Source organism: Rissa tridactyla, chromosome 1 (assembly GCF_028500815.1).
Source record: "Rissa tridactyla isolate bRisTri1 chromosome 1, bRisTri1.patW.cur.20221130, whole genome shotgun sequence".
NCBI lineage: Eukaryota > Metazoa > Chordata > Aves > Charadriiformes > Laridae > Rissa > Rissa tridactyla.
In genome coordinates, this window is record NC_071466.1 from 34,922,221 (window position 1) to 34,993,488 (window position 71,268).

Below are 71,268 nucleotides of genomic sequence, written 5' to 3' on the forward strand. Positions count from 1 at the left end.
TGTCTTCACGGGGCTTTTAACTCCCTCCTTGGCCCCAAATCCCAGGCCAAAGCAGTGCAGCTCTAGTAACACACACCAAGCTGGTTTCAGAGCACTTACTTTGGAGACTGCTTCTTCAGAGCTGCTTAAAAAATTAAGAATAGTCATGGTGGACTTAGCCCAACCTATGTCGCGTAGATTGTCGGATGCTGTCCACGTGACTGCACCCCCTTCTCGAGGGGACAGCAGGTGCCAGGGGATGCAAATGCCCACAGGGATCTGGGCCACGCAGCCAGGCGTGATCCAGCCCAACGGTGCATGACTGTAAGAGCACCCCTGGGCCATCTGGCCAGGCACCAAAAACGAAAGGTGTCTTCAAAAGGTTCATTGAGGGAGGAGCATGGCTAACACAGAGGTGGGTCCTGCAGAGCGATGGGGCTGCTGCTCAGGCTAAGGAAGGTGCACATGTACCTGTGCTCTGGGATTTCTTGTGTTTGAACAGAAGTCTGGCTTGAGGGACTCAACCAGGGCTGATGCTGGGTTCAGGGTGGCATCACAGCTCTGCTGCTCTGCCTCCACTCCACTATCAATCTCCAGTGGGCAAAGGGTCTTCTCTTCCATGAGCCGAGGCCGCTGTGATAACCCAACACTTGTCCTCTCCCCATTGTGGCTGGGCTCAGGCAAATTTTTTCCTGACCCTAAGCTGGTAGTGGGTGTCAATCCCGCACAGGCCAGCAAGATCTAAGGATGGATCCTAGGAAATATGAAGGAGTAGCCACAAAACTGGACTTGGCTGGCTCTTAGAGCCGGGCCACCAGAAGGACTGCTGGGGAGAGCTGCAGCGGCTCTTCCAGGGCTCACACAGATCAAGACATATCAAAAAGTGTTTGTTGATGTACATCAAGCGCTTTGTAGCAGCCCAGGTATTGCCATATGTAGGGAGTGAGGCTCCTTGAGAGACACAGACAGGAAAGGACTGAGAGAAGATGTAATTTGCCCTGAGGCCGGGAAGTTGTCAAACTCCTGGTGTACACAAGTGGCTACAACCCTGTGAAGTGAAGCAAGCCCTTGCAATGTTGAGCAGCTGAGAGTCTGTGCCAGTCGCTTCTTTTTTTTTTTTTTTTTTTTCTTTTCCCCCTTCCTCTAAAGTCTGCTTATGAGAATTGCTTTGAATATTTATGTTTGGATTGCTTATTTGGAAGAAGTCACAGCTGCAGCTGCTCCTGCTGAAGTGACAAACAGCCTGTGCTGCTGTCTCCTAGAGACCTTAAGTTCCCACACTAAAAGAAAGACTTTTTTTTTTTTAAATAAGGCTTGATTTGACACACTGATTAAAGATGGTTATAATTTCAAAGAGCAATGGGATTTATTACTCATTTAAAGTCCAGTGTAATAAAACAGATGATCAGAACCACAAGGTGACGGGATGATGGAAAAAGGGCTTTTGCCTGTTGTGGTGATGGCTACTGGGGCAGGACCCAGAAGTGGCTGCTGTGAAAAGATCAGCTCTGCACAGGTAATTCCTCAGTCTTCACCTCAGGCTGGAAAAGAACAGAAATGCCACATTTGGGTGAGTTATTGTTGAGGGTCTCCACTTCCCATTTGGCTGCCAGAGCTGGAAGCATCAGGAAGACGCGTTTCATGCAACAACCGGGCCCCCCACACTCGCGTTCCTCACTGACTTCTGGTAGCAAGACACCATCTTCATTAGTGAGCGCAGGAGAAAAATCTAAAGCTGTTGGCTGAAAGACACCACTTATAACTTTCTTTTTTTCGCAGCCTATAAAACACTGCACACAATCCATAAAGGCAGAAAATCATGCGCATGTGTCTATTTGAGAATTAGATAATCAGGCAATCAGCAACTATATGTGCTATATGCAGGTAGAGTAACTGAAGTTAAGGACACACGGACAGAAAGTTTTCACAGATTCTGATTTTTTAATGCTCTATTACTCTTAAATCTACATACAATTGATAAGTGGCTGGACAGAAACAACAAAGTTTACATTTCAGGAACAAAACAAGTCCCCAAGCACAAGTAGCCCTGAAGTCCTGGAGCATTTTAAAACTTTTATGTGAAAAAAACCCTTTCCTCCTGAACAGAAACATATCAAGGTTTCATCTCAATGTTTATTTCGAGAAGAAAGCTATTTCGACAATGCCACTTTTGTGCTGTCAACGTGACGCCATCAAACCCTTAAAAAAAATCCATTTATATTGCTGCTTATTTTTGGGAAACACACTTCTTCATCCAGGAAAGCAAACAGAAGTTTTTCTCAACGACAGAGATTTTTCTCAGGTGACGGTATTGCTATACCATATTCTAACCAAATGTGCTGGATGGAACGCCTTGGTAGCTCAATATTTTGTCCTGAATATGGATGCGAAGAAATCGGAAAGTTGTATTGCCTTTAATTGTTCCTCGGTAATACAGCAGACTCAACAGGGGTTGTTTTGGTGCTTGGTTTTGTTTTGTTTTGTTATTAACATATTACAGTCTTTAAAATTCCTCTTTAACATCCTGTTTATCATTTGCCTACCACGAAAGCCTTCTTTTTTGCCAGCTTCACTGTGAATTTCCTTCCACGCTTATTTGACATTTCAGAAGAAGACTCTTGAGCAGAATTTTTTAACATCATTATTAATAAAGGATGTCTCTGCCAGCACAAAATAAAGGCAAGCGCTTTAAAATCTAGGCTGATCGGCTTTTCACCTCCGGGAAAACCTCCCTGACATTTTTTTTTAATTATTTTTTTTTAATAAAACAGAGTTTCCTGATGTGCCTGGAGTCCATCCACCGCGACGCAGGCTGACAGCGCAGAATAGCAATAGAATCCATTAAATCTGCGTCGGGAGCCGGTTACCAGAAATGTTACATAGTAATTATGGTGAGGATTTTCTGCGAAATAAATTCTGTTTTTTTTAAAATGAGATTCTGAAAAAAATCACCCACTAACATTTCTGCAGAAATGCTTTACAGCTCGTCCAAATTGTAAAGGACAGCTCATCTTTTCCCACAAAAGCTCACAGAGCTTGTAATTTAGTGAGATGCTGCTTGTTCTAATGACTGTTCGAGGGAATGGTTTGGCATCGCTAAGAGGAGATTAGTTTGTGTATTAACGCAATTCAAAAGTTCACTCAATTTACACAAAGTAATGAAAAGCTTAATTTGAACTCTCAACAATTCCACTTCCCCTCGCCCCCCCGCCCCATCTCAAGTTCGTAACACAGATTTCATCGAGTCTTAGAGAGGCTGCTTCATGAACGGGGAAAAAAACCATTAAGCAAAAGAGAGAAAACACATTCCCGACTTGCATCGAGGCTTCATTAATTCGAACTCCACGTCCCACATAGGGACCGTGAAGGGGGTGCCTGAGCTCCCCATTACAAGGGCTCTCCTCCTCTTGAGCAACATCCCGGAGCCCCCACTCAAACACGTCCTTGGAGAGGGCAGGAGACCACAGTGGGGCCAGGCAGGTGTTATGGTTTGAGAAACCCACAACAATTTAGTGTCATTTAGACAATTATTCTATCAATCACCCAATGACCCCTCCTCACCCCGGAGGAGGAATCAGGGAAAAAACCAAGGAAACCCGAGGGCTGAAATATAAACAGATTTAACAGGGTAAGACTAGATAATTAACATTAGTAACACTAAAGAACAATACCAATATAAAATACAGAAGGATGATACTCAGCCCATCCTATCAGCAGAAGCTGTGCACTCCCAGCAGGGGACAGCAAATGTGGGACACCGCGAGCGCTGCGGCTTCGGGAGGAAGGGAACGGCTCAGGGGTCTGGCACTGCGGCAAGAAGTTCTCAGGATCGCAGCCATCAAGGAAGAGAGAACTTCTCGGCAAACTTTCTAATTTATATTGAATGTGACGTTCATGGTATGAAATAATCCTGTTGGCCAGCTTGGGTCAAATGCCCGGGTCTCGCTCCTCCTCATCCCTGCACCTGGCGAACTCGAAAACACTGAGACCTTGAATCCCACATAGCCTAGCTGGCTATACAGTAAATATTTTCACAAATTCAGACACTAGAGTCTTCTAAAAGTGCATTTTTCCCAGGCATTAGAAAAGAAATTAATCCTGTGTCGCTCAAATCAGGACAGCAAGGGGTCCATCAAAGAACCACAGAGCAAGACGTCTGATGACTGGTCCTCAATTTGGAAGAGGAGGGACCAAAGGTCAAAAATGAAAATGAAGCACAAGCTTCATAACACAACGAGCCCTCGTCCCTGCTACAGACTTGTCTGAGTGAGGACTGCATGATGTGCTCAGGAAAGCAGCTCTTTCAGCATAAAGCAACACCTGATATAATAAATTAATTTCTCAAGGCAGTAGGGTTTCCAAAAGTGGGCACGAGGATCATTTTTTGCCAACCATGACGATTTAGCTGGTCGCGCTATGCTCCCCCTTGTCATTGCTTTACTTGCCTAAAAAATACCCCCGAACATTCCTAACACTGCCTTTCCAATTAAGAAATCTACTTTTGCTGAATTGCTAGACAGATGTTATTTAACCCCCAGCTGCAGAGGAGCTCCCCGAAAAGGGGAAGGAAGCAATTCAGAAGGCAGAAACCTAGCAAGACGTTGTTTGCTACGCTACAAAAAAGCACGAGGCATTAGCAGAAGTCTGGTTTCGGGGAGGAAAAATTAGCAGCCCTTGTATAAACCCTCCTCTCGCCTCCAAACAAAAAGGCACAGAAACTCAAACCTGATGAAAGAAAAACCACACACAACACAAAACCAGTCCCTCTTCTGCCCGAAGGTAGCAGATAAGTTGCAAATAGAAGCAAAATAAATTGTCCATTTAAAAAGAAGCAGTATCTAAATACATTGTATGCGAGCATTACTTTCCAATACTGAAAATTCTCCAAGACTTCTCATCAGCAGGTGGAGGCTGTGCCTTGGGCTCATGCACACGTGCAATAAAATAATACCAAGTTTTACCAAGTTTTTAGCCATTTGTTTCTGGAGCTCGTTGGGTCACTGCTCCGTTAACATGAACCAACCCAGACACCACCTGCCACGGTAGCCTTTGTTCAAATCTCAGTGAACCCCATGGTATTTAACAAGCAGAATGTGGCACAATTCCAAACAAGTTGCCAGCGTCTCCTATATAAAATTATTTTCGTATATAGATACTTCTAACTCCTCAAAAAGGATCCCAAACCTTACTCAACAGAAAAAGGATGAAAGTAGAAGCCTAATTTTAAATAAGTAAAGCAACTCTCCTTTCAGCTGCTCCGAACACGCACAGAAGAGCTAAAAAAACTAACCATGGATGTAGATTTTTTTAAATATCAGATTTATTTCCTTTTTGATACCAAAAAGCTGTTCTGCCCTGCAAATTAACTGACAAAATAAGCTTTATTTTCCTTTGATTTTCACATTGTATTTGCTTTAAAAAGATGGGTTTTCCGATAAGACCAACAAATTGAAACTCAAATTAGATTTTCTCTTCTGGTATACCACCATCTTTTAATTAAATCTGCAAATCTTGAGGTTTTATTACTTCTGCTACCACGAGCTCTTCCTGCTATAGTGCAGGAATTATACTGTATACATATAAACCTGTATTTATGTACAGACACAGAATCACAAAAATAAAAGCACTGGGTGGACAGAAGAGCTGCCGTTTGAGTTTATACTCCCCAGCAGGAACTCCAGTCACACCATATCCTGCCCACGAGTCTAAAGGGGATTCTTCCATGGCCTTCAGGTCAGGCTCAGCAAAAATATCTCAAGCAAGGCAGAGGAAACTGAGCAAATCTAGAGCTCCTTAAAATAATACCTATTAATTATTTTCACGCTAACAATATATACATATAAATACGTTTTAAAGTAGCAAAAATTACATTATCTCTTTTTTTATACCAGGACTTCCCTTTACCAGTTTAGTTTTAGTCCAGATGCTCCTCCCTAACGGAGTATTTACAGACAAGGAAAAATAGTTAAACATCAAGGTATTTATTTTGCATACAAATATTTACAGAAAAATACTTAAAAAATTAAGTATTCAAAGTTTAATTGACTTAACTTCAAAAAAAACTTCATGCTTTTATGCTATAAAAACATATTGCCTTTACTGTGCTCGAATTTACTATTCAGATCTCTGGATTTTCTTATGAGAGCTTTCTTTTGCGCTTCGTCAAATCGATTGACTTTGAGATCCTGGTCCCGGTCAAACGGCCTTCTTTCCTGAGGTTTGTTCTTTTCTTCAGACGCTTTGCTCTTTAGCTTTTTCTGATGTATGTCCATGAGAGATTCTGACCTCTTTGACTCCTGGAAAAATGGGAAAAAGGAAGAGGAAATAAATTGTTACAAAATATCAACAACGTACAGAAAATCTAAATGGAAAGACTGGAATTAGGAAGGCTAAAAATTCCAGAGAAAGAAGACAGCTTTGTAACCGGAAAGCAGAATGATAAATTTAGAATGCACTGAGCAGAAAGTGCATGTAATCTTGTCTACACTGAATAAAATACTAATAATTCACGGACATTAAAGACACCCATAATGTTGCTGAATATCCACAGACACTGGAGATAAATTATAAAAACCATGCAAAAGAAATACAGAAGTTGCTCTGCCATTATTAGGAGACACAAATGAAGACAAGTCAAGAGAAATATCTTGAAGTACAGGCATCTTGAAGTGTACAATTTCTTATACACTTGCCCTAAGCATCTGGTTTTGGTCACTGCTAGGGGCAGGCACAAGCTAAGATACCCTTTCCATCTTACTCTCACGCACTACTGCGTTTTTAACGTGTGCTCTTAACTTTTCAGTATTTGAATCATCTGTTGCAAGCCCACAGGGCAAAGTCACAGGTCTGAGTTACAGCATGTGTTTTGCCAAGTCAAGGACTTCAGTTGTGTTTATTAAAGAGCAAGATCCAGCTCAAATACAACATACAACTTTTGCTGATTTCACGCAGGAGCGGGATTAGTTCTCTGATTATCTGAGATTATTGCTTTTATTGAGATAATTGCTCTGATTATCAAGATTATCTGAGCAAAGGAGGGGCCACATAAAGTGTATTTGTGTATCTCTAGGTAGTCAATTTCTCAGACTCTCAAATCATTACAAACCAGCCAAAAGATCAGTCCAAATCACTTCTCTCATCAGAAAGAACAAAAGATGAGTAGCTCTACTTTCTCGTATCTAGGAACACGAGATCTTTCTTCTGAAGTCCCTTCTCTCCCTGTGCAAACACTTACTTCATCACACATAAAAATAATAATTCACACATGACATATCTCATGGAAAACAGAAAACAGACAATACTTATTCATGGTGTAGTTGCGTCAGGGTTGATAGAATTGCACCAGAGAACGTATATGGCATCAGCACTGAAAGAATTAACTCTAAGAAATTATTTTCAGAATTAAAGCTCCTGTCCTATGAAAGTATCCTTGATAAAGGTCAGCGGAGAAAGAAATAGCAAAGAACAGAAGAAAAAAAACTTTAAAAGAAAAAAACAAAAACAACAAACTAAACACCTGATAATCAGAAAAGAACTGATTTAAAAAAACCAACCAACCAAACAAAAAAACGCCCAAAACCAAACAAGACAACAAAACAACCGAAGAAACATTGTTCTTAAACAAGATGTCTTTGTCAGGTTTTTTTGAGAGAACTCCATTAACCTTAGAAACACTAAAGGTCTATATGTTTCATTTTGGCAATGGTACAGAGCAAACCCTGTGGTTTTACATGAAGAGTATTCCACTATATTCATAATGACAGTAGAAACAGACAATACAGAAGAAATTTAAGACAGTAGGCTAATCGCTCTGGATTTGCAAGCCTCTAAGAAGGACATGTGATTTAATGAAGTACAAATAAATTATTAAAAGTGCCAGATAAACTTCAATCATGTAATATAAGCCAAGGCTGCGATTCGCAAGTTAATTATACTCTCAAGAGACCAGACTGCCTTCTGTAAGACTTCAGGCCATAAATCAGGGACAAAGTGGAATGAACAGCTGTAAGGCAGGCAACAGTCCACGTACGCTGGTGGACAGGGATGGCAGAGAGAAAAGCGAGACGGAATTTGACATGGAGTTCAGATTTCTAGTAATCAACATCCGTCTGTAAAAATTATCTGCTTCTGAAGAGATTGAGGAAAACTTCATGTAATAATGCTGTTGTAATGAGCAGTTAATGTAATCAATTACATAGTGTAATTAATGCATCGATCTGCTTAGCCCATCAAGCTTCTTTTGTGCTAATGCATATTTTGTCCTAAAAGTTTAAACCTTTACACTGGTTTATTCTTTGGATGTTGGTAATTCAGTGGAGCAAGCTAATACTTGAACTAATGCTGTCTACTCCCAGCAGCCACGTCCTGATGGTATGGGGATGATTTAAGGAAAACACCACCTAAAATTGAGACAATATACAGAAACCCCAACTCTGTCACACTGTTTTCAGCAGCAGCTCGAGGACCCAATCCTGCTCTTGTTGAAGTCGATGGTAAATGTTCTAATGACTTAAACAGCAGCAGGTTTGGACACTAAAAGGGAAGACTGTTGTGGCATCACCATGGAAACCAGCAGCGCTAGAAAGGAGAACCAAAAGAAAGGACTGAAGAATTAAAGGAAATGCAGGAGGAGGAAGTATTTTGCTATTACACTTACATTGTATGAAGTCACCTGCTCAACGAGTCTCTTGTCTCTCCCAGATAATACAATTTCTTCATTATCCTTACTGGTTGATTTCTTTGCCTCTTCTCGTTCCTGATGAGTAGAAGCAAATGACACGCTATAGTAATCAGAATGTCTGAAGTAAAACGCAAGGAAATCTATATTTACTTTAATTAAATCTGAAGAGTAGAGGCCACGATAAAGGCCACCTGATATTTTTTGCTCAGCTTGATAGAACAAGAAACTGGACACACTGTAATTGGAAATTCAATGAGCTGATACAGAGTACCTGACTACTGCAGAAGGGAGAGGGAATAAATGAATATCAACGTTACTTAAAATTGTTATTTCCTTGCCTTTACCTTTAAGCCTGAATGAATACGTTTCGGTAACAAAGAAAAATCTGCAAAAAAAACAACTTCCTTGAACAGCTCACGGTATCTTTACTTTGTTTCCACAGAGTATCAACAACAGATACTGCCTGCAGGTGTACATGAATGAATAAATGCTCACCTTGGCTTTTCTCTCTCTGTCAGCTGGAGTATCTGTCCAAATAGATCTATCGCCTGATTTGTCATCAGCTCTCCTCTTGAACGTTCTTGGGCCAAATCCAAAGCTTTTCAATTCAGGTGGAAGCTCTGTCATCCATGATTCCCTGGTAACTTGCTTGGGTTCATCCTTTACAAAAGAAATAGAGGGGGAGGGAAGTAAAAAAAAGCGTAATCAAAAATTGCTGTCTGAATCTCAGCTTCCAGCAGAAATCATGGATTTTTCTTTGTTTTAACAATTGCAAACACTTAGCGTCCCGACCAGAACTGCAACTGAGTTCACACATAAACAGGAAAAGAAAAACACAAATACACTCCAGCAACAAAATACTAGAAATTAAGAAATCCAACTTACGCTGTCTGCTGAATTAAGTTTTTCCTTCATTCTCTGAGCTCTGCGTTCAAATTCCTTAGTCACATCAGACTCCACCGGTCCTTTTGCAGGCATTGGGCCTATAAAATCATCTTCTTCCTCACTACTATCTGTTACCTTCCAAAAATAAAACATTTCTGTCAACTATGGTGCTAAGACCATCAAGAAACATTTTAGCTTCGTAGGATTAGAAAGATTTTGTTTAGAAGAGCATATAAACCTAATGCAATGCATCTGACAGTCAAACAGCAAAAACCTGGATTAAAACTCCAGTTTAGACCTCTTCAGTGCTTTAACATGGATACTTAGTCTCCGTGTTTCCAAAAGCATCATCTCTTGTCTGAGGCAAAACTGCTGGTAAGCACAGTGGCAATACACAGTCCTGCTATTTTACATTGCCCTGCATGCAGCCACATAACCTCTGTGGCCGTAAGTAAATTTGAACCACACAAGCATATCTCTTTGATACTCTGGGCTTTACCATCACTAGCAACACCTGAGTGCACCTCTGTAATAAGGACTGCAATTTCGCACTGCAACTTCCAGCATCCTTACAGAGCTCAGACTCTGTAAGGACGCTGGAAAGATTAACTTGCAAGGTAGGGTACAGTGGCACGCATGGTACTACACCCCTGCTGCATAGCATCTACCAGTCTAATCTCTTGGTTCTGTCATTTGACTCTTCAATCCCTTTGGACATTGTATTCTAAGCACTTATTTGGAGAAGAGCTCAAAAAATGAAGATTGAAAGGGACTAGATATTAATAAGAATCTTTGTGGGTGACAAGGATTGTACAGAAAGCTCACAGGTCCCTCCAAGTTAAGACAGTACAGGTGTGGATGGAGGCAGAACTACACAGAAATTGGTGACACCAAAGTGCCCTGGAAGCAAAGCTAAGGTGCCCCATATCTACAAAAGTGAAAAGGTTTAGCTACAGCCTGAATGTGGGTGATAAAGCAATGGGAGTAGGACGATGACAAGGCTGCGTGCTCAGGAAGTAAAGAGCGTTACTTAAGAATATAAGCTGGCATCAAAGAAGTTTCAAATGAAGGATGAAAGGGGGGAATGGCTTGTTTTTGTCATGCCAAACTTTGGTTACCAGGCGGACATCCTAGAAACAAGACATGACACCATCAGAGAAGATAAGGGCTCAAGAGCAATGAGCAGCGGAAAAACAGTATCAGGAGCCTTCTACGTAAAATAAGACGCCTGAGGCAGAGATGACCCAGTGGAGAATACAAGAATGGAGTACAGAACCCCACTAGAAGAGTCACCTAATGGGAGCATGGGGAATGAAGGACGAGTGAAAGGAGGAGGAAAGCAGGAAAGGTATCCTGCCACACCGAGTTCAAGCTTAGTACTTCAGCCTGCTCATAGCTGGCATCCCACCGCTGTAGAGGGATTTGGGCTAAGGAAGACAGCAGGTGTGAAATAAGCCACTTTACTCCTACGTGTGCCATTTGCTACAAAAACCGGAGTGCTTTAAGAACACTCCTCCAAGCTAGCCAACCCAGTTGGCCCTGTCTGCCTTTAGGAGTCAGCAAAGGTGTGAACAGTGGGGAAGGCAAGCTTCAGGCAGCAAGCGACACAGCTACGTATGGCTGTGAACCACAAAGTGCCAGAAAAGGTTTGGCTAATTTAATAGCTGGAGGACCAGTTGCATGAAACGGATCTGAAAGACTTAGGAGGGTGAGAAATAGCCGGTCATTTATTGTGGCGGTGCGCTCTCCCCTTTTTCCCCCCCCGGCTCCTGCTCAAGCCATGGCCATCAGCGGGAGTTGTTACGAGTTGCACTTGAACTGTGGGAGATGGCTGGCAACATAACCAAAACACTGTCTGGAGTAGGAACCCCGGTATCTTGTTCCCATGAGAATACAACTATAGGTCAATTATCTTACTCCATAAATAGTGGACAGCCCAAGAGCCCTTTGAACTCTCCTGCACGGCAGCGGGCTGCATGACAGGCTCTCCCCTTGAGTGGGGACGCTCGCTTAAGGTTCTTCTCCTTGAGGTTGAGAGATTCCTTGCCGCAACAGATTCTTGGTAAGTGACTAATAGCATGCTAAACTTTGAAATCTTAGCTAAGTGATATAAGGATTGAATGCGCATATATAATCCTTTAGACATAAACCGTTACCAAGTCTGGGACTAGGATTGGATCCAGCCGCACCTCAACTCCTCTCTGAGACAGAGTTTAGAAAGCAAGGGGGTCCTTTCTGAACCTCGTGACTCAACGGGAGGGTTTCCCTGACAGCTTGTCTGACCCTGGCCTCTATGCAGTAAATAATCAAGTGTACCCTGGCATCGCATCTCGTAAAACACTGTCACATTCACTACTTTGTTAAATCACTGTTTTATGTTAATAAACATTTCACTACTCTCTTACAAGTGAAGTTATTCACTCTGCCCGCGACATTTATAAACAGTAGCACTGTGAGTAGGTAACACCGATTCCTCCCATCATTTTTCTCAAACATTTATACAGTTAAGTTTTCACTAATTCTCTACCCCCGTGATAATGCTTCATCTTTTAAATAACGGGGTGACTGCATTCTCACTCTCTCTCTCTTTTTTTAAAGAAGGAGCTGGTGGGGAAGAGGAATAAACTTCTTGAGAAACCAAGGTAGTAAAACACTTCCCTCTCTCTTTGTACAAACAAATAAAAAATGCAGATATAAGAATTTCATAATAAATTGTATCGTAAAGTAGCTGAGGATAGAAGACAAATTCCACCCTGAGTTTTAATTGAAGAAGCATCTCTCATTTCCTTTCTCATTAGTGTTAAGTTCAATTCACTCCATTACCACCTGCCTCAAACAAGATGAAATTAAACAAACATTAAAAAATACTGCCTTCAAGTCTGAAGGGGAAATCAATATAAAGTGAAGAGTCAGCATGGAATAAGCTGCTGCCAAAAATGTACCAGAATACAAAATATTTAAATAAATTAAAACAAAATAAACAAAAATTACTCATCATATTCAAAGGTTAAAAAAAAAAAGTATTATTAGGAAGAGGAAAAAAAAAAAAACAAACCTAAGTTCTTTAACAGCTCTAACAAAGCTGATGCTAGAAGATCTATTTAGGAGAAAAGAGATTTTTTTGTTTGTAAAATATAGAAAGAGACCAGTTTTGACATGCCTGCCTCAAGAGATTTGTCATTATGATAAATTGCTTAATCGTTATTTGGAGTTATAAGATGATGAGTATCTTAAAAATGTCAGACAATCATTCTTCATGAAGGATTATGACAACACTCACTGTAGGAGGCTGGAGAATGATATACTTTGCGACTACTAATCTGAAAAGTGAAGTTCCAGAGCAGCCTTTGCCTCCTTCCTTCCTAGCTTGTCCCATGATGTCTGGGAGTTAAACTTAAAAACGTAAGTATTTTAGAAACAAACAGAGTAACTGCGGAAATACAAGTTAATTTTCACGACGAATTAATATTTTGTTTATCACGGCATGACAGAGATTCAATTGCCTAAACACTGGTATCCAGCACTATTTTTGATGTCTTCGGGTATCCTGCCTGGCTTAAGAGGTGCTGCTCAAGAAGGATGCAAGCTCCTCTGAGGTGCTACTCCTTATCTGCCAGCCTGCTGCAGATGATTCAGATTCCTCAGAATGGTACTAGAGGCCCACGTTTAGGGAGCTGAACCTTCCCCATACTTCTAGCTATATTTTGTCACACATCTCAATCCTGAATGTTCTTTAGTAGTACATGTATTATTTTGCATCTAGGGATTAGACTATAAGACTTATATTATTTTTTACCTAACCTGACGAGAACAGTCAAAAAACACGAACCAAAAAATTGTGTCAGTGTCACTGTCCTGCTACACTCCCAGTTACAGGTATCGTCTTGCTATTGATAAGAACAATTAGTGACACCATTGCATCGTTCTTGATTACATTCTTTTGGACAAACTTATTTAACATGTCCACTAATAAACATTTTTAATGTGGTGAAGATATGTGAAATACCCAATCATTTGCTCCCCTACCAGCAAAGGAGTAAAAGCTTGAATTATAGGTAAATATCTTCATTCTAACAGGTTACATTACTCCTTTAATGTCTTTCAAAATCTGAATTTTGCCAAGATGTTCACTTGTGAAGGACGTCACACCAAAAGAAAGAATGGAAAAACATGAGGAAGAATTACTGTGACTGCAGTTTAGGACGCTTAGATCTCTTGTGTTCAGTGAGTGCATCATCCGCCTAACAGCAAAATCACAACAAACCAGACCAGCCTTTTGCATTTTTAAGGCTTATTTATACTTCACTGTTTGACTCAGGCAAAAACATGCCAGACACTTTCTGGTCTAAAATTAAACTGTCATGCTAAAAAGTATGTCTAGTAGACTTTTTCAGGCTCCTACTTGTTTAAGCATTTCAGATAGCTTGTACTAAAACAAAAGGCTTCTGTTTTCACAAACCTGGGTATGGAATTCTGATGAAACAGACGGTCCTATGGAACATCTGCTATTCCCGGTGTCCTGCGAAGGTTTCCTAAAGCCAGGTGGTAAGGCAGGACCTATAATGGGCCTTGAGGGGAAGAAAGAAAAAGAAAATCCTGGGTTTCGGTTGAGGGGAAAAGAAAGGAAGTAACATAATCAACATGGAGGGTACATTAAATGACAGCCTTCCACTGTTTGCTGCAAGAGAAAAATGTAATAAATTAATATAAAAATAAAACCCAGATGTTGACGAGAAGTGTGATTCTCTCTCCTCCCATGCCAAGTGTGCCCACTGTGCGCACACAGAAATAACTGAATAAGAAGAGTTTCTCGATTTTCCAGGACGACCTCTGCAGAGAGCTGGGATGCAAGAAAACCAAGAAAGTTGCAGCATGCACTCAAGGAAATCCACTTTTTTCTCCCCTAGCTTCCTTCACCAGGTTCAAAAGCAATGAAAGGTGGAAGGTCAAATATATGCTACTCTTTCACTAGCAACAAAGCCAATTTTGTTCATTCTTGCCTTGCACCACAGTTCCACTGTCCTTCAATAAACAGAATCAGTGAACTGCTTTGATTATAAGTTTATTTTCCCTCCGAGTGGAGATGGGAGAATAAAAGTTTTGTGATCCCAGGTAACTTCACTAATTTGTTTTTACACAGCAGCTCTGCAAGCAGTATAATTCAATTGTTTCCAGGAGCATAGAAAGGGGAGAATCTCTTTCAGTGGTGGAAACAGTTCAAAGTATACTCCAAACTGTGCTTTCAGTACTGAAGAGACTTTTGCATATGAGTTCCTCTTAATAATCCACCATCATATTATTTAAAGCTAATAAAAGCTAGTAAAAAACCCAAAGAATTATCACGTGAAGAAATATCCAAGTGACTGTATCCTCACAAGGTATCAGAAGAGGCTTTGTTTATTATGATCTTCGGTTTCTGAGCTTTAGGGCAATCAAATGTAACCCAACATGAATTGAATTATGCTAATTACAGTCTTCTACTAAATCCCGCGTAATCTAATCAGTACAGTCCTGCTGTAGTGATATTATTGTCAGGATTTGAAGAGGGGAAATAAAAAGCAGAATGTCCTGCCAGATAGCCAACCACAGCTAAAAAGACACAAGCGATAAATGTGGGCTCAGGCCAGGACAAGGGCACTGGTGAGGTTTCAAACCCAGGCACGAGGTCTGGGTTAAATTTGAAGTTCCACTCCCATCTAGCTGCTGCAAAAAAGAAACAGCTTTTATTTTCCTCTGTTCTGACTGCTTTCTTATTAAGACCATATTTTAAATTCCCAATGTAAGTTAAAGAGACTGAATTTAAACCTCTACAGATACAGCCAAAATAATCTTTTATTTTGGTATACAAGTACCTTTATTTTGCATGGAGAGACAGTTAAACCAAGCCATAAAAAAAGCCTTCTACTAAAATATGTAAGCATATCTACGTTGTGGGCCGTATCCGTGCAACTTGTGAAAAAGAGCAGATCTCAGATACTCTGCCTTGTTTCTGACACAGCTCAAAGGCTATACCAAAAAATAGAAAAATGGTTCCCATATTCATCCCTCCCACGCTTTCCATTTCTATGCTTTTTTTTTTCCCCCAACACACGAATAACCCTGTTGCTCAGGTCTTTCCTCAGCAGCACAGAGTCGATGTGATTCTTGACAATTTCCTGGATATCCAAAGGTTCTCTGAACAGGTGAAGTGAATCTAAATAAAACTCTGTTAAACACATTTTGCTGCTGTTGTCAGCTTCCGTACCTATCTATACACATTCAAAAAAACACCCCAAACCTATAATGAATTAAGCTTTTGTTTAAGGAATATTGGATTTCATATATGGCAAAGAATGCTTTCCTGTTCTTGGACTTGGAGTCCTTGCTAATACATGTTTCAAGATGGGCATTTCAGTATTCTTTTGATGTATAACATAAGATTTTTTTAAGATAACCTTTGCTCTTCACCTCTATGCGTGAATACTTCGTGAATATTTACGAGTGCTGCACTTCTGTCTAGCATTGACAAACAGCAATGTCCTTTCCAAAGTTGAAGGAAATATGTTCATATATATATTTTATGATGGAATGATTCAAACAATTTTTAACAAGCTTCAAATTGCCACATGAGCTGCTCCTAATCACAAATATGTTGCTTTGACAAGTCTGGAAAATATGCAACAGAACAAAAGCTTTTCTAAAAGAACGAGTATGTCACGCAGAGCTAATAAACAGTATGCCCATACATTGAAACAAACAGCCTGCATTTGTTTCAATTATTCATGGCTAGATTGTCAGCTGGCAATCTGCTCAATGCTAAGAGCAGTGCAGCAGGGAGGTAGTTAACAGCATTGTGTCTACACCCTGCACAGCTTACACGCCTCAGTGTGTCAGCACAACTAGACTGCCAGGTGTACGGGGGTGGAAGACAGACAAGGCTCTTCCCACACATCACACCTTTCCCACCTATTCAGGGAATCGGGCTGGGTGCAAAACAGCTCTGCTCAATCTGCTTTCTCAGTGTGTGCTAGGAGCAGTTGTATGGTGAGCTAGAACCAAAAAAAACCACACAAAATCTAGCAAGTGCCTTTTGCTGCTTTAACCTCTCATACTCGCAGACACAGAGCAGAGTCTTGCCCTCTGAATGTAAATGCAAGTTATCCACCATAACCTGCTAAGTAGAAGTTGGGTGAACATACAAAAGACTAAGATTATATGATGGGTGACAACCTGTGTAACTGGTCATCTCTCTGACCTTCAAACTACAAGTTGCCTCTTCTTCCTCTTTTCCTTCCTACACTTTGCCATAACATTTTACCAGAGCATTCATGTCAAAAAGCAAGAAAGCAAGACAGCTACCTCCGCTGATGTTAAATGCCACAAGCATTTAGTTGCTTTATTAGAGATCACATTATTTTTAGTGATTTCCTAAATTTTATAATTAAATATTTATAATTATATTTATATATATATATATTATATATATATAATTATAATTAAATAATTTATAATTAAAATAACACGTTGTCTATATGACATGTAAGAAAAAGAAAAGATATTACTCTTGGGATCATGAAGGCATCAAATGAGCCCACTGAGCACGATACTCACAAGTTTATTGATTACAGTAAAGTGTAACCAAACAGATGAAGAGGATACTTCCAAATAACCTTAGTTACATGCATTCTTGTTTTTCCTCACTGCGGCCAAGCACCATTAACATTTATCCAAACTAAAAAAAAAATTCAACTTTGAAATTTCCTTCAAGATGGTATCCTGCATACACAGCTTGACAACAAAATGAGTCACTTGCCTAGAACTGAAAACTCATACCTGACAGGCAAGCATTGATCTATTTTATCTACCAGCTCCCTATTGCTCTAAGGAAGATTATAGTGAACAAGGGACTCTCTTGTACCTTTCATCAATAAGGTCCCCTTGGAAGTACCAATTTCACTATGGATTATAATTTCAAATTATAGAAGGAAGGGCACAGAGTGATGTAAAGGCTAGAAGGCTGTAAGATATAGTTAAGTTCTGCATAGAAAATCCATAAATAGGTTTTTTTCGGGACATATTTTATAGTTGTGTGCAATCAAATGGAAAGCTTCCTAATAGAAGCTATAAACAATGCTTATTTGCTTAGACCTGACACCTTGCTTTCTAGAAACCTACACAGTTCAGATTATTGTTTAGGTGTCTCCAGGTAGAAAACTATTCTTTGGTGCATTACCAATGAAAATTCCAATAATCTGCATTGTACTGCACCACACAAAAGCTAACTGCCCTACTCCCTTCCCAGCCCAGAATAAACCACAGAACTATGGGCCCTTGTACCTTTAATTTGTCTCTTCTGCGCTGATCTGAGACCTATCATAAGAAATGGAAGAAATTTGACATTCAAAGCATAACTCAGACAATTCACATTTCTTCTTTTTCCCTCCAACCTTCCAACTAGGATCAGAAGGGCCATGCATTCTGTTTCAAGGCAATGCTGTTCCTGTTCTAAGACTGTGGAGGAAGCAATTCTAATCACGTGAATCTGAAGTGCACAGTTGAAGTGTTCTGTAATAGTACTACAAAATATTTTATCTAAAATAATTGTGTTTTAAGGAAAAGAGTCTGAATCTAATTGCATTTTAATTACCTCTCTGGAGAATCATCCTGTTTTTTAAATCCAGGAGGAAGAGCGGGCCCAAAAAAGCCATCATCATCATCATCATCTTCTTCCTGAATTCTTTTTGGCTTTCTGAAAATGCAAAGATTTCACTTAATAATTACCTTGACATGCATAGCAATTATCTACATTTTAAAAAGGAAAAAAAATACATAAAATTATTTCAGACAGTCTTATGTACTAAATATGCTGCTGTTACCAAGGAAACAGTGCAAAGGGATCCAAAATAATTCGAAGCAATTAAAAAATTGGGAGCATAAGCTTCACTCCAAAAACACTCTGACATTTAAAAAAGAATAAATATTAAGTATGCTTTTGCTGTAGAAAGAAGAGTAGTAAAATGTTGAAATACCATTTTCTAGTCAGAAAGTAATTTTAAATTCAGCACGCTTCTTTCTCTATGTTTTTTTTTTTAAACACTGTCTGCATTTTGATTGGTATTTTTCCCAGTTCAATTCTACTGAACTGAAAAACCGTTGAATAAGACAACAGGAGAAAAGTGAGCAATAATTACTCTAACACTCATTAAGATGGCATAACGCCCTTCAAGTCCCTCATACAAGGCCTACCACAAACACAAACAACGTCTTACCACAGCAATTGTGAGTAATCAACCCCAACAAATGAGAGTATTTGCAGACTCCTGTTATTTGCTAAATAATTCAATTTTTTTTCCATTAGAGTTGACTTAATTGAATGCATAAATTCATGCCCATAAATAGTTCTTATTACCTCTCAATGAGAGGTAGTATACCAGAAACAGGGCATAACTCAAGTACCAAATACTTACATACATGATAAGTGGTGTCTGTCCTTAGTATAAACAAGAACAAAAAAAAAGTTTATTACTTTAATTGCAGAACTAAAATAAAACATGCACGTACAGAGATCTGATCGCCCTAAATGACTTAATTCCACCGTAAGGTGTCAAACAGGTCAGCTGAACATTCTTGACTGCAAAGAACATGCAGAACACGTCATCAAGTTTTTCACAGGTACAGGGTTTAATCTTTTTATTGATATAATACTGTCCCTTTGTCATAATTTATGCAGACACATTTCATTTGCAATACAACGGAAATATACAAATAACCTAAGAACATACTCACTTAGGTGCTGGATCTCCTTCTGTCTCCTCTTCAGAATCTCTGTTTGCGTCTCTGGTTGGAGGAAGAGATTCTGAGTCGTCATCACTGTCAGGACTTTCTGAGCTACAGCTGCTTTTATAGCCTGGAGGTAGTGCTGGTCCTGCAACTGAACATCCAGAGTTACTTGGGATACTTATTAAACATTCCAAATGAGCATGATCTATCTTGGTATCCCTAAAACACATATCTATCGGGAATTAAGTCTATTCAATCATTACTCTTTCTAGCATTTAGAGAAGATGTCTAAACAAACTTCTAGAAGTTACTTTTTTCAGCACGGTATTTCAATGAACAAACCCCCCTGAATTAAATTAGCACATTACTAATCCATTAGTATATAAATGTCACCTGGAACAGGACTGGAAAGCCCTTCTTTATCTAACAACTGGTTTACAATGCATAGGGTATAAACTGGTATATTTAAAAGAAACTACCACCTTAATAAAGTATTTCAAGCTTATTAGTGAAGAATCACATCATGTGTACCTACACAGAATAGGAGACCACCGATTAGTGGAATTTAATTGGCAGCCTGCTTTAGGAATGGTTCAACAATTAAGGTTATTCCCAGTTCAGCTAAGTGTGAGCAGCAGGCACAGACTCTGCTGAAAAAGGGATGATTTAGGCATTCAGACTTCAAAGAATCATTACTGTCAGAAGACTGGGGCTCTCATGCTCTGGTCAACGCTTCACCCTCTGGCGTAATGAAGAGGGGGGAAATACCGCGGCAAAGGAAAAATTCAGACTCTAACTGTTCTAATAAGCCTGAGCTGTTTCTGGCAGTGTCCCCACCAGCAGGCACAATTCTTTACAGACTTATTTGGATGTAGTACGATGTACAATGGGTCAAAAAGTAGCTTAGCCACTGATCCTAACAGCAAATGCCCCCCAAAATGGGACACTTAGACACCCTCACAGGCTCCATGAACACAGAACCAGCTGCAGTCAGCAAAGACCAGCAATGGTCCCAGGATCCAGGGCAGCCCATGCAGGGCCAGTACCACTTTACACACACAGCACAAATAGCCATCTGATATAATGGAGATTTGATCCTAGTGATGATTTAGCATCCTGAGATACAGACACCATTCCTCCTTTTAATATGTCCAGCACTGAGTCCAAGACTGCCGGGACAGAAAGATGTTTTGGTGGGGAAAAGGTATTGTTAGCTTATGAATACTCAAGGGTTAGATGAAAAGATGAGGTGCAATAAAACCACATAAATGAAGGGTACCAGGAAATGACATCTCCAGTTAAAGAACTACGACTTTTTGATAGTGCAAAATAAAACCTGATACAGATTATGGTTCCTTTGTTAGCTGACAAAGGCTAGGCAGAAATCAAGTCCTTCAAGTGAGCTTCATAAAGCTTTTACTCATCTTTAGCACAAGACACAGAACAAGGACAGTCTACCAGTTACAAAGCATGCAGATAGATCTGCTGCTTTTTTTTTGTTTTTCGTTTTAATGGGAAAGACTTCAACTAGAACATACACATCCATTTCAGCACTAAGAAGAGAAAAAACTACAACATCCCAGCCTATAAAGGTAAAGTAAGTTCAAGATGAGAGGGAACCAACACATCAATGATAAACAGGAATAAAGACTGCTATCAAAAAGTCTCCCATTCTGGTATGAGAAACACCACTGGATAAAAAGCACTTAAAAACCAGATAAAACCTGCACAACAGCTTTCTCCAGCCACTTGATGCCCTGGTATCATGAAAGCAGAGCTTCATTTGCTCTAAATGCAGACAGGTAAGAGAAAAGACTTGGACTGAAAGAAGCAAACTGAGCTGCAGCCTGATGAGTCTGATAGTGCAGAGGAAGAGAGAAATTGCAAGCAGCTTTGTGAGCTGGAAAGAAGATATAAACCCAAACTATTTAAGGAAGCACTGGTCTCACTAACATGTTGTCCGACATCAGGGCTAACATACACACTTTCTATCCCAGTTCCTCTCTCCCATCATGCTGGCACAACTGTTTGCATGGGCTATGCAACAAATTGGATCAGGGAATTTGAGAGGCATAAAAATAATACTGCAAAACCCAGCACTCCCCTGAAAGAACTGTTTTGTTTGTGGAACTGCAGCCTAAGCAGGACAACCAGAAACAAAATAGAGATAGAGACTGATTCATAAAGGGAAAATGGCATTTAAAGCCTGGGGAAGCAGAAGTCATTGGACATCGTGAAAGAAGTGGAGGAGAAAGAGAGTTGGGAGAATGGGGATTAAAAATTAATACGGTCATGGTACTGACAGACTAATAATCAGCACAGGCAAAGATACAGTTATGGACAGGGGTGGGGTGAGGAACCACAGGAAGAAGCAGAGAGGAAGGAATGGGAATTGCTAAGCTTAGATTCTGGGAGCAAAGAAAGGAAAGGGTACGGAGGAAGGCCAAGATCTAATGAGAACTCTGTGAATGAAATTCCCTGAAAGCCATGGAAAAGTGAAGGAGGAACAGAGGAGAGCTCAGAGTGTCAGGAAACTAAGAAATGGATGTAGCAATGGTAGAGCAACAGGAAAGTGAGGAAGTAACCAGAACTCAGAACAACCCAGAGCAGGTCAGTGGATAAGAAAGCGTGAGAAGAAAATTTTGGGGATGAAGACTAAAGAAACAGAGCCAAGGATATGTCTCAAGTTGGACTGAAGTGAATGATTCACAGCTGCTAGAAGTAGCCATCCTATTACTGTTGCTCTGACATGCCCTCTCCATCGAGCTAGCTTTGGTGACTATCCGCCTGAAAATTAAGTCAATTCAATTCAGAAACCAAATGAAAAACTACTTTTTGTTTTGTTTTGGTAGGTTAATTTCTGCTGCCAATTCTAAGCAATCTACCATGCCATCAGACAGGCACTGGGAACCTCTCAAGGGCAGACAGGAGTAGGGCCTTTCACCTTCAGCAACAGTGACAGATCAACTCAGACACATCACATCAACGCACCTGTACTTTAACAAGCATGGCCTCAATGCTGAAATACACAACCCCCCCATCTGCATCTCTGGCTATTTTTAGCCATTCCCCATCACTTCACTCCTGCTGGTACAAGGATAGCACAGAGGCGGGGACGAATGGACCACAGGAGTTAGGATTCTTCCAGCCGGAGAACATTCAGGCCAGCTTCAAAGAATCATCATGAGATGAAGAATCGGGAGATGAGTGTGTCCCATGGGCTGGACAGTGACAACCTGAAGAACGAAAGGTAAAGGATTTACCGGGGATGAACTTTTGAGTCTGTCCAACTACCGTTTGCTCCCATCCTGGTCCTGATTAAGGGTCACAGTGTCTGAGTAGTGTCAGTTCTCTGACACCAATGGACATGGGTATATACTGGCAAAGTCCATTTTGGCTCCCCCTGTGCTGACCTACAGGCAGAGCAGAAACTGGCACTTTCCCTTAGTTACTCCCTCATCTTCTGAGGCAGAGATGCACAAGGAAACAAACAAACTTTTAACTCTGCTCATGTTTCACAATGAGAAACACCACATGCTAACACCAATGTGATTACACAAGCTACAATTACTACATCTCCAGGTTTTTTTCATTAAAAAAAAAAAAAAACCAAACATGAATTTGCATGCTAAGTTACAACATTAACAAAGCTGCTATGTCAGAGGTTGGAACTAGATGATCTTTAAAGGTCCCTTCCAATGCAAACCATTCTGTGATTCTTCGTTATCCATATAAAGGTGAAAGAAATACAAATTTAAGAATGGATCAGCAGACATTCATTTTGTTCACTACATCTAGCATGGCAATGTCATATTGCAGATGGAAGACAAATGCTTATCTGGCAGCCAAGTGGGCAAAGCGCATCCTGGGGTGCATCAAACGCAGCATAATCAGCCTGTCAAAAGCAGGGATTATCCCGCTATATTCAGCATTGGTGCAGCCTCACCTTGAATACGTGTGCAGTTTTAGGCCCCATGATTTAGGAAGGACGTGAAGGTCCTTGAATCCTTCCAGAGGAGGGCAACAAAGTTGGTGAAAGGGCTGGAAGGAACGTCCGATGAGGAGCAGCTGAGGACTTTGGGCTTGTCTGGTTTGGGGAAAAGGAGGCTGAGGCAACTTCCCCAGGAGGGGAAATGGAGAGGGAGGTGCTGAGCTCTTCGCCCAAGGACCCAGTGATAGGATGCATGGAAATGGTTCAAAGCTGCGCTAGGGGAGGTTTAGACTGGACATTAGGAAGCATTTCTTTACTGAGAGCATGGTCAAACACTGGAACAGGCTTCCTGGAGAGGTGGTTGATGCCCAAAGCCTGTCAGTGTTTAAGAGGCGTTTGGACAATGCCCTTAACATGCTTTAAGACTTGGTCAACCCTGAATTGCTCAGGCAGTTGGACTAGATTATCATCGTAGGTCCCTTCCAACTGAAATAGTCTGTTCTATTCTCTTATAGTATAGTTCTGAACGAAACCTTTTTGACAGAATTCTCAGAATGTCTGCTCAAAGTCTCATTTTATTACTGTTGGGATGTGGAAACTATAAAAGTAGAACAAAAAAGCAAGTGTTCTTAAAGAAAAGCAAAGAGCAGTTCAAATATCAGTGAGACCACAAGGAAAGAAAACATATGGAAAAGCTGTTCAGCTTAAAGAGGTGAAGTATCTCTTAAAATAGCTAGAATACAGAAGGAAATAGTTACAGAACAACTTGTAGGCCCATTCTGTCTCAAGACCCAGCAAGTGTCACGGAACAGAAGATGCTTGTGTCAGCCCTGCCACACAATTTTGCCACTCAGAACCTCCAGGTGCAAGGCTCCAGTTACAGCACAGAAGATGCTTGTGGCAGCCCCGCCACACAATTTTACAATTCAGAACCTCCAGGTGCAAGGCTCCAGCTGGAGCTGTACTTCTGTACAACAAAGCGTGTTATGCCAAAGTACTTGCTCTCTCTTCCTCCTATGCACTGCAGCAGTATGCCTCATGTGTTGAGGAGGTACACTCCGTTGTTGTGCCAAGCTGTTTTAAGTCAGTAAAAGTTTATAAAAGTTATAAAAACAAATAAACAGCCCCCCAGTAGTTGGGTTTGGTGGGGGTTTTCTGTTGTTTTATTATTTTTTTGTCTTTTTTTTTTTTTAAAAAGGCAAATAAATTCCTTCATCCATTACACACAGAAATCCCCAAGCAGATTTGTCAATGTAACTGTACTACTAAGGAGCTGACGTACACTGGGACAAAAAGTGGACAAACTAGGCTGAATAACCTAGATTAGATACTGCCAAAACACCTGGTATCACAAAACTTAATGATAAGTTTAACTTATTTTGTTCAGTGGATTCATACGCAATATAGATAACTTGCAACATGTATCAGTATGTTGACAGAAAGAAAGTGAATAAGCCACCAACACACAGTTGAATAGGAGAGGCTGCATCACCTCAAACAAGCGTGAAGTCAGGACTTCAGTACAAAGCCAAGCTACGGACCTGGAGCTTGATGTTGCTATGGTGTTAGCTAAGGCAGCAGCTTTGCTCTCTCTTCCTATTGCTCCCTCTCCTGGTTTAAAACATGAGAAGAGCAGACGAGCACAGGAAACCTTTCCCACAGGAGCTGCTTTAATTGGAATAACGGAGCGATCTCTGAAACACTGCCAGAAATTGAACGTGTATACACTAGTGATCTGAACCTGCATTAAAGAGAGAGAGTAATAACGTTCAAACTGCTACTTCTGGAGTTATTATTGATACAGAACATGTAAGAGTTTAAGCAGGGGGAACTGAGCTCTGCTGCAGAAGATCCAGCCTGGCAGTCGGCTGGTCTCAGAGAGATCCCACTTCTCAACATCAGGGGCCCTGGCAGGTGAGGCACCACGGCCTCACCCATCACAGGCCAGTTCCGCATCCCCAGGAAAGCTGACTGGAAAAACGATAGTTTCATCAAGTGGTTTGGTTTGACAAAGGAGTGCAGGCTGCAAAGACATTACCACTGCCTTCTCTTCCTGCCCACGAACTTCGCGCTCAGAGCTTCTAAAGACCACAGGCCTAAAAGCGCATATGGGACTTGAGCAGGCAAATAACCGCCAAATCAGTGAGGTACTTTTTTTAAAAGGAGCTTTACACCATTTCATATCCGTAGAATCCCACCACGTGAGTTGTTTTTTTTTTTCCATTGAAAAAGTCACTCTAAAAGCCACCCGCGGAGCTTATCTCCGCTGAGGCACCGCAGACCGAGCTGCCGAACGCTGTCTGCCGGAGCCGCCATACTGCTCCACCACACGCGACACAGACAAAAGGGGACGACACGAAGAGGAGGGGGAGAACGGACACGCCACTCCCGTTCGCGTGTTCCGCCGTGGAGCGGGCAGCCGCCCCCGAGGCCTCGCCCGGCTGCCGGGCCCGGAGCCGAGGGCAGAGGCCGCCTGAAGCGGGCGGCCGCGGAGCCGCTGGGCCCCTTCGCGCCTCACCCTGGCTGAAGTCCTCATCCGGGTCCGCCTCGGCGCGGCGCGGGAAGCCGGGCGGCAGCGCGGGGCCGATGAGCTCGCGGGCCATGGCGGCGGGGGGCCGATCCCCGGTCCCGCTCCGCTTACCCACCCCACCGCCGCACTTCCGGCGCTGTCGGATGACGCAATCACTGGTACTCCGTCCAGAAGGTTTAACGCCCTCGGGCGAGTGGCTAAGCTCCGGAAGTGACGCGTTTTGTAGAGGCCGGCGGTGTGGCCCCCACGAGGTAGCGGCGGTGGAAGCGCATCGTGGAGCAGCGGCTGTGTCGGGCCTGACATGAACCCCTTCGCCTGGTACCCGCCGCCCCCGCCTGGGCTCCCCCCGCCCGGGCTGCCCTCGGCCGGCCTCCCCCCGCCCTTCTTCTGCCCGCCGCCCCACTGGGAGCCCGGCTTCTGGGCTCCCCCCGGGCCCTACCCGCCGCCCGGCCGCTACCCTCCTCCCGACGGCTGCCCGCCCGCTGACGGCTACTTGCAGCCCGACGGCTGCCCGCCCGCCGAGGGCTCCTCGCAGCCCGGCAAGAGCTGCCCGCCCGCCGAGGGCTCCTCACAGCCCACCGAGAGCTCCCCACCCGCCGACGGCTGCTCCCAGCCTGCCAAGAGCTACTTGCCCGCCGAGGGTTCCTCGCAGCCCATTGAGGGCCCCTCACAGCCTGCTGGGGGCTCCTCGCAGCCTGCTGAGAGTTCCCCGCCTGCCGACAGCTACTCCCAGCCTGCCCAGAGCTGCCTGCCCGCCGAGAGCTATTCGCAGCCCGAGAGCTACCCGCCTGCTGAGAACTACCCGCAGCCCAACAGTTACCCACTGCCTGCCAACAGCTACGCGACCTCCGAGTGTTACCCACCGCCCATTTACAGCTACCCGCCCACTGAGGGTTACCCGCCACCCGCCAACGGCTACCTGCCCACCAACAGCTACCTGCCACCTGATGGCTACAGGCCACCCGCTGCCTGGTACCCGCCAGCCTACAGAGAGCGATCACAGGGCCCGCGTGCTGGTGAGGGGCATGGGGGAAGTTCCTTCGGGGCCCATGGCCTCCTTCCCATCCCTCACTGGTGGGAACCATGGGGCTGTCCCTAACCCTTGGGGGTGGAGGACTCTCCCTCCCTCCAAGCATGTTCCCTGCTGTCCATGATGGTTGTGCAGCCCTAACTCATCTCTCCCCCAGGCCCTTCCCTGCCACAGCAGGCCCACTGAGGTAGCAAGGTGTGTGTTTTACCAGCTGTCTATATAACTGGCTCTTTTTTCTTTTCTTTTTGTGTTTTGAAGGTGGAAATGGCAATTTCTCTCAGAAATGGCAAGGCGAGCAAGCGCATGGGTTTAGTAAACGCTTTCCAAAAGAAAACAACAAGCCAAAGGTATGGACTGGGGTCACCAGCGCAAGAAAGACATGGACCTGTTGGAGCAAGTCCACAGGAGGGCCACAAAAATGGTCAGGGGCTGGAGCATCTCTCCTGTAAAAACAGGCTGAGAGAGTTGGTGTTGATTAGCCCGGAAAAGGCTCTGGGGAGACCTTATTATGACCTTTCAGCGCTTGAAAGGGGCTTGTAAGAAAGATGGGGACGACAGGCTTTTAGTAGGCCCTGTAGCAATAGGACAAGGGGTAATGGTTTTAAACCAAACGAGGTTAGCTTTCAATCGGACATAAGGAAGAAATCTTTTATGATGAACGTGGTGAGACACTGGTACAGGTTGTCCAGGGAAGTGGATGCCCCATTATTGGAAGTGTTCAAAGCCAGGTTGGATGGGGCTTTGAGTTACCTGATTTAGTGAAAGATATTCCTGCCCATGGCAGGGGGGTTAGTTGGACTGGGTGATCTCTGAAGGTCCCTTCCAACCTAAACCATCCTGTCATTCTGTGATGGTGGCAGCTGTGTGGGACTTGCCCCGTGGTATTACAGAGACCCCGTAGTCTTGTCTAATGTGCCTGCCCTCACAAGAGAGCAAACGTATGACGATCAGGCTGTAAATCTCAAGCCTGTTGAAAGAAAGATACATTTCAACCAAATTCTAACACAGGTTTACTTCAGAAAAGCTGTTACCGTGGTGATACCTGAGTGCTTAAATTACATTAGTGCCCTGTTGTATTATCAGGACCAGACAGCCAAATCACCCTGATGTGTGTAGTGGGAGAGGAAGGATCTCTGCTTCGCACTGAGCTCTTACATGTCATGTGAGAACAGGCATGGCCTGACTTGACAGGGAAGAGACTCAGGGCTGTAGCCTAGCTCTCCTCCCAGCCCTCGATAAATCTGCCAGCCTGGAATGTTTGCAGAAGCGATAATTGATGGAAAGGTGGTAGTGGAAAGAGCTGAGTGCAGGGCACACTCTTTGTTTGGAAGATGAGTGATTTGAACTGAACTTTCATCTTATGTTAGCTTATCTTTGAAACTTTTGAAATGTGTTTTAATTGATGGCTTTATTAAGCAAAATACTCATGAAAGTTTTTCACACTTAATTAAAAACAGGAATACCTTCTAATCCTGTAACTGTAATCTTGAGATGATTTCTTCTTCTTTTTTTTTTTAGACCAAAAAGAAAAAAGAGCCAGTTTTCTCTCATTATTGTGATACTTGTGACCGTGGCTATAAAAACCAGGAGACATATGATGAACATATTTCACAACACAAACAGGTTGATGAGTTTGTCTTGTTTTATTTACACGTTGATTTTTAACTTTGTGCCTGATAAGAAGTTACCTGTAGTCAGTCTTTGAATGGAAGTCTTGGCAAAGAGATTCTGTAGCTACAAAAAGTTTTAGTAGGGGATTTTTTCCGAATGCTCTGTGTAGGGGATGTCTCAGTTGTATTTTTGGTTTTATTGCTGAAGTCATTTTAATGTCTGTCTTGTCAAGTATTGCTAAGTCACCTAAGTGGTAGGAATTAATTAGAGGACATCAGTATAGGATGTAAAATTATTGTGTAAAACTACTTTATGAGGAAATAATATTTTTAGAATCCACTCCTTTATTGCAAGGAAGTATCAAAATTTGAAACTGGGGAGTCTTGCAAATCTGTCTCTGAGGTCAACGTCACATTATCTCCCATTGTCAGAAACACTGGCTTCCCTCGTTATTCTAAAAGCTGGTGAAATTTGAAAGTACGTGATCCCTTCTTGCTGTTTTTACAATGACATTTTTTTTGAACCTGGGTAGCTTAAAAGTTCGCTATAACTAACTGTACAGGCATCTGGCACGGAGTTCATTTGAAGTGTGCTCGAATGCTTGTTTATAATTTTTTTTGTGTAACTTGATGGGTCTTAAGTTCACCCCCTTATCTTGCAGTGCACAGAAGAAGGTTGCGATTTCAGCGCACATGAGAAGATAGTTCAGATACACTGGAAGAACGTAGGTATCCCCTGGGCGCAGAATATGCGTCTGTGCAATCTTTACAGTAGTCCCTTTTCTCATTCTTCAGAGACTTGTTTTCATTTTTCTGGAAGGAAAACTTAACACCTCTGAGTAGAATCTCTTCTAAGACAGTGTTGTGGATGAAAATATGTTGAATACTGTGTTGGGTTTTTTTAATGGATTCATTTTGTAATCACTGTGAGCAGTCTCAAGACTTTTGGAGATGAAAACAGTGTGATACTGCTATAGTTGACAGAATGATGCTTTGTTTTTTTCTTGTGGTTTTTTCCTTCCCCTTGTAAACACCTATGAAATACTTTTTCCTTAGGCACATGCACCTGGTGCTAAAAGAATAAAATTAGATAGTCCAGAAGAGATTGCAAAATGGAGGGAAGAAAGAAAAAAGTGAGTAAGACGTGTGACCTATGAATTTTTTTTACTGTATTTTGCCTGTGTGATCACTAGATGACAGCTGAAAGGTGGTAGCAGCACATGCTTGCTGCTGCTTTTCCTTTGACTGTGCAAAACTCCTGTGGTAGTGGTCTGTGTCAGAATGCCTGAGCCAGGAGGGTGTGAGCTGCCAAGACTATTATCATGTGGATGATTGTAGTAGAAGGCAAGATATCAACTGAGAAGGAAGTAGGTTTCCCAGATGTTTGATTTGAAACCCCAGGTTAGGTGAACGACTCATTCATTTTAGCCTGATCTCCGAGACACTCTAGGTCAGAAATGTGTGTGTGTTTGCTTGGTAGTTCTTTAGTAGCTAAGAAGTGTGGAACTATTGTACTGACCATAATTGTAGTACATCCCACCGTGTGCAAATTTCCACAGCTTAAGTTGTCCCACTAGATCCCAACAGGGAGTTTTCCTAATTTTTAAGAACTTTCTGTATTGCATGACACTTTTCTACTGAAATAGAACAGAATCCATGAATGATGCTATCTCGGGTAGTCTATTGTACCTAGGGTGCAAGGTAAAGTTCCCACGTAAGTGGCATTTCTCATTATTTCTCATTCGGTGTGTCCTGGTTTGAGGTAAAACAGAACCAATTTTCTGTTTTGTAATTTTACTTTTTAGCTGGGCCTCTTCTAACTGACTAAAGTCTGAAATTAACAGCATATTGTTCAGAAACTGTTCACTTTCAGAGTGATAAGACCTGATTATACCAAGGAATGGTATGCACAGAGGCTCTCGCTTATACTTATTGCTGTAACAACCAAGGTCAGCTAACTTCGCTGTTTGCCCCGTTAGAGGGTCAGAAGCGGAGAAGCACCTCCGTAGAGGGGTCCCACCTGCAGGGAGGAGCAGACGGGACAGGTGACCCAAAACTGACCAACAAGGTATTCCGTCTCATGTGCATCACACTCAGTATAAAAGTTGGGGGATCAAAGGGGCAAGGGGGGCTCTGGCTCGTTTTTTCTTCAATGGCCGACGTCTGAGGAGGACCCTGTCTGTTCCTCTGCCTTTGATTACGATCCGAGCATTCCTGATTCTAGTTCGGAATTCAGCTCCTGTTCGTCGCTGACTCCAGTCTGGGACTTTCCCTGTGTCTGCTGGTGACGCGATCGTCCTCCTGGGAGCTGGATACAGTTTTGTATACATTGTATACTTTTTTCTTTAATTTTTGTTATTCTATTATTATTTACTATTTTCTTATTTATTATTATTTTCATTAAAGTAGTTTAGTTCTTTTTCTAAACTCATAAATCTCCTTATCTCTTCCTCTCGTCTCTGAGGAGGGGGGGGGAGGGCCATCTGTCATTCTGATCTGCCAATCTGGCCAAGACCATGACACTGTGATGTGAGGTGGTATAACATTTTTCTGTTGACCAGCACTGAAGTGTTTAAAAATTTACTGTACTTCCATAGACATTATCTCACTGATAAATATTTTTTTTTTTGAGTGGAACAGATTAAAACCTACCCTTTTCCAGCAGGTGAAAGATGCTGTAGGCTTTCCTTGCTTCTGTTCTTGACTTAGAATATAGTCTTGCGAGTGATCAGTTCGTGGGTTTTATTTCCGTGAGCAAGCGTCCTATATGCAGAGTGGGAAGTGATACAAATTTAATTTCAAGATCACTGGTGATGAGCTAGGGCAGTGTACTAGTCACCTGTTTGGTGTTTGGGTTTTTTTTAAAATGAAAATAAGCTTAGTTGTCTGATGAAGTCTTGCTGATGAACACAGCTTTGCATTTATGTCAGAAAGCAATGTTAATGCATTCTGGCTTTGAACCTGACTTCCCTTAATAAATTTTTACACACTGGCTTTGTAAAAAAGACAGATGAGTGGACTGTATGGTAGGATATTTATTTTTTTTTATTGCCTCCCATCACTTTTTGCTGTATTGAGAAGCAAAATTTCTCCCTGTATAAGTTAATCCCTGCAAGTTTTAACTTAACTTTGGTCATGGTTTCAGCTTTTTCTGCAGATTTCAGAAAGGCAAAGAGAAGTTAGCACATCACAACAGTCAACTGTTGCACCTGCTGTTCATTTTTTACAAGTGAAGATAATCTGTAGGTTCCTCTTTTGTTAAGAACAGCTCATTGATACAGAAACAAAAATTTATTTGCTCCCATGTTTAAAATACCATAGTTAACCAGACAAAAATTGCTTGTGATCTGTGCAAGTACAGGTTTGGTGTTGGATTAGTTTTGGTTGCGAGGTTTCCTTTTATTCAAAAGATACTTGAGGGCTTAGTTTTTATTTGCTCTCAGTCTACATATTGCTGTCCTTTTTTTTTCCCAATAGTGTTACTTACCACTTCTTTACTAGTGGCAATATGAAGCGTTACCACAACCCAAAATGTCCTTAGATTTGTCTGTCTGGTGGCCTACACTTAATTGTCTAAGAGTAGCTCTAAGGAAAAACATTAATACTTGTGTGCAGAGTCTTTGCTACTCATTTTCAACTTTTCATACACTTTTCTGCTTTAGGAGGTGGTTTGGGAGAGTTCCTGTCTAGTGATGCTAAGGTTTAAGTGTTGAAATGATGTTTCAGGTGTGTGTGTGTCAGTATGTGCTTTACTGTATACTGGAACATTAGGGAAGCGGGAATTGAATGTACAATCATGTTTTAGATGCTCTTTGCTGGGGAAGTGGGTGCTGTGAGTCAAAGCAACATTTATCTACAGTTAATTGTAAGGATGATACTCTGCCTGAGGCTGTTTTTGCTGAGTTTCTAGAGAATCTTATGGTGGATACTGTTGTTTTTTTACAGATTAATATAATTTGGCCGTGGTGCAACAGTGCTGAAAGCCTCTGTTCACTGCAGCACAGTAAAATCAATGGAAATAAAGTCTTGTAGTCAAGACCACCAACCAAAACAGGCAATACGGAATTAGGACTTTCTAAACCAAGGCCACTAGATGGAGTAATGCTGTGGCTTATTGTGGTACTTTAGTCCTTAGGGAATTTTGTTTAGCTGTAATGGATGGGTGTAGAATGACTACCTGGGTGGCTTTTGTTACTCTTCATCCAGGAAGGAAGCTATATAGCATCCTTTGGGGTTTCTTTTTTGATTTTTTTGTTTGTTTGTTTGTTTGGATTTTTTAAAATTAATTTCATTTTAATTTAATTAAAAAAAAAGAGAGAAACTCAGCTGAAGCTTGCGAAGCATTAGTTGGGTCACAAAGCATCAGTTTAGTACTGAAGGTCTGTCGTTGAGTCACAGTAAACATTGCATGGTACAGAAAAAAAGGACACCAGAGGGAGTCTGAGCTATTAGGCAGTCTTGGTTTATGGTGACAGGAAAAAGCCTTTTTCTTTCTAGAAGTTCCAGTCAGAGCGAAGAATGAATCTTTGTAGGTCATTAGTAGTTTGTTTCTAATTAGGTTGCAGTGATTTTAACATGTGTATTTCCATGCTGCATCCCTAACATTCCTGTCTTGTTTCTTCTTTCAGGCATTATAAATAACTTAGAGTTGAGATTTTTCTACTTAATTAGTTGCTTTTTTGCTCAGTTGTGTAGCCTGCTTAAAATCTTTTCGAAAGAGCCAGTGTTTAAAGTGCAGCCTTACATAGAGGGAAAAGAAGGGGGAGAGCTGATAAGGAGTGAGTATCTCTGGATGAAGTACGCTGGGTCGAAATGCTGTTTTGATGTCTGATTTTGTACAATGCCCCTGTTCATTGCCGCAGCCTTCGCGTCTCTGCTTATCTAAAAGATTCTTTAATGATTTGTGGCCCCTTGAACCTGCTGAGCCAGGCAATCTAATTAAGCGAACAGCAATAGAGATGAAGTTCCACGGGATCTCAGGGTTTTCCCATGTTTTGCAGACAGATGGTTGTGAAGTCTGATATCAACTTTGGCGATTACAATTATTTTTCTTGTTTTGATTTGTCCTGTCCCTTCTAAGCATTGAGAAATCACGGAATCATGGCATTTTCAGAGTTGGAAGGGACCTCTAGAGGTCATCTAGTCCAACTCCCCTGCTAGAGCAGGGTTGCCTAAAGCACATCACTCAGGACTGCATCCAGGCGGGTCTTGAAAATCTCCAGAGAAGGGGACTCCACAACCTCCCTGGGCAGCCTGTTCCAGTGCTCTGTCACCCTCACCGTAAAGAAGTTTTTCCGTGTATTTGAATGGAACTTCCTATGTTCCAACTTGTGCCCATTGCCCCTTGTCCTGTCGCTGGGAACCATTGAAAAGAGTCTGGCGCCATCCTCCTTAAACCCACCCTTCAGATACTTGTATGCCATAATAAGGTCTCCCCTCAGCCTTCTCTTCTCCAGGCTAAAGAGTCCCAGCTCTCTCAGCCTTTCCTCATAAGGGAGATGCTCCAGTCCCTCAATCATCTTAGTTGCCCGTCGCTGGACTCGCTCCAGTAGTTCCCTGTCGCTCTTGAACTGGGGAGCCCAAAACTGGATGCAGTACTCCAGTTGTGGCCTCACCAGTGCAGAGTAGAGGGGGAGAATGACCTCCTTCGATCTACTGGCCACAAATGTGCTGGTTTCCTGTGCTTACAGCAAATTATCTACAGCACATATCCTTAATGTGTCAGAATGAGGTATTGCTGTCTTTCCTTCTTCCCAAGTGAGATCTGGGTCTTGCTAGCCCGTCAGTTTCTAAGCAACTCTTCTTGAGCAAAGGTTATTAGGAAGAACGTGGCAAGGCTGCTCTGGTGTTAAAGCAAATAGTGAAACTTTTGCTTAAGTCCTAATATAACATTGGAGGATTTTCTTGATCTTGTGTGTTGCTTGTAAATTCTCCCCCTGCTCCCCTCCCTTTCTTTAATCTGTTGGGGTTTTTTTGTTCAGTTAGGGATTGATTTCTGTATTTCCTTGCAGTACATCTCGTAAGCCGAGCATATGCCTAATGAAGGCCAGTGCTGTCAAGCACACAACTTCTAGTTAATTTGTGTTTGTCTGGTTGAATAATGATAATTCTGGAGGAGCCTGGAATCCTCCCTGGCGTTGCATTCATAGTAGTTAAATATGTAATAAGGAAAATAATTTCTTAGTGCCTGGTAAAAGTAGAGAAGATGAAGCAAAGTAGAAGGAATGTTTTGGTAGATCAAGGTAAATACCTATACAATAAAGTTGACTCGGAACTGCAGGGATGGATTAGCAATAGAACCGCCTCAGCTAACATATGGTAAAATCACACTAGAGATGCAATGCTTGATAAAATGCCCGGAAGTCTTAAACCAAGATTTTATTGGCTCTCTGTTGGGCCATCTTTGTTCCCTTTGGGCTATCCATGTCCCCTTTGCTGTTGGTTGTGAGTATGCAATCAAGACCAGCTCAAGAAATCATTGAGCCAATTTGATCACAGTGCTGTTCTTATAAAGATGATAAACTTGCATAGCTCTTGACTCACATTCATTGTGCTGTAGAAGCAGGTTTCTTTTCTGTTAGACGCTGACAAAGCTCTGTTTTTCCACTGCTTGCTAAGAGCTGATTTGCTCTGATGTTTATGTAAACCAGATAGTGGACGCTGGCCTATAAAACATGTATGACTCTGGTTAGTGCACTCTTTGAAAAATTGAAAAAAAATTTATTGGAAAAAAAAAAATTTATTGACTAAGGCACACCCATTAGTGATTACGCTCATATCACCGTTTCCTGTCTCTGTAAGCTTAAGGTATCCTTTACCTGCATGTCGCTTTGTTGGTGTTTATGTAATATACTCATTTTAGCCTGAAAACCAGTTTTCTAGTGCTATCCTGACAATATATACTGAAAAAATTCCAGTTTGAAGCGTCTGTGGTTGGAAACTGCAGCTGCTATGAAATGGGGCTGCCTTCTCAGGTGGTACTTCTTCATGAAATCCACTGTGCCAGACCATCACATCCTGGTTTAACTCCCTGTTTTACAATAAGGTGCTTAGGTTTGTAGAGCCTTTGTGGTGACTGATGAAGCTGTCCGTATTCAAGCTCTAACAAGCTGTTTGCAGGACCTAGGTGCTAGGCTACTACTTCTACTTCAGTGGTGTTTGTAGGTAAAATTTTAAGAACCTCATTTTGTTAGGGGAGGAGGGGGGCATGCCTTCTGAGAAGGATTCAAACACAGGTGAACTCATTGGATTTTAACACGTGGCCTTTTATGTGGAGAGATTGAGTATAGGCTCTTCCTTTGGTGTTGTCATGCCTCCGTTCAGGAGCAGTCTTCCTAAATTTAGCTTTCCTGAATAAGACTTCCGTGTGTCAAAAAAATTAAAATTCCTCTCTTTTTTTGACCTCTCTTGAGTACTTTGTGGCTGTCCTTAGATAGTGAAGTTTGCAAAGTCTGCCGTGAAGTTGTACCTCCAGACCATAATGTTGCCATTGTAGGCATCTGCCTCCACTTAGGGTCCAGTTGAATTTTGCCACCTCCGTGGGTAGATCTAGCTGATGATAGGAGGTGCACAGACTTCTTTGTGCTGGGGCCGTGGCACCTGATGAGTTGTGGAGTTGCACTGGGGCTGGTACACTGGGGTACGTGGGGAACTTTGGTCCACTTGCTCCTCGCAGGGACAGCTGGGGTTGACTTGGCCAGGTCCCACCAGGACCCACTGATGGGCTTAGCCCAGCGTCGTCATTGCACAGCAGAGCACCTGGGGAGGAGTGAACCCAGTCTACCTTGTCCCAAGGCTGGTGACCTGCAGGCTTGAACATCTAGAGCTTACTGCCCACCGCGTCCTTAGATGGAAGAATAAACTAGCAGATGCTTATTGTGAATGCAGTGAAGCACTGCATGTGTGCTGTCAAAATAGGAACACTTTCTGCACAAGGCAGTGAGTAAAATGCTGTTTAGCATTTGAGAAGAGATGGAGAAAATAAACACAGCCACTGCAGGTGCCTTCAGATCTGCTTTTGCAGGCGTACTCGGACTTACGACTTGAGCTCTCTTTAGCTGCTAGTTACTGCCTGTGTCAACTGGAAGGGTGGTTTAGGGGAAATCTGTCTGTCTTGGCAAGGAATTGAACTGAAAGCATTCATGGAGTCCATTACAGTGGCTCGGTGGAGGGAGTGGTAACTCATAGGAATGAAAATGGGCGGCAGTCACATCTCAATTCGTGTTGTGAGAGTGTGTCTGAATATGTCCTTAATCAACATAACTACAGGAGCACTTTGAAGACTCCTTTGCTCCAGGATTAAGGGTCTTCCCTTATGTCTTTAAAAAAAAATAATAAATTTCTAAGACAAGCTTGGGGCTCTTTTGAGCATAACTACTTATTTTATAGCTCTCTCTCCTCCTGTGAGCTTTACTTGCATGAAGGAAAGCACCTTATCCTAAAACTGTGAAGAGGTGCCAAGCACAGGAGTCTTTGTCAATGCGAAGCTCTTGAGACTAAATAATTCATTGCACGCTTGCTGTGCGCCCGGAGTGTTACAACATGGACGAACAAATGTAGCTAACAGGGAAGAGCATAGATAAAACATCCTTACACTTGCTTGAGCCGTATGGCGGATTTCTGGGAGAAATCCAATGAAAATAGAAGTTGACAGCTTGTGTTCAAATCCTCTTAAAGGAGACAAGTTCTGTAGCGTGTTGAGGTGTGTCTCATAGGAAATGCTTCTCATCTTCTCCACTTGGTATGTGCTTGAAGCTGTCTTGCATCGATGTGACGCTTAACATTCGCGTTGTAAAACGGAGAAGATGCATGTGATAAGATTAAATATTTAAAGGAAGATACGTGTCCTTTTTAATAGCTATATATACTGAGTAGCTGTTCTAAGTTTCTCGTTACTCCATTTTAATAGACTTATCAAATATTTACACTTTGCGTTTCTATCCAGAAGCTGGTGGGGGTGTGCGTGTGTTTCTCATTTACCACCTTTATCTCAAAGCACCGGGATTTAGCTAACTCATGTTTACACAGAGCAACTAGCGTAGCCATTTTGGGGCTGTGACAGTAATTTGCAGCAGGCTTTGCATGTTAGAACCAGCATGTTCGTCTGTCGGGGGCGGGGATGGGAAGGGAGGTGGGGAATCTAAGAGAGGGATGGTTTGGAAGATGGTTATAACAGTAGATTTGTTTTGATTTGCATGACTTAGCAATTTTTCTTGAAGCTGGAATTAAAGAGGGTCAGTAATTTTGGTGAACTAGAGGTCAGTGTGCAAGCACAGTACTGAATATTGCTGGAGAGGAAACTTGTGTGCTCCTCGCTAACTGTCACATTAAAGGAATCTTGTATACCCAGAAGCTGTTTTTTGGTATTACAAGAGCTCAGCAGTTGGTTTGCTAAAGGCACGTTGTACCTTTTGAGATCATTCAAATACTCCAGTTGAAGCACCATGAAAATAAAATTGCAGGACTAAATCGTGCTGTTATGTGTAGGGGCAGGCAGAAGGTCCATAAGTGTAACTGAACTGTTTGTCTGTAGCTTGTTTGATGGTTTGGTAAATCTAATCATACCAATTTGGTAGGGATTTTTTGTTTGTTTGGTTGGTTTTTTTTCATCTGAGTACGTAAGCATAAATGGACTCGGATTTTTTCCTCACCAATGCCTTTTTAAGAAGGAAACACTCTGTTAAACTTCCATGAAACATTATAAAAATCTATTACATTTATAGAGGATGCTGGTTTGGTAAAGGGGGAATTGACAAATTACAGTGAATGATTTAAGAGCCAGTGAATTTTTTCTTTTTCTTTCTTCTAGAAATTTTCCTACGTTGGCAAACATTGAAAAGAAGAAGGCGATGCAGATGCAGAAGGAAGAAAGGGGAGAAGTGCTGACTACCCAACAGTTTGGGTAAGCGTTTTGAAACAAGCTTGTTCTTTCCTCCTAATGAGTTCGGAAGTATGCTGTCTTTCTGTAGTCTCCCACCACTTACTGCTTCCACTGTACACACAATCTGGCTGCCCTTTAAGAGAGGACAGGTCATTTGACAAACGGCAGTTGTAATGTTCTTTTATTTACAGTGCTTCATAGTCCACTTCAGTTAAATTAAACAATAATTGTATTCGAAATCTGGTGTTCCTCCTGAATTCTGCATTCTGGCTTGTTTGAGAAACCATGTTCTAGTGGCCATTCATTAGATCAGCATAACCTTGATCTCTAAAAAAGAAATAATGGGGACGCAAGTCACACAACATAATGAATCCACATGGTCTTATCCTTTAATGCCTGAAAATGACCAAGAGAGATTTTATGAGCAGATTTGGCTTCTTACTCTCTCCTTTCAGATGGTAAATCAACAATCAAGTGGAGAGGGGAGGAAGATTTAACTTTATTTTCATAGCTTAAGTAGTGCTACTTCTTTCTTCTACCCTCTGTCTATCTGCTACCTTTGTTTTAAGCCTGATGCTTACTCCTCTTGGATTTTATCTGTTCTCTCCTTTACGTTGTGGATTACTTTCCAGTATAGTCCTTGTTCTTTTACCTTCCCCTCAGTGTCAGTGTTATGTGGAACAGCTAACTTTAAAAAAAAATAAAATGTTATAATAATCCACGCTCCCAAGAGTATCACTTGTTTAAAGTAAAACAACTGAGCTGGAAAGCGGAAGCAGACTCAGTTCTAAAGAGCTCTTGCTAAATACCATTTGCTGCTGCATGGAAGTGAAGATGGAGCTTGCCTAGTTTGTTTTGTGGTGTTTGTTTGTTTTGGTTTTTTTATAGGGGATGACACCAAACAAAATAAAACTTACACCATGGTAAAACAGTTGAACTAGTGTGGAATAGGGTTCCCGTCAGGCTAGTATAATTTGTTAAATGGTGACAGTGCAGAGTACCTTGGTGCAGCGTGTGCTTCAGAAGACCCAACGCTTAACCACCCCCTCCAACCAGTTGTTTTTCATGATTTTGGAAGGAAAGGTCTATAAAAGACTGAAGTAAAACTTCCTTCAAAGGATGTAAAGTTGCAGGAGTACTTTGGACCCAAGGAACCAAACCTAGACATTTGAGACTAAAGCCGCAAACATATGTAATGTTATGTTTTGGAGATTTTTGTGTGCAAATATGAGTTTTGCTTGTCACAGTAACAAACTGTTTGGTGTCTACAGTTATTTTTTACTGGTGTTTACACTCACAGCCACTCTTGTGGAAAAAAAGCCCTCTCAAAAGTATAGGTTGTTTGCTTTGACTTAGTGACCTTTAACTCTGGTTGATCTTAGAAATCTCTTCTTTTTTCCCTTCCCTTCCCTTCCCTTCTGTGAGCTGCTAGCACTATAAAGTTGATGAATTGTCCAAAAAGCTGTTGTTTCTGCTTTGTATATCACCAGTAAAGATTCTGGAATTGGTGCTTATCTGGCAAATTTACTGATGCGTGAGGCAAAAATAGAATACAGCTTGTTCTCTGCAACATGTACTATTAAAGAAAATACCCAAGTAAGATTTAGAAAGGATTAGATACTTAACACTTCTACGGCACTTTCCATTTGTGGTTCTGTGAAGTGCTTTACAACTGCTAATTCTCAGCATCCCCGCATGTGAGATTAGAGATGTAGAAGGACCTCTTTGGTAGTCTGCCTGGTGTCTTGCAACAGCTGATTAACAGCGCGTGGCTCTCTATCCCCTCTGAATGAGAAGTGCAGAGTAGTATATCTTTCACGAGGGGAAGGCAGGAGGCAGATGCCAGGCTGACGTTTGTTGGGATGTGTTTGTGACCTTGGGGTTTCTCTCTGGGCGTTTGAGGCCCCAGGGAAATCAGAATGTTGTTTTTAACCCTTGGTCAAGGACAACACCTCTAATTGAGCCTATATTTGCTCAGTATCTTCTAAGTTACACAACAACATCCTGAATTTAGAGCCTGTCTGTACAAATTCAGAAATGCAGTTCTCTGTCTAGATGGAGCTAATATTAGGCTCCTTTTGTGGATGAGAGACTGACACACAGGAAGGCGGTGCCTTGCCTCTCGTGCCACAGGAACACTATGGTGGATGGTTCTGTCAGGGCAATCAGTGTTAGACACTGTCATGAAATGACTGGAGAATGAAATGAAGTATGTTTTGTTGCGATACAAAGCCATTTTGAATGCTACGGCAGGCCCTGTTCTCCTCTCAAGAAGGACTTAATTAGGCTGGAAAGGTTATGGAAGGGAGGAATGTTGGTAATAGGAACACTTCTGTACAAGCAAAGAAGTGGTTGCTTGGAAGGGCTGTATGATGGAGGTCTAGAAAAATTGCATAGGTGGGAAGAGGTGAATAGAATGCAGTTATACACTGCTTCTTGTAACTAGAGGAGGGTGTGGGCACCAAATGACCATTTTGGACATAAGAATGAAAACGAAACAAAAGAAGTAATTTTTCACAAAATAGCAACACCTTGCTGCAAGTTTTCAGGAGTGCCAGACATTCACACAGCATCCCACGGCATGAGACGCAAAACCATTAGGGTCTTGGGAGCATCTCTAGTCAGAGAGGGTCTCTGAGTGGTACACCGTGGAAAAGTAGGCGAGAAGAAAGGTGACCACTTGCCCTGCTTTTATGCTTTTTTTTTTTTCTTTCTTCACATGTTCCACTGGCTTCTTATCAGTGACAAGGTACCAGATTAGAACTACACCTATGAGACTCTGCTTTCAGATGCGTGGTTCTAGACCCAGGGAGAAGTTTCAGGAAGAAGCTCTTGCCCAAGTATGAGGTTATATGGTTGACTAGGGATAACAGGACCTCTGCTGTGCTGTAGATGAGGCTGAGGGAGAGACTACTGAGCAGAATGAACCATGGGGCTCGTTCAGGATGGTAGATCTTGTATGTCTTTTGTGGTTGTAATGTGCTGGTGATTAGTTGCAGTCTTGTTTTGCTGAATTAAGTTTCTGTTTCTTGAAAATAAGTATTTTCAGGAAGCTTAGGTTGTCCCTTTTATATTTGCTTTCCTGTCTAGGTCACGCCTGTTCTTGTAGGTCTGTTAAGCTCTCCAGGTACCTTCCTATAACCGTGTTTTGTGTTTATAGGATAACCGGGAAGATTACGGAACCATGGAAGATAAGTGGAACCGGCATGCTGTGCACTTCCCATATTTTAGGACTTGTTATTTTGTTTCAGGTTTTTAAAAGTCCATTGTCGTGATAGAACTTTCTTTTAGTCCTTTTCCATCGAAGTGGAAAAGACGAATGGCACGTTAGTTGGAGGCAGGAGTAGGCAGTCATTGCGACTGATGGTGTCAAATGGCTGAATGGATTTAGTGCAGCAAGATCCTTCTCTGAGCTGTAATTGGAAAAAGGAGACTTCAGCAGTGGAAGTATGCTTGTAGTAGATGCTTCCCTTTTAGTTCCATGTTGCCTCTGTTCTGAATGATTTAATTGCTTAAGTGAAGGGAATATTTGTTGATTTCGTAATGTGAAATGAAGACACTGTAGATGGTCAAGGAACTTGTTTAGCCTATGTTCTCTTTGCCTTCTTAAAAGATAGAAGTCACGAACTTCAAAATCTTCATTTAGGTTCCAGCTTTGTCACATTGCCCTGCCAATGAGATGAGCTGTGACTGCCTGTCTGGTCTGTCACCAGATGTTAGCTGAACTGGAGTGAGTCCTGGCATCATGCTGTGTTGCTGAACCTTAAATGTGGGCCCGAGGTGTTTGGTTATGTCAATTGATTTTATTCTCATGGCTTGTCATTTGTGTGAGCTTTGCGTTTCTATTTTCCAGCAAAATGAAGGGGATGTGGAAGCCTCCAGAAAATGAAGAGGGACTTGGGCCGCAAGGAAGACAGAGAAGGAGACAAAGGCGCCCATTCTGGAAGAAATTTAGGAAAAATGGTGGCAATTATAATGCACATAGAACTCAAAATGAAGCTAATAGACCAGAAAACAGCATGTGTGAAAAGGAACGTGAAAAACAGCATGCTTTGGCAGCTCAGGCATGCGTGAAGGATATGGACCCTCTCAGTCTTCTGGCAAACGGTGATGTAGGTAAGATGAAGGAACTTAGAGAACTTTTATTTTAAGAAGTATTACTGAAGCGATTACTGACCTTTTGCGTAACTGGCAACTTCTGGGGAGAGCTGGGGATTTCCAAAAACATGTGAACTCTGTCCTTGATTGAAAGAGGGCTAACTGTGCATATTTAAAATGGGAAAACTCTCTTTTAGTTGGATGCATCGATGCAAGGCCTTACAGTATTCTTGGAGAAGAATATCGGTGAGCCTGCTGTCATACTGAGCTTCTCATTGTTACTAATAAAAAAGCCCAGGATGGCTGTATTGTGTCTAGAATAGTGCCAGGACCAGTAGGGTCATATAAGCCTGAAGGTAGTCCAACATCCCTGCGCCTAAAACTTGCACTTAAAACTTCCTTTTAAATGGAAATTTCAGTAGAGAGATATCCTGATTCAGGACATGGTCTAAGAAAATTCCCAGTGTGATTCTTGTGAAAGAATGGGTCAATGATTTATCTAAAGGAAATGGGGTAAATCTTGCATTTTGGGGAGCTTCTGCCCTAGTAGGCTTGACTAGAAGCATAGAATTGCCTAGGTTGGAAGGGACGTTTCAGATCCTCTAGTCCAATCATCCACTTAACACTCACAAAAAACATCACTAAACATGTCCCTAAGCACCACATCTACCCATCTTTTAAATACCTCCAGGGATGGTGCCTCAACCACTTCCCTGGGCAGGCTGTTCCAGTGCTTTCAGTGTAAAAATTTGCCCTAATATCCAGTCTAAACCTCCCCTGGAAGGTTTAGGACCTGTTATGGAGGAAACTGTCTCAGTATTCTAGAGGTCTTTGAGATACGTGTTAGTGTCTGACTGAATTCATGTCCACATGTGCTGGTAGGAGGAGCTAAAAGTAGTAGACTTGTCTGAGATACAGTTTGGAAAGAAGCTGAAATACAAAGTCATTGAAGAGGAAGAAAAATTCTGATTTGGAAGGGCTGACACAAGAATGTTTAAGATACTGCCAGCATTAAGCACTTCTACATAAGTTTCTTTGCAAGTCCATTTGATCATATTATAAATACACAGGGAAAATCTAGCAGACTGCTTTTATGTCTTTCTGATTTTTCTGTGAGAAATAGGAAGCATTAAGCTTTATTCTGTATCATCAAAAAAATCCTTACCCTGAAGGGGAGAAGATATTGGGAGACAGGATGTAGGTGTGTTTTGGGTTTGAAAAATAACCGTGCTGGATACTTATTTATCTTAGCTTTGTATGTTTTAAAATACATTACTAGCTTTAAATCAATATTTAGCTAACAAACCGAATAGGATTTCTGGGCTTTTAATGCAGCACCTCAATTCTATCTTTGTTTTAACAAGTACTTTGCCATAATAATCTTATTTTACCTATAATCTCCTGATTAGGGGTGCTTTTTTGTCCAAAACACTTAGCTGGGAGAGGCAGCAAAGGGAAAGTGGTTCGGGCCATAGGGAAGTGATACTGTAGGAACTTTAGGAAGGAGCGGAAAAGAAATAGCATCTGAGTTGTTTCAAGTTATGTGCAGCCTTCTGATGTAAATACTGTACAATAGTCTAAAGGACATGCACCGTCTTAGGTTGCTAAACTAACATGTAAAATAAGAAAATCTTTATAAAGCCAGAAGAAGAATAAAGCACTTTGACAAATTGTTTTTTAAAGACTATTAAATATCCCTTTGTGGTTTTGAAAATAGCAATATTTAGAATGTGAAAACAAATGGATTTCCTTGTATAAGTTAAGTGAATTACTTAAAATGCCAGGATTTTTGTGTTAATTCTGGTTTTTGCTGGATTGCCTAATTTACTCTTGATACTCCCCATATGTGTGCGTTCTCTGAAGCATTGCTGCTTAGTTTTTTTGGGTGAGCATGTCTTGTTTCCACATGCTGGCAGCAATATAAACTCTCCAGATACGACTATTTATAATACAGTCAGCAGTGATGCAGTACCCTTAGAATATGGCATGTAAGCTGACTTATACTCTAGCTATTTTTAGCAACAAGGCTAGAACGCATCCCCTGGAAAGACGTCTGATACGGAGTTTTTCCTCTTGAAAACATAATCTTCAATTAGTGGGAACAAGAACACAGCATCCCTATGCAATTTGCTTATTCCACTAATCTCTGCGTGTTGGGAAACTTAAGTATGCTTAAATTTAACTCTATTTCCCCACAGTATCTGTGTTATACTCAATGATGAAAAGTCTAATTATACCAAAGTACAGCTAGTAACTTCTGTTATAACAGGTAGAAAAGGAATGTGGCACTCGATTATTAAACATTATTAAGGCCAGTTGCAGTTTTTTGTACTATTGAGAAATATAAAAAATAATAACAAGCACAATATAATTAAGTAGAATTAAAAAAAAAAATCATACAATTGAAGTCCGTGATTTTACTGTATAGGTCCATTTTGTGGAGTATTTAAACCTTTCTAACAGCAACAGCTCTTTCTCGAGAGGGAATGTATTTTTTGTATAATGAATTCACTCAAGTCCTTAGTGGCTAATTCCTTCAAAGCGGAGAAATTGAATGGGAGATGAGAAAACAGAATTTTCCTCGTGATTTATAAGCAGAAACGAGGTAAGATACCGAGCCTATCAGGTGTAAAATTTTGAGGGATCTACTGGTCAGAAACAGTCAGTTGTACTCAGTAGTGCGTAACACTTCCTCTGAACACATCACTTGCAAAGAAAAAAATGTATTCCAGTAAATGTGTTTTCCTAGTTTGCTAAAAAGCCAATTAAAAGTAATTCTCTAAAATTAAAAGAAAATAAAAAGAAAATGCACCCAACCACTCAATGTTTTGGATGAGATAGAAAAAAGCAGCAATTCTCTTTTGGGACAGTTTGAGACTGTAATACTTGGCTTACTTGCTTATGTCCATAATGGTGCGTGGGGATTTTAATATCAAGTGGTCTGACGTATTGCTGAAGACCGATCATCTAATTTGTAGCCTTGGTTCTCCTTGTCCCTTACGAACTTTTTTTGCTATCCAAAAGTTTCTTTGCTCTTAAATTCTTGCTTTGAATGAGACTAATTCTTCTCCCCCACATCCCCCCCCACCCACTGGCTTTTGAATCCTTCTCCCCACCCCCAGCCTCCACAGGACTATATCCAGCAAGACTTCAAAACATATTATGAAATCCTCTTTCTCTCTTTACCTACACTTGATAATAAAACCTGTAATTACATTTGGTATGTGAAGAAAGAACCAAAAAGCCCAAGCTCTTGTTCAGGAAACCTTTTTCTTTTGCTTCTGTAGCTTTGCTGGCAGGACTGTAAACCAGTGGTGAGATGACTTTGCCACTGAATATCTGTGGAGGGTAGGCGGGTGTGGGGTTTTTTTATCAGTCCATGGTGTTGAGCAATGATCAGTGATGCTCAATATCAGTCTTGCATAGCAGGGGATTTAGCAGCAAGGCTGGCTGTTGGTTGGCACACAGGAGCATTGGGAAAAATCCCTCTTGACTTTTCTCTCCCTGCAGAATCTGACAAAGATGAAACAGCAGCTGAAGACGAGAGGCAGGGATTGACTATTGTTCCCAAGCAGGTCACCTCCGCCCTGAGTTCGTTGGCAGCCAACTACGGCAGCGGGTCCGACAGCGAGCCTGAAGGTGCGTAGGAGTGTGCCTTCTGCCCTTCTCCTCTCCTCTTTTACCCTGCATCACTGTGCTGGTGTGGACTGCAAGCAATGACAAGGTCTGATCACAAATGACCCTTCTTTGGGAAGGGTGGGGGACTTCACCTCTTCTCTGTTTGGTCCTTTGCCAGCTCCCGTCCAATTGTCCGGGTCCCATTTATTTATAAATGCAGTCTTTGTAAGTGCAAGACCCCGGTGGTAGCTCTTCACAGCTGCGTCCCCGACTGCTGAAAGCTGCAGATTATCAGTGCTAGACCGAACCTACATAGTACTTACAATTTCTTGAGAAAAGACTTAAGAGAAATCAAAGGTGTTGCAGAAGAAAATACAACATATAAGCTGTAGCTAATGTTTGGCAAAGATGTTAACGTAATGCCAGTTCAGTGGCTGTATCTCCAGAACGCTTGGCTATGGAAAATGCCTTTTGATTTCTGGCTTGTCTAACAGTGCTGTAATTCCGAGCTGTCTTGTACCTGTTGGATTTTGAGGCTTATACAACTAAAGAGACAAGCTTGTATGTAAAAGGTTTTGCACAGGGATGTTTTGGCGGTCTGTGTACAGATCCCTTCCAGTTTGCTTTCAGTGACAGTGCGTACTGGTACTGGCGTAAGCCATACACAAAGACAGGCTGGGAGGAGTAAAAGGACATGCCGTTATTCTGCTCCTCTTCTTTCCCTGTTCCTCCCAGTTCTGAGCACCAACTGGGGTTATTGCATGAGCCATTACTTTTTCCCAGTATGGTGATGCTTCCCAGTCTCGGAGAAGCACCTGCACACTGTAGAGTGGTGTTGAGCTGCAAGCTGCACATGGCATTTGTTCAGACAAACAGTGCACAGGGATGGCCTTGTCCACTTGACCTGTGCCACAAATAATGCCTTTATTTTTTCCTCCCCTGGTCCTACAGCATACTTTAGAAAGCCTTAAACAGAGTTTCCTGAAAGATTGAGTTGTTTTTTTCCTCCCCCTCTTTGCTTGCCTTTTCTCAGCAGCGTGTCCTGGGTTGAAGAGCGGCCATAAAATGTCTTTGGTTAGGGTGTGTGTCATCAAATTTTCCAAGCCTTTTTTCCCCTAGTTGGGGATAAAAAAAAAAAAAAAAGCAGCCTGTCCTCAGTCTCACTTCAAATCATGTTTGAATAGTGCCAGAAAAAAGCTGTTATGCTCACCCTGTGAACTAATTTCGGAAAAAGCCCTTAAGGGCATCGTAGAAGACTCCTGGATGTTGCAGTAAGACTTGAACTCTGTAGCACTTGGATTTTGTGCTTCTCTGAGTGTATGCATCAGTGTATGGTAGAGAACTGCTGCTGCTCCATGTTTTTGCAGATAGTTACTGTGTCTTACTTGCCCTAGATGGCCTACACAAAACTACAGAGAGCATCTAGCAGGCAGGGAGTCGAACTTGGGCATCCTCTGCCCTAATTGTATCATGATTTTCTCAGCAGCCAAATTTGCAGCAAGCTACGCCGTGAAGTGGAAGCAGTGCACTTTCTAAGTGATAACAAGGCAATAGCTCAAAAATCTTGTTGAGCTCTTACTACTTCCATTTTTCTTTTTGTATTGCAGAATTTAAGTATCTTGTTTTCCTTTCTGTGAGTGTTTAGAGATTATTCTTTGTATTTTACAAGGAAACCCAACCCAAACAAAAACCTCCCTTCCTCCAAGTAAACCTCAAACATCTTCACATCAGGTTGTACGAGCAAGAATAGTACTAATGAACTGCTGGTGCATGGGGATATAAGCATGTTAAAAAGAGGCTTTTAAGTTTGAGATGAAAGTGTGTTCTTTTTCTTTAAGAAATCCCTGTCAAGACTGCAACAAAAGCGGAGAAAGACGAGGCTGCACTTGGAGATACGCTGCAAACTACTTCTGTTCCTTCGAGTCAAAACCCGAATCAAAAGCGTCCAGAATACGCAGGCACGACGCTAAGAAGCTCAAATTCAAATGCACGTCGGCCCAGAAGGCCAGATAACTGGGGCAAGAAAACATTACCTCTCCTTCCGAAGCGCCGTCCAACTCTGCTGGAAATGGTAACAGTCTTAGTGCTAAAATAATGCCTCCTCTACAAGGGTAGCACCATTTGTGAGCGATTCTCCTCTTCCCTGTGGGAAGTTAGAGTGGCTTGTTAGCAAAGGTCCTCCTGTCTTAAAAATAGCGAAGTGAGCATTTCACAGGGAGAAAGTGTAGGTGCTTAAATAGGCAAATGGAAGTACCCGGTTCAGGTGATAACTGACTTTGGTGAGCAAGAGATGACAACTTAATCACGTGCCTAAAACGAGCTGCACAAAGGACAAAACCTTTATTCCTCCCCCTCCCCTTCCTGTGGTAATATTGGGTAAGTTTTGATCGTGTGTGATCCCATCAGCCTTACTCTGAGCTGCCTCCCTATTCTCACGGTTTTGCTATTCCTTTGCCTTACCCGGGTTGAGAAGGACACAATTTTTTCAGATGCAAAGAGATCTTGATAAGGTTGTGTTGGTGACTTAAACTGTAGAGTGGTGTTGAGCTGCAAGCTGCACGTGCATGGGTTTCTTTAGATCAGTCTGAGGAAACGACGGCCCTCGTACCTTGAAGAGCAGGTTGGCGTTTCAGAAGGGTAAAAAGAGGTTTGTAGGGGTGAGTCCAAGGCGTTATGGTTCTGTTCGCGGTAACAGTGCAAAGCATCCTGTTTGGAAGCTTGGTGGCTTTCTTTAATAAAAACAAAACTTTGAAGCGTTTATTGCATTTTGTACTCAAAAGCAGTATCAGATAGGTAGACTACCTTTGTGATTATGTAAATAGCCGGCATAAAGCTCTCCCGTCAAAGGAAGTCTTGCTGTGGGCAGAGCACAGGAGAAAGCAGGGTTCCACTGACATAAGGGCTGTGAAACAGCACAGGATGTTTAGGCAAGAGATACCTGATAAGTTACATCTCAAGCTGCAGATGTGGAAGAAATCCCTTCGTCCTTTTAGCACATACTACCGTTGCTGCCAAGAATTAAAACTCACAGTGACTGAAAAGGAAGTGTTTGCCCTTTGTGTAGCTCCCTGAGCATGCAGTCGTCTTTATCTCTTGCTCTTCAAAGTTGTTGGTGATCAAAGCAGTGAGGACTCTGGGGAAAAAATGTCTTGTGAAGTCCCACACGCTGAGAGAAGCTGGCAGAACATTGGAAGCCTAAATTGTAGCTTGCCAGTATAATCCGTTTTAAAAAATTGCATTTTCGTGGGGTTTTTTGCCTTTTAATGTTGCTCAAAACTGTTGCTGAAGGGTGTGTGCTGTGGCTGTGAATCAGAGGAGTGCCTGAGATTCGCAGGTAGGCTCTCGCTGCCAGAAATGGTCAGTGTATAAAAACCTTGAGGAAGGAAAGTTGAAATTTTAGTGAGTCGCTGCTGAGACCGTTTTTTCCAAAAAGTAAGGAAGTGGGATTGTTAAGAAAAGGATGTTTTATCAGTGAAATGATGCTTTTAAAAAAAATAAATAAAAGTGGAGGTAGGAAGGTAGCTGCAGATGTCTATTGGCAGTCATTCGTCACTGAGCTTGGACACTACTAAAATGTGTTTATGGTAGCCACACAAACAGTAGTGTGTGTTTAGCCATTCCGTTTTGTCCATATGACAAAATAAATAGTTTGTGTAGCATCGCTCCACTGATACCTGTCCCTGCATTAAAAAATATAATCCAAAGATACAGTCTTTGATAGGGTGATGGTGCATTCCATCTGTGCCTTTATTTGGCCGTTTGGGAATTCGGCAGTTTCTCCCAGTCGGGCAAAGAGAACGTTACTGTGCTGTCCCTTCTCTGCCCTCACGTGCATCCCTTAGATCAGATGGTAGATTTCTGAAGGCATGTTATAGGTGTCAGCTGCTTGTAACACCTCTTAGTAACTAGTCAAAATAGAAATGTGTACACTTTAAAGTGGCTGTTTGAACCACTGTTGAAACTTGTAACAACAACAACAAAAAGCTTCTCTGTGACATTACAAGGAGAGTAATGGATGTAGCTAGGACGTGTAATACTGACCTCCTGCAAACGATCAGGTAGTTACAGATTTAGCCACTTGCTTGAAACTTCTTGTTTCTTTGGAGCGCTAGTTCAGCTGACATTTGGAATGACAAAAGGTCCTTCAGCCTTCTGGCTGATTTTTTTTTTTTTTTTTTTTTCTTAATACCAAAAATGAACTTTAGTGAGGTTAAAGGAGATGAAAGAGGCCTCTAGCACTTTGATTAAGCTGTTAGATTTAGGTTGGTGGATTATAGCCCAAAGCAGTTATTGCTATTTAAATCCGTGGTCTGGTACCTGATGAAACGTGCCCTTTCCTTGTATTTGTAAGTATCTTTTACTCATAGGGGTTTTCTAATAAAAAATGCATGGGATGTTAAATTGCAGATACAGCATAACTTAGAAAGTGTAAAAGATGCTAATAGACTTGCTGTCCTGATGTACTGGAATACGTGGCCTGGAATGCTTTGTTTCAGGTGTTAGATGTAGTCCATGATATGAGAACGTCTTCATCTGGGTCTACAGTCAGATAACTGGGGAGGGGGGCTGAATTCCTGTTATTTAGGTATATTCTGTGACGTTCTCCGCCACCTGAGCAAGCTGAGACTGACAGCTTAATCCAAATGATACCATCAAATTTGTCAGCTTGTTCTACCCGCCTTAGTGCATTAATGGCACTAAATGAGTGGTGCTTAAAGATGTGCACTTTGGGCAAGTGAGTGGTTTTTGTCCTTTTCAGGGGTAGTCATGTGCCAGTACCACAGTGAACTGTGGCCATTACAAGCCTCTGTCACTAGAAGTGCTGTTTGACCACCAACCTGCGCTGCTCTAGCAGCTCCCTCCCTGCTGCCTCTTCTTTGGATGCCTGGTCCCACCTCTTCTCTGCTATGCTGGGCTTTTTGCTGACCCTCTTTGGTTTTTTTGACACCCCACCCCCCAAAAAAACTTTCCAAACAAGCAGACAAAAAAACCCTAGAACCCCATCACTACTTGCTGCTAATTGTCAGGTTCGTTTTCTCCTGGCTGATGAGTTGAACTGATGCGGTAAGGGGTCTGATCAGCATGAGCTGGCGTGAGGGAGGGGACAGCAAGTCAGTTGGAGGGAAAGCACCCAGTGTGGGAATACGTGGCTTTCCCATGCTGCGTCTGGTAAGGCAGTCTCCTGCTCCGTGTGTCCAGGACTTGTGTGAGAGAGCCAAAAATTCAAAATTACGGAGTAGAGCTGTACATCAGCTACGAAGCAATAGAAGGAAATATGCATCACCTTCTCTTCTTTCTTTCCAGTTGCTGGCCCAGGACATCCGACACGAAAGGAATGTGATTTTGCAGTGTGTTCGATACCTCATCCAAAATAACGTGTTTGGACTTCATTTTAAAACGGAACCACAAGCTGAAACAGAGACTGAACAGTCCTCTACAACTACAGCAGAGTCTTTGACGGACAAACTCGATGAATCTAATTCTTCTTGTAGCTCTAACCTTCAGTTAGTGGGAGGAGAAGATGATGCATTATTAATAGCCCAGGGTGAGAAAGCACCTGTGGATCAGACTTCACAGATGGATCACTTGGCAGATGAGGACACGTGGGAAACCCCGTCAATTCAGTGTGAAGAAGCACTGTAGAGGACGTCTGTTGTGGACAATAAAGCAAAGGCTCACATTTTCTACCTGACTGATGCTTTTTGAAAGACATCAGTGTAACAAAATAATCATTAAAGTACATACTGAGAGCTGTTAAAACCACTTCTCTGATCTGTTCTGCCCGAGGTGGCCATTTCCTTGTGAAAACAGCATCTGTGTTGAGTAATTGTGTTTCCCCACGGCAGAAGGGAGCAGTGGCACAGAGTATCACCTTCCCCACTTTCGAGCTTCAGAGCTCTGAATGTTTTACCTCATTAGGAGACGTGCGTCAGTCCATCACCAGAGCCAAGTAGTGTTGTGGTAGGATGGATCTTCCTCATGTGAAATCATAGTCTGGCGTGTCTGGGAGTATCTGAGTGTCCGGAAGTATTTCAGTGTACTTTTGAAATGGTATTTCAGTGCATATTTTTCTCCCCAGCTGTTATTTGATATAATATACCCAATAGAAATATAATATATCCAGTATAAAATGAAGAAATTAAATGGAACATATAACTGACGTGGCTCTAAAAGTATACTGCCTGCACCTGGAGCCTCCTCCTCTCTGAACTAATTTGTTAATTGAGCAGAGAAATGGAGATGAGGCTGCAGACTGATACAAGAAGCCTTTTTTAAAAAAGTAAATAAATAGATACAGTAGCTGCTAACTGCTTGCATCAGTTCTAGGTTGCTGGTTGACCTCAGGTGCCCAACATTAAGCCTTAGGCCTTAACTGCTGTTATAGTCGTTGCCTGACAAATGTTAACTCTTGAAGCAAACTCTTAGTATTAAGAATATTATGAAAGTTTAGAAAACTTACCAAGAGCTACTGGTTTGTCCCTGTTTTAATATGCATTGTGAATTTATTTGTTGGCCTTCTGGAAGAATGTCTTCCTTGGTGCATCGTTACGATGCTCCTACAGCATCCAGTGATGTTTTTCATAGATTTGTGGTACATCCATAGTGTTGTGAGCACTAAAAAAGCATCAGCCAAGGTTTAGAAATAAGTTTAGTCTTTTGATTACATTGTGCATTGGTTTATCAGAGTCCTTGTCGAGGGCAGGTGTTAGTTTGTCACACTGACACTGAAAACATGCCATGAAAATAATCTATTATCAAAGCCTCCAATTTAGAATATTTCCCTGCTCTTTGTCTTTTAGTAATGGTTAAATGTTGGAGTTAAATCTCAGGGACTGATTTTATTTTTTCATTGTTTGGTAGAAGTCTAGCCTTCCATTCCACCATCTAAAATAGGAAGACTCACATGGGGTTTTTTGGTTGCTCAATAACTGCATTTTCTTTCCTCTAGTTCCTTAACTTCTGCCATACGTCTCATTTATGGTGAATAGGAAAAAAGGAGTTAAAAATTCTGTCCCACTGCTCTGCTATTTATAGCTACGACTGCATATTGTGTTTGTAATGCACTGTCTAAATTTGTGGAATTACATAAATATCAACACCCTTGTAAAAGTTGCGTGTCTCAAGAATATATGTGCAGAATAGAAACAGTGATCATAAACATTTATATTTCCAAGGCAGATGATTCATTCTTCCCATGATGGTCCCACGAGCCATCTCAATCTCACTGACTTGCTTATGGCTCTCACAGTTTTACTGTGATGAAAATACCAGCAAAGGATTCCAAGCCACGGAGATCTGGCACTCGGGCAGAACCTGATTTTGGAGTAGCGTGGTACCAGTGCTGTTGAAAGCATGGGTAACAGCTGCGGGAAAAGAAACGGATATCTTAGAATTACTACTAAAATGCACTTTAATCAACCCTTAACATGCTTCTGTCCCTGTGGAGTTGATGGCAGAGCTTTCTTTGACTGTACACTCAGAGCTTGTGTTTAAAAAAACAAACAAACAAACTAACAAAAAAACCCCAAACCTGTAACACCCCAACAAAAAACCTTTAATCTGAATTCTTTATACTGTTGTCATTACGAACTTATGAATATTAAAATTTCACACAAAACCAAAAGCTTTGTCTGAAGAAAATCTTTTTGAAGTCTACTTCCTGTGGATAGGAAGGGGTGGGTATCTCTTGGGGGGAGATCTGTACAAGGCCAGCATGGCGTCAGTGAGGAGTCTTAACTTAGGACTTGTTGCCCACGTGCAGAATTCCTGTTGTTGCTCTTGTAGCGAACCATTTCTGGCAACTCATAGAGCAGAGATGTAGAGACGTACGCTGCGGTGATGTTAAACTCGGAATTACAGTCTTGGTCAATGAGTGGAAGGTCTCTGTCCCTTCCTCTCCTCAACTTTTCTTTTCCGGTTCTTCCAGGCCACGTTCAGACTTCCTGTATCCCTCCCTGCTATTCAAGAATGCGCTTGCTTAGTATTTTGGATTCAGTCATTGGATAGGAAAGCTGCCATAATGATCTTTGCTGGTACTGTCAAATGCTTATAGGCTTCTCCACTCCCTGCAACTTCCTCCTTCTGGGTTAAGAAGGATGGGTTTTATTTACTCCTTTCTAATAAGATGCCTCTCTGTATCTGTGTAAGAACCTGTTGCTCCTGACGTGCTGCAGGAACCAGTGTCTTGATTAACCTTTGTGTAGCTTTTTTTAGCTTTCTCATTGTTTTGGTGTGGGGTGGTGGTTTTATGGTGTTTGGGGTTGTTTTTTTTTTTTTTAATAAGGTTTTTTTTCAGTGTTATTAGGAAAGAAAATCCTACTTCTCAGGCTTTGTGACTCACTTTAGACAAAAATATTCCAGTGACAACCTTCACACTTCTGAAATTTTATTTTTATCTTTCTTCTTTTATAACTTAGCTACTGAAAATGTAATTGTGGGTGTCTAGTTTAAATTCAGTACCCTTGGGCTTTGGTGGTTTTTTTGTTTTGTTTTAAATCCATCTCACCTACTGAGCTAGCGCAGTTGAGAGAAGCAGAGGGGGGGGAATAAATCAGACTTTACTCAGTTGTGGTGGTGCAGCTTAGGCAATCTCGGCGTTGCTGTGAACAAAGTCACTTATGCTACAGCGCAGCTGCTCCTGAGATGAGGTAAGGGAAATAAGTGGTGTGTGTTTCTGATCGGTATGACTATTTGGTTGATGAGGGCTTTTGCAACCAATTTTAGGTGTTAGGAGAGAGGTGATTCTCCCCCTCTACTCTGCTCTCATGGGACCCCACCTGGAGTACTGTGCCCAGCTCTGGAGCCCTCAGCACAAGAAGGACATGGACCTGTTGGAGCAGGTCCAGAGGAGGGCCACGAAGATGATCCGAGGGCTGGAGCACCTCTCCTACGAGAACAGGCTGAGAGAGTTGGTGTTGTTCAGCCTGGAGAAGAGAAGGCTCTGGGGAGACCTTATTGTGCTCTTCCAGTACCTGAAGGGGGCCTACAGGAAAGCTGGGGAGGGGCCGTTTGCAAGGGCATGTAGCGATAGGACGAGGGGCAATGGTTTTAAACTAGAGCAGGGTAGGTTTAGATGAGACATTAGGAAGAAGTTCTTTACAATGAGGGTGGTGAGACACTGGCACAGGTTGCCCAGAGAGGTGGTGGAGGCCCCATCCCTGGAGACACTCAAGGCCAGGCTTGATGAGGCTCTGAGCAACCTGATCTAGTTGAAGATGTCCCTGCTTACTGCAGGGGGGTTGGACTAGATGACCTTTAAAGGCCCCTTCCAATCCAACACATTCTAGGTTGCAATCCTTGCATCGAGAGCACAGGAGATGGGGTGGTTTGATCATCCCTGCTCCAAAGGGAGATGCAGTCCCTGCTGTCAGTGCTCTGATCTTCTGCCTCTGGCCCTTATAACTGGGTGTCACTCTGCTTCCCCTTGTTCCTGGAACCTCTAATCCAAGTTATGCAGTGCAGTCGTTATTTAGGAATAACAATCAATACAGTCCTTGCAGATCTTAGATGTTTTAAAAAGTGTTAGGAACAAGTACAAATTCTTTGGATAGGTCATTCTGACAAAGGCAGAAGTCTGGGCTGGAATATAGCATTCCCCAGGCTCTCTAGACGTGAGAATCTGGCATACTGTGGACTGATATCATTATGAGGCCACTCTTTGATATCTTTAAAAGCACAAGACAATTGGAGAAAGTTCCTGAGGAACAGAAGGAAAGAAAATGTCACTTCAAGAGGATCTGAGGACCTACAGGCTCATCAGCTTCACCTTGACCCCAGGGAATGTGGTGGAGCAGATGAGCCTGGAAACCGTTTCCAGGCATAGTAAGGACAAGAAGGTGTTTGACTTAAGTCAGCATGGATTTATGAAGGAGAAATGCTTGATCAACTGGGTGATCTTCTATAATGAGATTACTTGCTTAAGTAATTGCTTAGGATGTTGCTTTTGTAGCTTTAGCAAGACCTTTGATGCTGTCTCCTGTAATATCCTCATTGGTGAATTATGGGCTCCAGAAGTGGATGGTGAGGTTGACTGAACACTAGCTGAAGTGCTAGGCTCAAAGGGTTGTCATCGGTCACCAGTAGGTTGAGGGAAGTGGTCCTTTCTCTTTCTTCAACCCTAGTGAAGTGGTTGGAACCCATCTGGAGTGCTGGGTCAGTACTGGGCTCCCCAGTACAGGAGAGACATGGACATCCTGGAGCAAGTCCGGTGCAGGACCACAAAGGTGATGAAGTGACTGGAACATCTTTGACATGGGGAGAGGCGGAGAGAGCCTGGAGAAGAGAAGGCTCAAGGGGATCTTATCCATGTGGGTAGATACCTGATGGGGAAGTAAAGGAGGTGGAGCCAGGCTCTTCTCAGTGGTGCCCAGGGACAGGACACGAGGCAAAGGAAAATAACCAAAATACAGGAAATTTCTTTTAAATGTAGGAAGAAACCTTTGTACTGTGAGGGGGGTCGAACACTGGCACAGGTTGCCCGGAGAGGTTGTGGTATCTCTGTCCCTGGGGAAAACCCAACAGGACGCAACCCCGATCAGCCTTCTGTGGCTGACCCTGTGTGAGCGAGAGGTTGGGCTGGGTGATGTCCAGAGGTGCCCACCAGCCTCAGCAGCGCTGGGAGCCCCTGGGCTGAAGTGGATGCGCTGCTCAAAATTACTTCTTGGGGTAAGACACGGGTTTTGGAAGCTCTGCCCCTACTGACATGACTGAATCCTTGGGCTGCCCTGCCCACACAAGGCTGACAGAATGCTTCAAAGATTGAAGAGAAGACAGCAGGGTCCCAACTCAGGGTCCACGGCAACGGACACGACTCTGTGGCCTACATTTATCCCTAGTGTCTGCCTTCGCGCAGCCTTGGACTTCAGCTCTGTGCATCGGTTCGTGGGGAGGGATGCTGAATGCACCACTTTAACTCTCCTTGCGATGCGGTTTGAGACGGATGAATGAAAAATGCTACGTAAGTGTTGGGTTTTGCTGTTAGTTGGTGAGGTGAAAAACGAGTTGTGTCAGGCTGGGTACGGACTGATGCAGCCTGGGAGTGCTCAATACCTGAAAGAAACTCCCACTCTCCCTACTCTTCATTACTCTTCTGGCATATGTTGTGTGACTGTCTTCCTAAATTGTCCTCTAATTTCTAAATATACCCTTCAGGCAGCGGCTCTTGTTTGGTAAGACAGCTTTCTTGGCATGGTATAATTTTTCCATCTTTTTATTGTGTACATAAAGGAAGCTGTACAGGCATAGGCTCTTGTTTAAAGGCAACACCAGCTCAGTAAAATAAAGCTTGCCTTGAGCAATATCTGACACGTCGAAACCCCTAAGTGGTCACAGGAGGAGTTGTTTTGGGTGAGAGGAAATCCACTAGGGATTCCAGCTGAATGTTTTCTTTCAGGTTGACTAACATCGTCGCGAAGACACCGATCTGGGTTCTTGTTGCGGAAAACGAGACAAGAAATTGGAACAAATGCAATATGAAGTGGCAGGAAAACAGCAAATTAGTTTTCTATTTGCCACAGCAAGCCTGGTACCGAGTGTGTTAAATCTGCTTCCCCCACTCCAGTCTCACCACTTTACTTTCTAAACACGGGGTGATCTGCCTGAATAGTGGAAGCGGAACCTCAGCTTTGGGGAGGCTGAAAGAAAATTGCCACCATCAGTATTTGTCCTGAGCTGCTGGTTTTGTGAGCAGTGGGCGTCTGCTCGGAGCAGGGTGCCTTTTAAACTCTGCTTCATTGGCAAACAGTTGGGGCGAAATAACTGTATTTCCCATTGGATTGACTTATGGATGGATCTGGGCCAGAGACGGCCTGAAACATCCCAAAGTACGCCGGTTTGTCATAATTTCAGAGGAGATTTCTTTGTAATGTCTGACCAGAGCATAACATTTTTGAGATGTTTCAGATTGGAGAAACTTTTCCTTTCCCTTGGGACGAAGGCTTTTCCTTTCCATTTTAATGGAAGTGAGGAAGACAGAGCAGCTCTTCCTCAGCGTGGAAGAAGATGGCCCCCGTGCCCAGGTTCCCAGGAGAGGTGTGCTTGGAGCGGCGCCCTTCCTGCGTGTGGGGCCAACCCATCCCATCTCCTGCCTCCCCACAACTCTGCTTGGCCCAAAGTGCCTCCCTCCCGGCGGAGAAGGAACCAGGCTGCTTTGCCGAGGGGCTGCGTGTCTCACTCTGGAGGCCGGATCTCTGCAAAATGGAATTACAATTAAAATTAAAAAAAAATAAATCCAGAGGATGCTGGAGAGAGGCAACGTGATGCTTGGAGTATTCCTGGGCAGGGAGACGTGGGGGTCTGCATCCTCGGGATGATCCCCTGCTGAGCAAGAGCTTTCGCTGACTCGCCTGCTAATTAAAGCTGTCTGCTTCCTCCTCCTCCTCTGCCCAGGCTGGGGAGTCTGGTCCAGCCTCTCTCGTTTGCTGGAGCTATTAAGTAAATTCAACCTGAATTTGAAAATAGCAGTGGGATTACTTAAACCACATTTCTCGGCAAGTTCGCCGTTGCTAAAACTCTTCATCCTGCTGTACTTAAATCTAAGCCCTCTTCTTTATTTCCGTTTGGTCTCTTAGCCAGGAGATTTTGACTTTCGAGGGCAAGATGTCAGTATTGTACCAGGCAATGTTGGAGGGAAGGTGATTGCATCATATAGCGACAAAATGTTACTGCAGCTTTCCAAAAGTGGAGGCTGTTTCCCAACCTTTCTATCAAAGCCAATTCATTCTGAATTTTGGTGCCTGTCTTGTCTTTTGTGCTATTAGGGGATACTGTTGATATGGGTTTTTTCACAAGAGAGAATGAAATTTGCCTGCCCTTGCACCATGGAGAGAAAACACCAAGAAAACAGGAAAAAGATTCTTTTTTCATTTGGTTTCATGGCCAGGAGCATGTTTTCCATCTCAGTTTCAGATGAGCCTTTCTGAGAACCTGGTGTCTATTAGCCCTCGACCTCCATCCATGCACGGGAGCTCATAGCTGGTGTCTGAACTCCTGTGACATCCTCTGAGAAAACCTCAAGATGACCAGAATCAACATGTCTGGTGTTTTCCAAGCAACAAGGGTGATTCAGAGGGATCAACTTTTCACTTTATCTATGTATGTATTTTTAAAGCAGATTTAAAAAATGCTTGGGCGTTACATTTGAACATAGATATTGGTAAAAAATCTATCTTCAAACTGGAAAAGGGCAGATTTAGATTAGATATCAGGAAGAAATTATTTACTGTGAGGGTGGTGAGACACTGGAACAGGTTGCCCAGAGAAGCTGTGGATGCCCCATCCCTGGAAGTGTTCAAGGCCAGGCTGGATGGGGCTTTGAGCAGCCTGGTCTAGTGGGAGGTGTCCCTGCCCATGGCAGGGGCGTTGGAACAAGATGATCTTTAAGGTCCCTTCCCATCTAAACCATTCTATGAAAATAATATAAATCTCCACAATTTATGAGATTAATAACCTCATGTTGGTGGTTCTGGGGCCATGCCAGGCAGGTATCCCATCCCCTTTGCCTGTGGGAGGGCTCCCCACCTTCTGGCATGGAAAATATCTGGGGGGCCCCCGGTGTAAGCATCTTGCTGGAGCCTCTGCTACGCAGTCAGACATGGCGTAAGAGAAGCAGTAATGTGAAAAGTGACTCTCTCCTTTTGGAAACAACTGAACCATTGTCGTCGTTGAAGTTAGAGGTGGTGTGGAGCACAGGCTGTTCTCGGTGCAGGATTAGGAGATTCAGTCAGGATTTAGGGGCAGAAATGCACACAGGATTTCCTTTTTAAAATCCCGTGCTTAAGTAGCTGTTTTGTTCCTACGCTAAAAACTAAAAATCTCAGGCTGGTGGGCCACTTTCTGAGTTTTTGGGGCATTTTGGCTCACCCTGCAACATGCCACCAGCAGCGTGACACGCTGGCGTGCCCTGCCACGTGCTAGAAATGCTGTTCCATAGTGGAGTGTCTTCCTGAGGGTGCTGCAATGACCTCCTTAATTGAAATACCAGAGTATGCATAGATAAAATGGGAGCCCAAATCACCTATGGAGGGTAACGCCGGGTGCTGGTACCTGCCTCCTACCCCTCTGGTCCAAGGGGAGGGGAGCACTGGCTGGGCGCAGGCAGGTGGAGGTTTCAACGCGAGTTCGGACGATGATGCTCCATCCCATTAAGTCAAGGAGGCCAAGACATCAGCCCACTGACACATCTGGGTCGCAAGGCCAAGGCGACATCCCTGTGACCCACTTTGAATTTACCACTTAATTCATCTTCTCCAGCGCTATAAATAATTCAGCCCGAGGCAGTTCAACGGTGATAAATAGGACAATAAACCTCGTACTGCAGCGAAGGCTACAAAGAGAGCAGTGCTTTTTAATTGACTGTTGCGCAGTGACGAGGAAAAGCAGAGAAAACTCACTCAAAGCGCTGCACACAAACGTCACCGAGCACAAATTTGTTGATGGCTTTGAAGTTTCCTAGAGTAATTCAGCCCTTATCAAAGGACCATGTTTCACATAATGTTGGAGGTTTGAACCAGAAAATTAGTTGCGATCCCAGAGACTTTGCAAAAACTAGTTTAACTTCATGGAACCACTGTGAAGGTCCCGTTTTATCTCTGGTAGGGCCTCTCCTCAGTCTGCTTCATCCATCCTGCCTCCACGAGAGGCTGATAAAACCTGAAGGCTGTAGGTGGGGAGGTCTGTAGCTCTTGCCACCAAGCCCTGTGCTCAGACCACTGTGCAACGCCCGTCTCTCAATTAAACGATGTTTTCTTGGTTGGGTGTCCTTACCGCCCATCTGTGAGCCAAACGCAGGAGTGACAGCAGTGGGTTCGCAGGGTTGGACCAGCAGGTTGTCCCAGTGAGGGATATCAGCTGCTTAAAAGCTGTTCCCGTCTGCCAGTTCTGCTCATGACCAATTGCCACCAACACCCCTGGTCTCAAGGGGAGTACATCAGGAGCAAGCTGCAGGAGGCTGGAAAGGGTAACACATTCCAGAGTTTCCATGTGAGCTTGCGTGTGTCTGAGCCTGGAAAATAACCAGGCGTGCAGGAGGCTGGGCTTTTTGGCAGCAGAGCCGAGGCACAGCATTCCTCCCTGTGGTACTGGGGAGATCTGGTTAAAGCTTTCCGGCTCTCTAGAGCTGCAGTTGCATCATCTGAAGAACATCCCATGTGCTACGATATTCTGCTCCCTGATGAATTAGGCTCAGAGAATTACCGTTTTTGTGATGTGTGCCTATATTTAGCTTATTTTTTAATGATCTGCTAGACTTCTCTGTAGTTAGCTAACGAGATCTGGTTCAATAGGTTAGTGTGCTACAGCTGTGTCCGCTTTGACTTGCAGCTATGAGAAAACCGGGGCCAGGGAATCTCGGAGCCTGCATTTGTACTCTGCTTGTTCTGCACTACTCTAGGAGCAGACGTGCCTCTGCTTTTTCCGCTGATCCCATCCGAGCATGGAGTCCCAGGGTGGCCCGTGGGAATGGCCCATTTAATTTTATAAGCCTAGGGTTTCTGCTCAGGGTCATGGGTGGTGGGGACGTAACCGGAGAGGAGCTGAGATCCGGCAAAACCACTGCTTGGCTGTTAAAGGCTCCAGGGAGAAATGACAGAAAAGGCTTCTCCATCCTGTGTCTCATGCTCCCCTGATAGCTGGGATTGCTGAGTAGCCTGAAATTTGGTCTGCTTCAGCAGGATCTTGGCCACCACTAAGGGAGGCATTACGGGGCATGATGTGGGAGAGGAGGGGAGGGAGGAGAGGGAGACAGTTCAGTCTCCGTAGCCAGCTCAGCCCTGATAGATGGCTTTGGAAATGCATTGCCCTATTAAGGGCAAGCAAGTGAAAGGGTGCAGACTTATAAATACCTGCAATTCTTTGGGAGAAAAGACACAAGAGAGAGATGGACAACCAGCCATTGGTTTCTGGACTCAAGAAGATGCCGTTTATACCAGCAGCTGATGACAGTATCTAAATATGCATCTAAATCTGTAACTCCAGCAGCAAGCATCAAAAGGGTTAACCGTAATAAAAACCTAGCTTGGCATTGTGTCTTTTCGCTGAGAATCACGGAAGTAGAGATTTTCATTCTGACCCGTGTAGTTGAGCTCCAATCACTTGAAGGTCTTTTTAAATTCAGGCCAGCATCCCCCCTGAGACTGCTCTACTGTTTTCTTATAGCTCTTTCAAATTTGTATTTAAAATGCTATACCTTGAGTCATTTTGATCAAGTGATACTTGCTGTGTTCCAAATGAGAGAGCAAGGTTGCATCCCACAACCTGATCTTGGTAAAGTGAGACAGTTTTGCTCATGGCCTTTTTTCCTTTTTTTTTTCTTTTTCTCTAATGGTTTTAACTGCACCACCAGGAAAAACTTCAGCATTGCCTTCAGCTTCATGTAGCAATATATCAGAGAAGGAGCACAAATTCAGCAGGCTAATGGGGACAAAGGGTCATGGGAGTAGACCTTGGCAGATAAGCTGATGCGCCGAGCCTGGTTGGTACCTGGGTGGGTAATATATCACCTCTGCTGCAGAGCGAGAGGCCACCCTCCGTTGCAGCTGAAATGGAAACCCCTGCAGTAAGGGAGGTGGGGTTTCTCAGATGCATGGTGGTAGGGTGAGGTGGATACAGGAGGGGGAGTTGAGGGCACTTACGAGCGTGCGGGTGGGGGAGGCAGTGCCTTTGTTATTTTCACTCAGGTGAGTCTAATCCCTAAAATCACCTCCCGGTCTCAACTAGAGATGCTAAATTCAGTATTAATAGTCAAACAATTTGCTCTTCTCAGTGGATAAGCTCTGGCCTCCAGAAGTAGGACCTGTTCCTCCTTGGGGCAGGAAGCCCCAGTATAAGAAGCCAAAACCCTGAAAGACACCGTTACCCCAATCTTTCTCCTTGACAAAGCAAACATCTTGCACTTTGTCTTTTCTGTGGGAGGTATGGTCACCTTGGATACATCTTTAGGGGACAGTGTATGCCCCTTCGAGTACCTTGACCTCAAATTCCTAATAAAGTCGTTTTGGCTTTCAAAACAATGGTCCCTTCTTTTGCCTGCGAGGGTGGTGACCTTGCAGCTTTTCCATGTGTGGGTTCTCAGAAATGAAGCTGATGAGTACTCTGTCAGCAGCACCACTGTAGGCAAGAAGGTCTGATTGGTTGGTGTTGACGTAATTCGTGACAAATCACATCATTTGCAAGTGGCTGTGTAGCGTTTAGGCAGGTCATGGCACCAAAACACTGCTTTACAAATTTAGCCTCGAGTCTCTCTTGTGTTCCTTCCTCAGTAGTGTCTGTCTGTCTGGCAGTTCCGTACCCACCCTCCATAGATCTTCAAGGCTAGAAGTGAGAACTGGGTCTGGTTTGCAGGTAGAAGGATCCCAACAGCTGAGGAAATCATCTTGGAAGCTTTGAGCAATGCTGGCGGGAGCTTTTTGTCTCAACGGAGTGGAGACCGGAGCACAGAGGTTGGAGAACAGAGCAAACGCTAGCAGGCAGTCAGGTTTGGAGAAGAAGGGGATTCCGGTCAGGGTAAGACACTGCTGGGTTAAAATGCACTGAACCTGCAAAGGAGTCCTTTAGCTCCTGTGGGACCACAGCAAGATGTACTCTGCGCCAATAGCTTTCTCTAGCAGGTCCTGACAGCAGGTCTGGGTCGGGCTATTGCTGAAAGCTCTGAGAAACTCACCCCTGAGTGCTAAACTAGAAAATTACACCTCACAGCCAAAATCAAAGATGGCTTCATAAGTGGGAAGGAGTCTTGGGAAGACCCTAGGGGGGCTGTGGCTTCCTCCTCCTTTCCCTCTGATGACATTGCCCAGTGCGGCAAGCGTTCATCCAAGAGCTGCCGCGTGCGATCTTCCTCCCTCCTTCCCCCATCGGCACCGCAGCTGCATCCAGCGTTGTAGCTTCCCGTAACAGCAGCTATAACCAACCCTGTAAATCAGGCTCTGTAATTATGGGACTCGACTTGGAATAACAGGATGAACGTATCGGTCAGCAGCCACTTTGAGGAAAACATGCAAATGCACCGAGGGGCCCCAGTAGGTGCCGAAAACAGTTTTTACCAAAATCCTGACCATCCTTAGCAGTTTTTTTAGTGGTGATTTGTGCTTTTGTTGTCTCCAAATGTAGCTGAGAATCGGCTCCCTCCTTCTCACCCTCCTCTGTTACCTTCTCAAAGGACAACCACAACCACACAGCAAGCCACTTCTCTTTGCAAAAGAGTTTGGAAATGAAAACAGTGGGCAAGGTTTTGATTTCCTTCACTGTCCTCTATGATGGACCTTTGCAAAAGTGTCCCGATAAAAGGCCCTGTTATTCTGCAAAGCACTGGTGTTGCATCTGAGAGCTCAAACTTTGTGCTTTCAGGCTTTTAGTCATCGATAAACAGAGCGATTACACGCTCTTTCTGGATGTGCTCTCTCTTCTGCAGTGAAATTGTTTGTTGCCATGGATATCGCTTTGTCTTGAGACACACATAACCAAAATGGATTTAAAAAGACCTCCGTGGGTCAATATTTCCATAGGAGTAAATGCACATCTTGAGGCTTCTTAGAATTATTTTACTTGTCCCTGATGTAAAGAGCATGAAGCACCCAGAGCTTCAGCTGGAGAGGTAATGGACGCCCCTTAACTATAAGGAAAGATGGAATAAATTTTGTAAATTATTTTGCCCAAACCCAGATAGCGAAAGGAACCTCTCTGATCTCAGCAAACCGGAAAGATCAGGTAGAAGTTTCTCTATTGTTTATTCTTGACAATTTGAAACTACTTTTTTCTTGCCAGTCCTAATTTTTTTTTTTTTTAAAAAGTGCCTTTCAGTCTGGGGTTTCCAAGATGTGTCGTATTGCAGCTCATAAATGGACTTGTGTTCGGGGCGAACAATAGTTGTTACTGTTTAACGCAGAGATTTGATAAAATTTGCTAATGACTGCTGCAGAAAATGGGCAGATCGAGTGGAGAGAAGTTTTCAGTTTCTACCCAGGAGCAAAACTCCCACTCCCTGGCTTATGAATTTCATTAGGTGGAACTAATTAAAGGGATGTTTCTTATTACCAAGACGAGAAGCAGTCCAAGAGGAGTCCAGGGAGGTTTGTACGCTGCAGCACAATTGCTCCGCTTTTAAATGCTGTGAAAGCGTTGCGTCCTATTTAATTTGACATTCCTTGTGTTTGTTTCTCTTCGTGACTCATAGCACAACACTGGCAGCAGGCCTAGGAAGTAGGTTATGGGATCTGGCATGGGGACACTGGTGGATTGTATTCCAAGGGTTGTGCTTACATTGCACCACCAGCCATGAGAGCATCCAGCAAACCGTGTTCATGCTGCCCGGCAAGCTGGTGGCTTCAAAAATCAGATTAACAGCTGCAGCAGCGGGCCGAGGCAGGCTTGGCTTAGCATTTAATTTGCCACTTCTACTAGCCTAGCTTGTTTAATACCAAAGAATTTTAGCATGTGAATAAAAGAAAAAAAAAAACAACTCTGCAAAACATGCACTTTCTTCTCCAAGCTGTCACACTCTTGTTTTTAAGCAGGAGGTTGATCCCTTCCAGCCTCTCGCCTGTCCCCTGAGAGAGAAGCTGCACCGCAATCATCAGACCTGCACAAAAATAGGGCACTCGAGTAATTGTTGACCGAAATTGCACAAGGGCTCTGATTTCACCCACTGGTGGGAAGTAAACACGTTCATTTTCACATTGATGGGGACTTGGTGGCGAGGGGGGGTTGTGGCGGGTGGCAGCAGCTCTGCTGCAGATCTTCAGCTCTTGATCTCTCCGGTACAGCCCAAGAGCTCAGATCTTCGTTCCCTCTGGCTTAAACTAATTAAAAAGCAAGGGCATCATGCTGCTCTTGCGGACTCTGAAACCGAAAACGCTAGTGGTACATCTTGGGAAAGACTGAGTAGTTTATCTAGCATTGCTCTTAATTTGGTCTTCTGCAGAATAAGGAACTCACAGCAAGGCAAAGAGAGTGTCTAGGAGGGTCCTTTGGCTTTGCATGGGCTACAAAGATGATTAGGGCTACGAAGATGATTAGGGGATGATTAGGGTATTGTAACACCTCTCTTATGAAGAAAGGCTGAGAGACTTGGGTCTCTTCAGTCTGGAAAAAAGACGACTGAGGGGGGACCTTATCAACACTTATAAATACTTAAAGGCTGGGTGTCAGGAGGATGGGGCCAGGCTCTTTTCAGTGGTGCCTGGCAACAGGACAAGAGGTAACGGGCACAAACGTGAGCATAGGAAGTTCCACCTAAACATGAGGAGGAACTTCTTTACCATGAGGGTGGCAGAGCACTGGAACAGGCTGCCCAGAGAGGTGGTGGAGTCTCCTTCTCTGGAGATATTCAAAACCCACCTGGACGCGTTCCTGTTCAGCCTGCTCTAGGTGACCCTGCTTTGGCAGGGGGGTTTGACTAGATGATCTTCAGAGGTCCCTTCCAACCCTACCATTCCATGATTCTTTGATTCTATGCATGGACGTTTCATGACCAATACAGCCAGCAGGGCATAAAATACAGCTGGACGGCAGGCTATGTCAAACCCCGACCCCTCTCAGTAGAAGGACCAGAGTCAGGATTTAGGTTGCCTATCTTTCTTTGCCAATTTCTTCTGAAAGAAGATGGATGATTTCTTGCAGCTCGGTGACCGAAAATGAGTAATATTTGGGGGAAGCACCATGGGAAGTGATCATTTGCAAGCGGAAGAAATAAAAGCGTCACTAAAAGAGATTTGCCTGTAGTGCCTACCGTAACAATGTTAGTGGCTTCTTGGGTCACTTAAAATGATGTGTGCATTTTGCAGCGCGGATACTGAAAGGGTGTGTGCTTGCTTGTATGTGTTCTGCTGGATGCAGAGCTAAGACCTCAACTAAATCCAATTTAGTTTAGTTTTGTAAATTTATGGGGAATTTACAAAGTGACAGGTCAAGGGCAAGATGCAGTATTTCTGCTGGCTTATGAAGATCTGAATAGCAACATTAATTTTGAGTGATTCGGGATTGATGTTTTTAAATATTAACCAGAATCCAGCTCAGCAATGAAGCAAACCAAAAATTATTCCCTACCGCCTTTCCTGGGACTTGCTTTCTTAAGAAAAGTGTTTCTAAAAAGCAGGCCTGGCCTTCAGGATGGGCATCCCGAGGTTGGCAGGAGCAGTACGAATCCAGCTCTTCTGCCGCTGCGCAGCATCCAGCGCCGCGAAGGAGCACGAGTTTCCTTGGGAATCTGAGGCAGCGTGTACCCATCTTCCCAGGTGTTCCTGGAAATGCTCGTTTGCATTTTATCACGCTCTCAGGCGCTCAGGGAAAATTTCAGAGAGCACTTAACGCTCCCTGAACTCAAACGTCTCCTTTTTTTTTTCTTTTCTTTTTTTTTTTTCTGCAAGCTGTAGATGTGAAACAGCAGAGTGTTGTTTATTGTTGGTGAACTCACACCAGCTCCTCTCTCCTTTCCCACAGCTGGGGACTGCCTGGTGGGCTATTCCCCAGCCCTCCTTCATTTATAGCTGCACAGTGAAACACCTCTGGGGCCGCACGAGCACCGGAATATGGGGGAAAAATGAAATTAAGCAAGCCATTAATATGTTACTTAGGTTTTTTGTTTTTGTGGTTATTTTGCAGCTTGGAAGCAAAGAAAAAAGCCAGCGCCACACCGTCAGCCAGCTGGAGACGGGCCAAAACCTAGAGACACATACACACACGCACATTCTCACACTGCCTCCTCCTTCTTTTAAATTCTTGATGAGATTTTTTTCAAAGCTTCTTAAACATCTGCCTGGCTTCCCTTTTGGAGAAGGGGAAATGGAAGAGGGGAGCCGTGACCGAGGCCGCCAGAAGTGGTTGCAGATCAGCCGCTTGCCGTCGCATCGGGCTCTCTGCCCGGGAGATGCTAGGAGACAAGTCCCAGGAATGGCTTCATCTGGTCTCAGAGCAGCAGATTCTTCTTCTCTGGGGGAGGAAATGATGGATAACACATGACCATTGGAGACTTCCTCCAAGTTTGTGTTTTTAAAATGTATTACACGTTTTGATGGTAAGTGCAGTTAAAGGGCGATCTTCTTGCAACTCTTTGGGTCGTGGAGCAGATCAAGCTCCATAAATGTTGTTACTTTGATTGTCGTATGGTCCAAATCAGCTTAGCGCGGGTAAAACATTGCATTTTCCATGCAAAGCAACCTCCATCTCCAGCCAGGGCTGTCAGCTCTTCATTGCTCACTTTGACTTTCTCTGCAATAATGTGTTCTTCTCCAAGGATGTAATTTTCTATGAAGGGGAACATTAGATAGGGGTCTGATTTATCAATTATCCTGGTAAAAATTATGTGGCTTCCCATGGTAGGTTGATATTATTTTCAGAAATGACATTTTGCCCCACACTGAAATAATAAACACCATACACTGATGACTTCCTCTTTTTTATTTAATCTTGTGCACATGAAATCAATGAGTTTATCCAATTGAGAGGAATTACTTATCTTCTTTCTTACTCTTCCCTCCTCAAGCACTGCTTCTCCCACAGGGAAAGGTGGTGTGTCAGCAGGATGAGCATTAAAAATGTAAGTCCACTTTCTTCTTGAAATTTTAGCACAAGGTCAGAAATATCCAAATGGAACAACCTGACTGTGGGGTTGACAAATGCAGCCTGTCAAAACATCAACCCAAATTCAGCATTGGTCACTTGACTGTAAGAAACACATAACTTTTGCTCTCCTGATGAATAGCGTGGTTTTAAAAGTATACCTGAAAGATCAAATAATGCCCCATACATCATTTTCCCCACCTCAGCATTGGATGGCTACACGGGAAGAACAATAATTAGTATTCCTGCTTTCCTGAGCTAGAAGATCCATCCGTCTGCAGTCTTGCTGCTTCATCTTAAATAATGTACACATCCGTATGTGCGTGTAATCTCTGCATGAGAACAGGATCTATAATAGCTAGGCAGTAAGCTCATAAGGAGCTCTGCCTCACCTGAAGGTATAATCCTTTGTTTGTGACATCCCAACTAGTTACCACTGGAAAGGATTATGGCTCCATGTGAGAAGTGAACAGGACCAGTGGAACCTAAGAGGCTGAGAGGTGTTTTTTTCCACACATTAAAATGTCACTAAGATGTATTTATTGGGAAAAAAAAAAAAAGGCGCTTGGGTGAAGCTTTGCCCAAAGGAATGTTCCGGTGTAAATTTGCTCCAGGTATGTGTTGCTAATGTCTTCCTCTGTTTTATTTGGATCTTACTGCCAAGGAGAAATGGATAAGCTATACAACTTTTAATATAGGGAAAAATCTGAAATAGCAAAAGGTACTTGATCCTGCAGAAGCAACAATGGTGAATGCTACCTGACGTGCTTTTACCAGTATAATAAAATTAGGGTGTTTCCACTAAAATTCAAAACAGATGAAGCGGCAGAGGCTCAAGATTTGACCTGAATTTAGTGCTGGGCAGTTTTGCCTGTCCCCTGCTGAGCCCTGCCGAGAGGCGCTGGCGTGCTCAGGGAAGGGGTGAGGTGTGACTGGTGGCAGGGAGACCATGTGTTTCCCCCTCCAGTTCTTCTGCATGGCTCAGACCTGCAGACCCAACCCCACAGGACCGTACTGGTAATTTCCTGATCATCCCGGAGACCCTTGGAGGGTCTTTTAGTTTTTCAGGAAAGTGAAAAACTGCTCCAGTGACCTGGCCCTGCTCATCTCTTGTATTATAAATACAGGCTTGACCTCGTGGCCTGACTCTGTCCTCAAATGTTCGTGCCTGAAGGGTTGGAGTGTAACGCTATACCTCCCCATAGAAACAGGATAGGGGGAGATTTCTTGGAAACTGCTGGGACAGGCACCAAAAATAAAAGGCATCTAAGCAACAAGTGGCACCACCCGGACAGAGCACAGCTCTTCTCTGTTTGCTTTTCTGGTCGGTTCTTTTCTGTTATCTTTTCCTCTTCAGGACATTTGTGGGAGGCTATAAATATATAGAGTCTGTGCAATTGTTACTTTGGAAATGAGTCTCTCTGGTGTCCCCGTGTTTGGGACTGAGGACCAAGGTGTGCCTGGAGCCAGTGCCGTGATGGGGGGCTCTGCTGCTGGTCTCCTCTGGGAAGCCTCTCCCAGCAGTTTAGGGGAGGGAAAAGAGAAGCCTGATGTTTTGGGGTTGGTGCTGCTTACGTGGCACAAGTGAAGGCACTATACGAGGGTTGGGGACATTTGTCCTGATATGGGCTTATAACATATAGCTATTTCATGTCTCTTCATCCCTGCTCCATCACAACGTTCACAGAAATCCCAGCACGCCCATGGAGATGAGTGGCTGGGGCAGAGATTTGGCTTGTACAGCGGAACATCATTATGCAGCCCGAATTACCCCAAAATACTCAAGCCTGGGAAGGGTTCTGTGTAGAGACCCTTCCATGCGGCTGCACCACCAGCACACGAAAATTCGCCAGCGCCTGTCGTGCTGGGAATGCTACTTGTAGCTGTGAGCGAAACCACAAGATTAGTGACGAAAGGCAATTTCTTCTGCTTTTCGTGGCAGGGCGCTGCAGCGTTAGATGGTTTCAATTACAGCGCTGGGACCTGGATGGCCTGTGCAGGCATGCTGGGGATGTGCTTCCCCGCGAACACCATGGGGCAGGTGGTAAAGCAGATCAGGCTCATTCCCTGATCCCAAACACCGAGGCCCCAACTCTGTCTGGAGCTGGCACACGCTCGTGAAACAAATTTTACCACTCCAAGCTGGCTCCAGAATATCCTCACTGCTTAGTTTCTGGTTACCAAGTCCAGGGAGAAGCAATCCAAGCCAGAAGGGTGCCCCAGCTCTCTGCCTGCTAACTCTGAACCTGGAAGCTGGTCCCACGGAGCGGTGGCTGTGCACGGGATGTTGTGACTTTGTGCAACACCTGTAAAGTCCCCTGAAACTTGGGAGCGAGGACAGGGAGGTTTTGCTCCATGAATAACTCCTCAGCATGGTGGAACAGACCAGGCAGTAAAATAAGGCTAAATGAAAAATTATAGGGTGAATTTGGCCTCGTAATCACACACAGATAATTTGTTGCTCGAACAGAGTCGACTGAATATAAACAAGCCTAAAATGTGCCTCATTAATTGGAGCTATTTTTCTAGGAAGCCCCATAGAGATATGAAGTGGCTTCGCTCTGCAATTTGCGATACAGTTTGCTATTAAATGTGTTCAGTTTAATTGTGGCGATGCATCTCATTTTGGAAGCTTTCGCAGTCACCGTGTAAAAATAGCAGAAGACGGCAGAAACCAATTCCCCAGCACAGATGTCCTCCTCCATTTGCTGCGTGTCGTT

At 43.2% G+C, this 71,268-nt stretch overlaps 2 protein-coding genes across 2 annotated transcripts; one reads left to right on the plus strand and one right to left on the minus strand.

Moving 5' to 3' along the window:
- Positions 1-1,900: 1,900 nt before the first annotated feature.
- Positions 1,901-25,911, minus strand: GPALPP1 (GPALPP motifs containing 1). Its single transcript, XM_054203989.1, has 8 exons — positions 25,753-25,911; positions 19,310-19,454; positions 18,171-18,272; positions 14,004-14,112; positions 9,545-9,679; positions 9,155-9,319; positions 8,636-8,734; positions 1,901-6,275 (listed from the first exon to the last, which is right to left on the minus strand). Exons 1-8 carry the CDS (start codon positions 25,835-25,837, stop codon positions 6,057-6,059), a joined length of 1,059 nt encoding a protein of 352 aa, XP_054059964.1. The 5' UTR covers positions 25,838-25,911; the 3' UTR covers positions 1,901-6,056.
- A 139-nt stretch (positions 25,912-26,050) lies between these two features.
- NUFIP1 (nuclear FMR1 interacting protein 1) lies at positions 26,051-53,624 on the plus strand. The gene is made up of 10 exons (XM_054203975.1): positions 26,051-26,780; positions 27,053-27,141; positions 28,313-28,417; positions 29,067-29,129; positions 29,461-29,537; positions 38,213-38,305; positions 42,138-42,400; positions 45,893-46,021; positions 47,839-48,071; positions 51,305-53,624. Exons 1-10 carry the CDS (start codon positions 26,066-26,068, stop codon positions 51,641-51,643), a joined length of 2,106 nt encoding a protein of 701 aa, XP_054059950.1. The 5' UTR covers positions 26,051-26,065; the 3' UTR covers positions 51,644-53,624.
- Positions 53,625-71,268: the final 17,644 nt, after the last annotated feature.

Excerpts from the sequence above, each read along its gene's own strand:
- GPALPP1 (XM_054203989.1), bottom strand. The coding sequence starts at position 25,837 with ATGGCCCGCGAGCTCATCGGCCCCGCGCTGCCGCCCGGCTTCCCGCGC. Across the intron at positions 9,320-9,544 it reads AACTTAATTCAGCAGACAGC|GATGAACCCAAGCAAGTTAC; the intron begins GTAAGTTGGATT and ends TCTTTTGTAAAG. Across the intron at positions 6,276-8,635 it reads AGCAGGTGACTTCATACAAT|GAGTCAAAGAGGTCAGAATC; the intron begins GTAAGTGTAATA and ends CCATTTTTCCAG.
- NUFIP1 (XM_054203975.1), top strand. The coding sequence starts at position 26,066 with ATGAACCCCTTCGCCTGGTACCCGCCGCCCCCGCCTGGGCTCCCCCCG. Across the intron at positions 46,022-47,838 it reads GTCCGACAGCGAGCCTGAAG|AAATCCCTGTCAAGACTGCA; the intron begins GTGCGTAGGAGT and ends TTTTTCTTTAAG. Across the intron at positions 48,072-51,304 it reads GTCCAACTCTGCTGGAAATG|TTGCTGGCCCAGGACATCCG; the intron begins GTAACAGTCTTA and ends CTTTCTTTCCAG.